General features: G+C 41.7%; 2 protein-coding genes, 1 long non-coding RNA gene and 1 pseudogene across 14 annotated transcripts; 2 read left to right on the top strand and 2 right to left on the bottom strand.

The window, feature by feature from the left end:
• Positions 1 to 2,255: 2,255 nt before the first annotated feature.
• ZKSCAN3 (zinc finger with KRAB and SCAN domains 3) lies at positions 2,256 to 18,892 on the bottom strand. Of its 3 annotated transcripts, none has more exons than XM_033216521.1 (7): positions 18,730 to 18,892; positions 8,858 to 9,326; positions 7,373 to 7,520; positions 5,596 to 5,678; positions 5,169 to 5,292; positions 3,966 to 4,058; positions 2,256 to 3,577 (listed from the first exon to the last, which is right to left on the bottom strand). In XM_033216521.1, exons 2-7 carry the CDS (start codon positions 9,257 to 9,259, stop codon positions 2,718 to 2,720), a joined length of 1,710 nt encoding a protein of 569 aa, XP_033072412.1. In that variant the 5' UTR covers positions 9,260 to 9,326; positions 18,730 to 18,892; the 3' UTR covers positions 2,256 to 2,717. The 3 variants fall into 3 exon arrangements, with proteins under 3 accessions (XP_033072412.1, XP_033072413.1, XP_033072414.1); XM_033216522.1 differs by having other exon boundaries at positions 18,836 to 18,890; XM_033216523.1 differs by lacking the exon at positions 3,966 to 4,058.
• Positions 6,202 to 41,602, top strand: ZSCAN31 (zinc finger and SCAN domain containing 31). 10 transcript variants are annotated; one of them, XM_033216525.1, is made up of 6 exons: positions 14,712 to 14,736; positions 14,876 to 14,966; positions 31,117 to 31,270; positions 38,321 to 38,793; positions 39,487 to 39,637; positions 40,166 to 41,602. In XM_033216525.1, the coding sequence occupies exons 4-6, from the start codon at positions 38,413 to 38,415 to the stop codon at positions 40,852 to 40,854; spliced, it is 1,221 nt and encodes a 406-aa protein (XP_033072416.1). In that variant the 5' UTR covers positions 14,712 to 14,736; positions 14,876 to 14,966; positions 31,117 to 31,270; positions 38,321 to 38,412; the 3' UTR covers positions 40,855 to 41,602. The 10 variants fall into 10 exon arrangements, with proteins under 10 accessions (XP_033072421.1, XP_033072420.1, XP_033072416.1 ...); XM_033216524.1 differs by lacking the exon at positions 14,712 to 14,736 and having other exon boundaries at positions 14,857 to 14,966; XM_033216530.1 differs by lacking the exons at positions 14,712 to 14,736; positions 31,117 to 31,270; positions 38,321 to 38,793 and adding an exon at positions 6,202 to 6,212 and having other exon boundaries at positions 14,812 to 14,966.
• On the bottom strand, positions 23,507 to 35,048 carry LOC117086906. The gene is made up of 3 exons (XR_004438616.1): positions 35,038 to 35,048; positions 29,563 to 29,567; positions 23,507 to 23,768 (listed from the first exon to the last, which is right to left on the bottom strand). It is a non-coding gene; the product is annotated as an uncharacterized LOC117086906 (long non-coding RNA).
• A 5,831-nt stretch (positions 41,603 to 47,433) lies between the features above and the next one.
• Positions 47,434 to 47,769, top strand: LOC117086904 (annotated as a pseudogene).
• Positions 47,770 to 60,948: the final 13,179 nt, after the last annotated feature.

Here is a 60,948-nt window from a genome sequence, read left to right as displayed (position 1 = left end):
TTTTCTGGCCTTCAGACTCAAACTAGAACACTGGCTCTTCCTGGGTCTTGAACCTGCTGGCATTTGGACTGGCGCTCACACCACTGGCTCCACTAGTTCTCTAGTTTGCAGATAGGAGAACCTAGGACTTCTCAGCCTCCATAATCATATGAACCAATTCTTGCCAATAAATAATATACATAAACCAATATTATAAATACAAATATATATGCATACACATACGTACATATATATACATATGTAGACACAGATCCCATCGGTTCTATTTCTCTGGAGAATCCTAATGTATGTTTAGAAAGTTTAGAAATCATGCAATGCATTTTTCTCAATTTAAAAATCCACTCAAACGAAGTAACCATATGGTTTATTACTATAATACAAATAATTTACATTAGGATTTGTCAGATTTGTGTCCCCTAGATCCCTGAAAACCTTGAAGGACCAAGCCTTGGAAACCAGCATAAAAACAAGCACTTGGATATTTCTATAAAGGATTTTGGATGATGATTCAATTTCTACTAAACAAAACACAGCAGGAGATAATATATCACAATGCCCAAGTCATTAACCATTAAAGGTGACCAGAAAAATCTTGTTATGTTTGAATTCTAGAGTTTTTGACTGATATTATAAATATGGAAGAGATTGCTGGTACCAGAAACCGAGTGAGAAATGTGAGTAGATCCAACAATGAAAGCATATTTCTACAATAAGGAGAAGTGATACTAACGAAAAAGGAACTGTCTTTTCACAGTTGTCACACTCATAGGGCTTCTCCCATTGTGGGTTCTCTGGTGTCTGATAAGACCTGAGCTGCGACTCAAGCCCTTGCTGCATTGTTCATTTTGTTAGTGCACTTCTCCTTATTGTAGGAATAAGGTGAAACACTTACACAAAAGTTTGCAGCAGAATAGTCATTCCAAAATACTTTTGTAGAAACAACTCCACTGAATGTATACATTATAAATACTACTTGTATAATGCTGACTAAACATTTTCTCACTTGAATTCACAAGACTAAAATTTTGACTATCATGATGAGAAGAAAAAAAAAGATGATCTACACAGTGTGTTTAACAAAAAAGTAGATAGCCTGAGGAGTTAAATTTATGGTTAAAACAGTCATCATGAAAAATTGAGATGCTGTTACCACACAGGCGATTTGGGAATCAATGTATAAGAAGACTAAGACGTCAGACACTAATAATGGGGTTCTGAAACCATAAGTGATACTCGTTTTAAATATTTGGTGTGAATCCATTCATCAGGAGAAAGTATGAACTTAGCAGGAATAAGTTTTGATGTAGTTTACTACACAGTGTATGCTGGGTAGTAGGGTGGGGCAGGATAGTGTCTATTGTTTTAGCAGGCATTGGTTAGGCCCAAGAGAACTAAATGGAGAGAACTAAGATATGGAGCAGTAGAATATTTATCATTTTATTCTGACTTGATGACTGATTTTCACACTGTCTGAATAGGTAACTTTTTTCTTAAAGAGTAGCAACAGGAAAACATTAAAGAATGAAATTTGGGCTGGGTATGGTGGCTCACACCTGTAATTCCAGAGCTTTGAGAGGGTGAGGCAGGAGGATTGCCCTGGATGTCGAGACCAGCCAGGGCAACACAGTGAGACCTCATATTTAAAAAAAAAAAAAATGCAATTCCATGGATGGCATACATTCATAATGATTTAGTGATAAGCTGTTTAAGGCATTTGCACTAGAATAGAATTCCTAGTCTGGTAAAGAAATGTGGATTCTTGGCCGGGCATGGTGGCTCACACCTATAATCCCAACACTTTGGGAGGCTGAGGCAGGAGGATCACGAGGTCAGGAGATCGAGACTATCCTGGCTAACATGGTGAAACCCCATCTCTACCAAAAATATAAAAAATTAGCTGGGTGTGGTGGCACACGCCTGTAGTCCTGGCTACTCAGGAGGCTGAGGCAGGAGAATTGCTTGAACCCAGGAGGCGGAGGTTGTAGTGAACTGAGATTGTGCCACTGCACTACAGCCTGGGCAACAGAGCAAGACTCTGTCTCAAAAACAAAAAAAAACAAAAATGGATTCTTTCAATCACAGTAACCCTGCCATCACCTCTGCTCTGCCTATGTACTTGGTAAGAAATTACTTGGTAAGATTGAGTCATAATCTAGGTCAGAGAATTGGACACAAGCACAAATGGCCTTGGCGAGAAGTTCTTCAGAAACCTGGATAACATCAGATTTTCAGATCTATGAAGGTAATCTCACTGGTACATTCAATAAACATTTATTAGCACCTGTGGAAAAGGCACAGAGGGGGATATAAGACTTTGTGAATCTGACCAACTGTGGAGGATTCATTACAGTCAAAAAGAATGGTCAGAGAAGCAGCCCCCAAATCACAACCATCCACCCAACAGACATCACAAAGTGCTGGTTTAGGGCAAGTAGCCAGTCTAAACATCCATTTAATTCCAATGGGAGAGAACAAACCATTTCAGGTCTTACCTATTCTAGACAACTCTCCCATAGCCTCCTATCAAATATGTTTTGATTCCAAACACCTTCTAGAACTTAGAAGATAATTTGTCTAACCCAGTCTATATTTTCTAACACCTGATAATGTGTAGTGGTAAATAAAGCCCAGCCCACAATTCCTATAGTCGAGACTCCAGGGGGAGTGGCTTCAGATCAGTGACAAATGAGCACCAACTCTGGCATGTATGGCGTGGGTCACTGTGATAGGATGTTTCTCCCTACGTGGCTTCTCTGATGTTGAACAAGGTATGAAATTCGGGTGAAGGCTTTTCCACATGCATTACACTGATAGGGTTTCTCACCAGTGTGGATTTTTTGATGTTCAATGAGGCCTGTATTCTGAGTGAAACTTCTTTCACACTCATTACATTTATAAGACATGGGAGTTTCAACATTTTCCAACTGGCTTTCCATCCTACTTTTCCAGGCCTCTCCCTGCTCAGGTTCCTGAACATTTTTATCCCCAATATGGATCCTCTGATGTCTCAGGAGATGTGAACTTCGCCTAAAGGCTTTGCCACACATACTGCACTGATATGGCTTCTCCCCAGTGTGGATTCTGTGATGTTCAAGGAGGCTGCAGCTCTGGCTGAAGGTCTTCCCACAGTCATCACACTCATAGGGCTTCTCCCCAGTGTGGGTTCTCTGGTGCTTGATAAGGTCTGAGCTGTGACTGAAGGCCTTACCACATTCTTCACACTCATATGGCTTCTCACCAGTGTGGACTCTCTGATGAATGACGAGGGCAGAGCTCCCAATGAAGGCCTTGCCACACTCCTCACATTCGTAGGGTTTCTCACCAGTGTGGATTCTCCTGTGTTTACTCAGGCCTGAGCTTTGAGCAAAACTCTTTCCACATTCATGGCAGATGTGCCGCCTCCCTCCTGTGGCATTTTTCTGCTTTCTTTGTAACCTGCCTTCCTGTTCACCAGCTTCTGCACATGTAGGAATCTGGACAATGTCTTCCCTCAGGTGGCACGATGTCTTCCCATGCTCCTTTTCTTGAAGCTTCTCGGCTGGAGGCAAGTCCCTGCCCTTAGTCTGTTTTTCACCACCTGAAATAACAACTGGCAATTGTGGGTTATGCCCCGCCATGGAAGGAAAGCTCTGTGATGAGTACCAGGGAGGCAAGAATTACAGAGGTCTATAAATGCCTGGGATGAGGATTTAAGTGCTAGAATAAGAATGGGAATAAAAGGGGAGAACAGGAGTGCTGGGGAGGAGGGAGACCTAAGAATGGGAATGGGGCCATTGGAAAGGTACACACTGGGAGTGGAGGGAGTGGGTGGAAGATGGTGAGGATCCAGGACTATGCTGGGGATATATGTGGTCGTTCTAAGTTCTAAGAATAGTAAGGCAGGGCCATGCATCTAGGATTAGATACTAAAAGAGTTGAACAGAAAGTGACATTAAATGGAGCAAGTGGAAGGATTTCTGAAATACCTTTGAGAAACAGCGATTGGGAGGCTGAGGCTGGCAGATCACTTGAGGTCAGGAGTTCAAAACCAGCCTGGTCAACATGGTGAAACCCCATCTCTATTAAAAAAACAAAAATTAGCCAGGCATGGTGGTGGGTGCCTATAATCCCAGCTAGTCAGGAGGCCGAAGCAGGAGAATAGCTTGAATATGAGAGGTAGAGGATGCAGTGAGCCAAGATTACACCACTGCACTCCAGCCTGGGTGACAGAGTGAGACTCAATCTCAAAAAAAAAAAAAAAAGAAAGAAATGAAACAGTGAAAGTGGAGACTCAGAAATTGGGCACTGATCAATGAAACAATAAAGACAGTTGTCTCGGCTCATATCCCAGGCAGAGGCAGGGTCCCCAAACAGAACTGGATTCAGTGCTGTGAATTTTATGCCACCAATGAGCTACGCGGCCTCAGACAAGTCAGGCAGTCTTCTCAGCCTCTGCACCCTCATCTCTGAGGTCAGGGTCTATAGTCAATGTCTAAGAACACTTCTAACTCTCACAATCTATGGTCCCAAGGCCCGTTTTCTAAAGAGGCCCGCCAACTTTCCTCTTCAGTCAGGGATAGGATCAGGAAGGAGTACATCATCATTTACTGGGCATCTCCTATGAGGCAAACCTGTACTTGGGACTGTATTGACTTCAATCCATTTAACTTAACTAGAATATTGGCAGGGAGAGGAGAAAGCAAGGTCAGAAGGGATAAGCAGACTGGGTGCAGTAGCTCATGCTCATGCCTGTAATTCCAGCATTTTGAGGGGCCAAGGCAGGAAGATTGCTTGAGCCCTGGAGTTTGAGACCAGCCTGGGCAACATAGCAAAACTCCATCTCGACAAAAAATAAAAATTAAAAAATTAGCCAAGCGTGGTGGTGCATGCCTTTAGTCCCAGCGGTTTGGGAGGCTGTGGTGAGAGGATCACTTTAGCCCAAAAGGTTGAGGCTGCAGTGAGCCATGATTGTTCCACTGCACTCTATCCTGAGTGACTGAGCAAGACCCTATCTCTCAAAAACAACAACAAAAAAGAAGGAGTAAGGAGCTAGTCAGTAACAGGTTTTCAGAAATGGTGATTGTGAATCCAAACACAATAGGGCTCAATAGCTTCCAACAACTCAACAGGTTCTAATGCACAAAGAATGCCAAGAAACCTTAACAGAAATTAGTGCCCTTTGGTCTTACCCAGGGAGACCAGGCTGCCATGGTTCTCCTGCTTTTCATCTCTACAGCAATTCCCCTGAGATGAATCCTGCTGTGTCCATTCAGGGGTGACAGTCAGGGCCACATCTTCCACTTTCAACAACCCCTAAAACAATAGGTAATCCCATTGAAGAAGGGGCTGACCAAACTGGTGGAGTAGGGAAGATCTGGGAAGCACCCCCAACCCCCATCCCTGTCAACAGCTGGTAATAAACAGGAAAAGCCTCTTAAGTGGGCACCTAAATAGAGTTAATGATAACCTCAAGATAGATGAGAAGATGCAGATCCCATTTGAGATCTGTATGGAGGATCTAGGATGGGAGTATAGGGGAATGGGGAGTGAGGAGTCTTCACACATAGCTCAACAGTAGTGAGGGGCACTGGGGGAGGGATAGGGGCTCCCGCTCACCTGGGACCCTGGAGCAAGCCTAGAAGCTACCACTGTATCTTCTCTGCAGCACCTTCCATGGGCAAGCACAGGGACCTGGAGAACTAAGAAGGAAGGAAGCTCTGTATGAGATGTACCCTGGCATTCAGCCTCCCTGCCTTGTGGAATCTAAGTTAAATAACTGGATTAATAGATTCCTGTCTCACGTGATTGAGCCCAGGAGTCTGAAGCTGCAATGAGCTGTGATTGGGCCACTGCACTCTCGCCTGGGCAACAAAGTAAGACCCTGTCTCTCTAAATAAATAAATTCCTGCCGAACAAGTTTATACAGAGTGTGCTCCTTTCCAAAGTTCTTGGTCCCTACCCGCTGCAATCCTATGGCTAAACATACCTGTTGTGCTCTGCAGATACATGAAAACAATGCACAAAGGCAGGATCCTTGTTAGCAGTTGTGAAATAAAAAGAACATAAAAATTAAAAAGTTTTCCATTTGAAGATCCTTTGAATTTTGCTAGATATAGGAGGAAAAATTGGATTTTGGGTGAGTATATCTTAGTAGCTGTTAAGGTGCTTTTCGCTTTGGATTTGAAAAGCTAAGAGGAGTCAGACAAAGCTGGGCTATGAAAAGCAGAGTAAGGGTCTGGCTTTATACAACCTACTGAAATTCAAGAGAGAGGAAAGAACTTCAGGTTTCCTTATTATTCCTTATATGACTTCAGGAAGCATATATATTCCTCATATATTCCTGATATAACTTCAGGAAGCAAATTTTTAAAGGGGCACAAAACAGGTGGTTTAGGCTAGAACCTCTGTTGAAAAATAAAGATCTCATGTTGGCTAGAACATCCCAGTGGTGTGTGTCTTGGGAACTTGTACATGTGTTTAAGACACATGAAAGGATATCTCAGAACATACAGCCATTTCCTATGCAGTGAATTTCATATTACTTTAATAACAGACCCAGGATTTAGAAGATTTATACCCTTTAATTTGCAATAGTCCTATAATTTATGAGATTGGCTGGCTGGCTTTACAAATTCTGTTTACTTTCTGCATAGGACTTCCCACTGTCATACGAATTATTAATGTGTTTATTTGCCATCTTCCCCACTTAAATGTAACTCCACTGGAACAAGAACAGTCTCACTGACAGTTCCATCCCCAGAGCTAACTGGCCACCACATTGGAGGCCTCCATAATTACAAGTTAAACAAAGAAGAACAAAGACAAGTAGCTGATATACACAATGTAGTAGCTTACACCTATAATCCCAGCACCTTGGGGGGCCGAGGCAAGAGGATCACTTGAGCCCAAGAGTTTGAGACCAGCCTGGGCAACATGGTGAGACCTCATATCCACAAAAAATTTTTTAAAAAATTAGCCAGGCATGGTGGTGCACACCTATAGTCCCAGCTACTCAGGAAGCTGAGGTGAGAGGATCATTTGAGCCCAGGAGGTGGAGGTTACAGTGAGCTGAGATTGTGCCACTGCACTTCAGCCTTGGTGAAACAGCAAAACCTGTCTCAAGAAAACAAAAACCAATACAACAAAACAAAATCCAAACAAGAACCAATTCTTTCCAAACCTAAGTTTTACTAATATCTTATATACTATGTCCAGTCTTGGTTGAAAAAGTTTTCCATCATTATGTTGGAAATACTCCTTTTAGTCTCAGCCTTAAATGAGAGTTGATCTGTCATGGGCATATACACCACCTATCAATGAATTTTGTTGGCTATCCTTAAATGAAATTGGATGAAGTCTGCAGAATTCATACTGCCTAGAAAATAATCCTTACCTCTGTCTTGTAAGGGCTGGCATCCCAGAGATTCATGCTTGAGCAGAGCCTTCATTAGCTGAAATTGGCTACTTTGTGACTCTGGGGCTGGTGTCAACAATGCCATCTTGCAACAGAGCAGTTCTTGCCCCTGGTCAACACCTGAAACCTAGAAATCATTTGTTCTTATTTTCATTTATTCATCAAACACTTCCATAGAATTACCTAGGTGGCTGGCACTATTTCCAAGATCATTATAAATGTTAACTCATTTAATGCAGAAAACAATAATCTTATAAGGGAGGTATTATTATACTCATTTTACTGATAGGGAAATTAAGGCATAGGCAGTTTAAGTAGCTAACAAGTGGCAATGCTAGGATGGGAGCTCAGGTAGAATGATGCCAGAGCACATGTTCTTACCATTACTCTATGCTCCTTTATACATACATTTGTGTTTTATGAAAACCCATTGGAAACTGGTGCAAAATTCTCAGAGAATATTGATACCTTTAATTATCTGAAAATGGGATTACAATCTCTAGTTTGCAGCATTTGGGGGACCCAAATAACATCACAGTATGTGAAATCACCTAACATGGCCTGGCATATGATATGTCCTCATTAAATGCAGGTTTACTTCCAGACATTTATAGTATTATAAAATTACAGTTTTCAAGTTACTTTCTCATGTGCAGCTCAGAATTTCCCACATCCTTTATAAAGAATGAAGCTAAGAGACTTGCACTGACTTTCCACTGTTACAGGGCTTGGGTGCAATAGACCCAAGTCAAGAACCTTGGTATCCAGCTCACCATTTAGAAGGCTCTGGCCACACAGGTCCTCTGAGGGTGTGTGCACAGGGACACAGGATGATGCAAAGAGGACACAGTCTCACAAAACAGGGAAGAACATGGCGGTAAAAGTAGGCCCATTTTCTACCATAGGTTCATAACCAATGGTCCATGAACTCCTTCCCACGGAGTCCATGAATTTGAACAGGACAAAAACTAATCTTATTTTTAACTGGTCTTTAAGAGAAAGTTAGTATTTCCTTCAATTATGAATGGAAGCAACAAATCAAAGTAGCATAAGCAGTACCCAGGACTTTGTCACCAACAGAACCTGTAGATGTTTTTACATCACATTACAACCAGGCAAATAGACACTTATCACTACTTTGTAATTGCCAGTTATAAGCCCTGTCCCTAGGTCTTATTATTTAGTGTACTAATTTTAAAAAACACATATATGACTTTAATACAAATTTAATACTTTGCTAACTGTATGTTGATATGATTGTGTTCTTTTGTAACCCTTAATGGTTTATGTATTTAAAAAAAATTATTCTGAGAAGGAGTCCGGGGACTTCACCTTACTGCCAAGGAGGTTCACGGTACAAAAAGAGATGGAGAACTCCTGGATCTTAAAGGAATGCCCCTCACTCCGATGTTGAGATTTCAGGAGGAAACAGACCACAGCGCTCAGATACTAAGTTCTTTCTACCTGCGGCGCCGGCTCATCCAGCTGCCTCTCCAAATACTCCAACAGCACCACCACCTCCTCCCCGCTCTCTGGATGCTGCTCCCGCACCCAGCTCTGCAGTTTCCCTGGCAGGATGGTCAGGAACTGCTCCAGCACCAGCAGCTCCAGGATCTGCTCCTTGCTGTGCATCTCAGGCTGCAGCCACTGTCGGCAGAGCTCTCGGAGCCGGCTCAGCGCCTCGCGGGGGCCCGCAGCCTCCGGGTAGCGGAAGCCTCGGAAGCGCTCGCGGGAGCCCTCAGAGCCCAGATCTGGGCTACTGGGAAAACCGGCCTCTTCTTCCTCCACCTTTATGACCAGAAGCTCCATCTGGTCTTCTGTAGGCTGGGCATCCAGGGCTGTGCTTTCACTTAATTCTCTAGCCATCCTGGGCCAAGGCAGTACCTCAGGCCTCACTCACTCTAGCTTCCAGCGCTATTTCTGCAGAAGATTCCTGAAAGGTGGGAAATAATTATTAACCAGTAAACTTGCAAGTAGTCCCTTCTCTCCTGCCCAGGAGCCCAGAGACATCTCTGGGGAACTGCTGCAGAAATTTCTCCATGTTCAATGGTTCTGCAGCTTAATCCTCTACACCACCCCAAGCCTGAATCCCACAGTAAGATTCCAAAGGATGTCCTGGGGTGATCCTGGACATCCCCAAACCCCGGACTAATCAGGAAAAAAACTGAAATTGGTGAGGATCCAGGGCACTTCCTGGTCTCTGTAGGAAGCTCCTCTCAGTGACTTGCTGAGTTATCCCATTAACAACCAGGTCTGTGGTTGTCTAAATTCTAAGACAAGTCTAACGATTTCCTGCCCTAATCCTCAGGACTTTCAATATGAGATAGCAAGTCCAGACCGACTGGACTGATCCCAAGGAGCTGAATTCTACCAACAACCTCAACGACCTCATAACTAGATTCCTCTCAGAGCTTCCAAATAAGAGCCCAGCCCTACCAACTCTTTGGCTTTGGCCTGAGAAGACCCTAATACTGAACTCAGCTGAGCCTGCCTGGCCTTCTGACCTAGAGAACTGGAACAAACAAGCTGATTTTTTTTTTTTTTTTTTGCTTGTTTGTTTTGAGACAGAGTCTCACCCTGTCGCCCAGGCTGGAGCGCAGTGGCATGATCTCAGCTCACTGCAACCTCCACCTCCCATGTTCAAAAGATTCTCCTGCTTCAGCCTCCCAAGTAGCTGGGATTATAGGCGTGTACCACCATGCCCAGCTAATTTTTGTATTTTTAGTAGAGATGGGGTTTCACTATGTTCGCCAGGCTGCTCTTGAACTCCTGACCTCAAAAGATCTGCCTCGGCCTCCCAAAGTGCTGGGATTAAAGACATGAGCCACTGCGCCCAGCCCAGATTTTGTTTTAAGCTGATAAATTTGAGGTAAATGTTATACAGCAATAGAAAACTAATACAATTGATTCTATATCTGCAGGTTCTGCATCAAGAGGTTCAATTAACCACAGCTGGAAAATATCTGGGAAAAAAATAACAAAAACAACAATTAAAAAATACAAATAAAAATATAACAAGAATTTACAAAGCATTTACATTGTATTTGGTTTATAAGTAATCTAGAGATGATTTAAAGTGTACAAGAGAAGCTGAGCCTGGTGCCACACTACTGCAGTCCCAGCTACTCAGGAGGAAGAGGCAGGAGGATCACCTGAGGGCCCAGGAATTCAAGGATGCAGTAAGCTATGATTGTGCTGCTGTACTCCAGCCTGGGTAACAGTGCAGAGACTCCATCTCTTTAAAAAAAAAAAAAAAGTATACAGGAGGATGTGTGTAGGTTATAGGCAAATACTATATGCCATTTTATGTAAGACTTGAGCATCCACAAATTTTGGTATCAGTGGGGATCCTGGGATGAATCCCCTACAGATAGTGAAGGATGGCTGTACCAGTTCTTATCTGTGGTCAAGGTACTGCAGTGAGGGGAAGAAAGATAGAAGGCCCTGGACCAAAAGAAATAGGACTGAATTAACAAACCTTGGCTGCCTGCTAGTGAGACCCTCAGTTATATCTCATGTGACACTTGCCCAAAAAACTGGCAAAATATTCACATTAAAATTCAGCTGAAAGTAGGGTTTCTGCAGGTTCTTCTGATCTATGGGCTGGAGGCCCTTCAGTTTCTCTCAGAAACGTCAAGGAAGCTGAAAACATCACCAAGCCCTTGCTCTGGAGAGAGCACAGGCTGCCCCTGGTCTTTGCCACCTCCTCAGTCTGCCACTCTCTTTCTTCCCCTTCAAGACTGAACTTCTTGAAAGAAAGCCCTCAGTCCCTGATTCTAGTCCTCACCTCCTACTAAGACTTCCACACACTGTAGGCTGCAAATTGCCAACACCACCAAGATTTCGCCTGCAGAAGTAACCAGAGACTTCCTTCAATTCCCATTTTTCATGGCCTCTTCTCAGGCAACTGGCTGAGGATACTGCCCACTTCCAGAAACTCACTTGTCCTTTGTTTCAAGAACCTTCCTTTCTCCTGCTTTCCTCCTTCCTGGTTCTTCTCAGCTCCCATCATAATCTGCTTAAGTGTTCTGAAGCCAGGTTTCCTGAGGTCATCATCATCCTGGTTTTACTACCTACTAGCTCTGTGCCTCCCTTTCCTTATCTGTAATAGGGATAGTGATAGTAGATAGGGCCTTTGTAAGCATTAAGTGAGTGTATAACATCCGTATAACAGTGCCTGGTGTGTGGACATAAGGAACATGGCTGTGCTGCAGCCAGGCAGGCATAGGCCAAGGTAAACATCCTGCATGACTCAGGGGGACTGGAGCGCAGGCACACAATTCCGTGCATTATATAATCACAGTTATGTAGCCATAACCTGGGGAGGCTCATCACCTGGCTCTAAGACACTGTTGTGAGGTGTATAAATGCAGCACTGACACTGTGAAAGAGCTGCTCAGTAAAGCCATGTCCCATCTACCTGCTGTCTCTTGAGTGTTCTTCCAGCTCCCTGCCCCCCATCCACCTACTCCCCTCAGACCTCAGCTGGGGCTTGAACCTGACATTTGGCATAGTGGGCAGGATGAGGTGAGTGGGTCTCCAGCTCCCAGGCTCCCGGGCCAGCTATGCAGCCACAGCATGAGCTGTGGCACCCAGTGGCAGCCGTGGTGTGAGGATGGGCTCTGGTGGAAACATGGGCGACACTGGACAGGCCCTCCACGAGTGTGGAGAAGGAGCTGAAGCACCTGAAAGTGCACAGCACCGAGGAGTGTGCCTTTGCCAACAGAGTCATATGGGCATTTGTGACTGTGCTGCAAGAAGTGCATGCCCAGTCTCTGCTGGACGCAACGCAGGGAGGAGGAAGAACCTCCATTACAGGCTCACCCAGTGGTCTGCTAGAAAATAGAGCATGAACAGCCACTGGGCCCCAAGGGTGGGCCTAGAGACCCCCTACCATAGTGAAGCACATTTCATATAGTGTTTGTACCCGCACTGAGTTGCAGGAGTTAGGTAAGCAGTGCCAGTAGCATCTGGGGGAGCCCCTCCCTGCCTGAATTCTCTCTCTCTGGGACAAAGGAGCTGATCCATTTCCCGCTCCGCCTCTGAGATGAAAAAGCTGGCTTCTTTAATTACTGTGTGGACTGATGCAGTGAAATACCAGAAACGGTCAGTAGATGGCAGTCGTATACAGACTTGTGCAAGTCATTCGTGAAAAGGACATTGCTGGGCGACTCGGTCCCGCCGGAGCGTTCCAGCTCAAAGATTACCTGCTGCAATCAGGCAGAAATGTAAAGCCTGTCCCGTTTGATCGGGAACAGGCCAAGGTGCCGGACTTAGGGGGACACCGGACAACCAAAGGCCGTATATGGACTCGGCAATCTACTGGTCCCTAAACCTGAATAAGTTTCCGGGCAGAGCTGCATTTATTGACGGTTATGAAAGCTGGTCAGTGAAAGTGAAACCTGTACCTTCGGAGCTTGGTATCGGCCGCTTGGCTCCCCGCTTATGCACTGTGTATGTCTCTCCCATGCCTGAGGACAGGCTGGGGTGGATGTTTTGCACGGCTTGGCAGCTGTGCCATCTATCATGGATTTGATAGACCACCTGACAACAGAACTGGGATGGTGCCACTGTGTGGTGGACTTGGCCAATGCATTCCTCTTAATCGACATTGCTCCAGAGAGCCAGGAACACTTTGCCTTCATGGGAAGGTGATGATGGACTTTCACAGTGTTGCTGCAGGGATATATGCATAGCCCCAACATATGTCATGATCTTATTAATGATGTTATTATATTAACCTCTGATTCTCTTGCAGATTTAGAAGCAGCAACGCAGCCTCTTGCCTGGAATTGGGATGATGCGGCTGAAACCACCTTCCTGGCAGCCAAACAGGCTATTCAGCAGGCACAAGCCCTATGGGTAGCTGATCAGGGGCACCCATTTCAACTTGATGTGCATATGACCACAGATACTTTTGACTGGGGCTTATGGCATCGCACAGAGCTCTTTGGAATGCCAGTAGACTTTTCGTCCCAACTTTGAAAGGGAGCTGAGCTCTGGTATTCCTCGACAGAGGAGTTAGTAACTGCATATGCTGCCCTTTAGACTCATGACAGCCTGGCAGGACGGGCTACAGTCGTTGTGCGCATGACTTACCCAACAGCAGGGTGGGTATGCTCATGGGTAACAACCCGCACACTGGGATGGCACAGACATCCACATTTGCAAAGTGGGGTGCCTAAGCCTACTTGGAACAGTAAAGTATGCTAAGTCAGGTCCCTTAGCAGCACAATTACAAGAAGTCTTAGTACCTACTATCCTAATGCAAGATAAGGCTATGGGACCTGAGGCACCCCTACACCCTGAGCCTTCATCTTTTAAGGAAGGGCATCCCTGCATTCCCAATAGGGCGTGGTACACAGATAGGTCTAGCCAGGGTGCTACTGCTGCCTGGACTGTTGTTGCAGCCCAGCCTAGTACTGACACCCTATGGTTTGATACCAGGTATGGACAAAGTAGCTAATAAGCTGAACTCAGGGCAATGTAAATGATGATCACCAAGAAGGTGACACCTATGGTAATCTGCACCAATAGCTGGGCAGTTTATCAAGGCTTAACCTTGTGGCTAACTACCTAGAAGTTACAGAAGTGGTTAGTCACTGACCCATGTAGGGCCAGGCCATGTGGCCAGACCTATGGGAGAAAGGATGACTTCCTCCAACCAGGTATGGGGACAAATGGTAACCTGTTGTTGCCTGCCCCAATGCTCCCAAAGGTAGGGAAGCAAAAAACCTGGCTTAATATATAAAGCAACATCGGGGTAACATCACCATGGGGTGGTTGCCTACTATAACCTGAAATTATTGCTCCCTGTATTACTACTGTGGCCCGAGCGCCTACAGCTTATGTGTCAAGCCTCTATGTATACACTGGGCCTGTGTGCCCAGAGCCTATGTGTCAGACTTACGAGTCAAGCCTGTGTGTATGTATCAGCCCTGGGTGCCGAAAGTGTGTATGTCAGGCCTGCGTGCCAAACCTATATATTGGGCCTGTGTACCTAAAAACCTATGTCTCCCTCGGCCAACGGGGTGGAGTGTAAGGTAAAAATGGATGTGCTTTGGTCAAGAACAGGCCGAGGCAGATATGCAGGCCAGTGTGACTCAGCGAGTCTCGAACGCAGGCGCACCGCTCCACTTGTTATATAACCTGTTTGTGTAAGCTCATACTTGACTCACAGCCACTATTGTGTGTAAATGGTATAACTGCCCTGCTGACACTCTACATAGGACTCATGCCCAGAGAGAGAGGGAAAAACTGCTGACCCTGGAAGAGAGAACTGGCCGTCTTGCAGACTGACAGAGGGGAGCCAAGAATTAACAAGCGTGCCAAGGAGTACAGCTGTAAGTGTGGGAGTGGCAGAAGCCACAGAGCCGGTTGCTGAGAAGGGCTGTGGTCGGAGGAGGCACCCGAGACAGAGGCAGACAGTGTGAGAGCTGCAGCAGCTGCTGCTGACTAAAATCATATTTTACCTGTCTACAGGCCCAAGTGTTCTTTCAACTATCTGCCACCCATCCAACAACTCCCCTCGGACCTCAGTATGGGCTGGAAGCTGACACTTGGCATGACAATGGTAAGTACCATATACATATTGGCTAATAGTATAATTCACTGGTCTTTCTTTTTTTAAATAAGAGTAGGCATGGTGGTTCTGTTCTTGACCTTTTCTTTTCTCTATCCACAGTCTTCCCCAGAACTATGTTTAATCACTTGCAAGGTTTTAACTTCTATTTCTAGACTGTAGACTCCTGATCCCTATCCTGAGCTGCCTCCCAGATAGTCCTATATGGAAATCTTGCAAACAAATCCAATTCAATATGCCCCAAATCAAACTGATTTTCTTGCTTCTTAATCTACTCCTTCCTCAGTATGGTATTCTCTAGAAACAATAGCACCAGCCACCAGGTTTCCTCAGAGTCATTACTTTGTAATGGATGATTTCTATATTTTAGGAGGGAGAAGTAAGATATTCTGAAAGACAGCGTATCCCAGAAGCCATGAGACCTGGGCCTGATCTAAGAGGGAAGGGAAACCTGAGATTCCTGTGAACCAGCTGGGACTAGATTTTAAACTAGAAGTGAGTGACTGCAAAATTATTTGACTGGACTCAGATGTCAGTAAGTCTGTCTTTACTCAGTGGAATGGAGAGGCTAGAAAATGTAAGGCTGGGCCGGGCACGGTGGCTCACGCCTGTAATCCCAACACTTTGCGAGGCCGAGGTGGGCGCATCACAAGGTCAAGAGATCGAGACCATCCTGGCCAACATGGTGAAACCCCGTCTCCACTAAAAATACAAAAATTAGCTGGGCATGCGTGGTGGCAGGCACCTGTAGTCCCAGCTACTTGGGAGGCTGAGGCAGCAGAATCGCTTGAACCTGGGAGGCAGAGGTTGCAGTGAGCCGAGATCGTGCCACTGCACTCCAGCCTGGCAACAGAGCAAGACCGTCTCAAAAAAAAAAAGTAAGGCTGGTAGAGGTTACAAAGGGAAAAACAATTTCAAATCTGTATCCTGAACCTCTATTCCTCAGTCCAACTCTCTATAGTTCAAAGGATGGTAGGGAATAGAAGGAAATTAGGAAACTGAGAGAACCCATTGATTGTTACAAATGAAAAGTACCAGAAAACACTTCCTCCTAATAAGCTGCCACAAGAGATCTGGGGCACTGCTACATGAGCTAATAACCAAAATAAGTGACCCTAAATCTAATCTAGTCTTTAGATCCAAATACCAGTGTACAGGCAAAATATAGGAAAAAATTATATTAAAGGCTTTCAAACTTTGTTACATATTAGAATCACTAGGGAACTTATAAAACTCCTAATGCCTTGGGTACAATCAAGATCAATCAGGCTGGGTGCAGTGGCTCACACCTGTAATCCCAGCACTTTGGGAGGCTGAGAGAGATTGCCTGGAGTCAGGAGTTCAAGAACAGTCTGGCCAATATGATGAAACCCTGTCTCTACTGAAAATACAAAAATTAGCTGGGCATGGTGGTACACACCTGTAATCCCAGCTACTTGGGAGGCTGTGGCATGAGAATCACTTGCGCCTGGGAGGTGGAGATAGCAATGAAAAAAAAAAAATCAATTAAATCACTCTCTGGGGGTGGGACTCAGCATCAATAACTTTTAAAACTTTCTAGGTGATTCTAACGTGCAGCCGAGTTTGAGATCTAATAAGTTAAAGATACTAAAAAGAAGCAATCGACCAAATCCAGAATGTGAGGCATTTTATAAAACAGAAGGTTCAAGTTCCTCAACAAATAAATGGTATTTTTATCAAAAGGAGTGGGAGGGAATGGGAACAGTCATAGATTAGGAGACTGAACAGACTTATCAAATAAATGCAAATGGTGAACCATATTTGGACCCCACTGAAAACAACTGTAAAAAGACTGTTAAAAAAAAAAAACTGTAAAAATATTTGAGACAATTATTTGAAAATCAAGATAATGATATCAAGGAATTACTGTCAATTTTGTTGCATGTGATGATACTATGATTATATTAAGATAAAAGTCCCTATATATAAGAAATTGACACTGAAGTACTTGTACTTGTGAGTGAACTAAAATGTTTCCATCTGCAATTTGCTATAAAATGAAAGAGAGGAGGGATGTAATGAGAAAAAAAAAAAAGAAATAAAGAAAGAGGGGGAGAGGGAGGGAGGGAAAGGAAGACAAAGAAAGGAGGGAGAGGGAAAAAAAGGAGAGAGGGAAAGAGGGAACAAGTAAAAGGGAAGGAGGAAGACAGAAGGAAAGGAGGAGGAGAAGGGAAGGAAAGAGAGGGGAAAGGAGGGAAAAGAAGAATGAAAATGACCAAAAGATGATGGCTGAAGCCGAGTCATGGTTATATTGGTGTTCACTGTAACATTCTCTCTACAACTAAATGTGTTTAAATTTCTCTCCAAAATTTTAGAAAATTGAACAAAGTCCTAACTTCCTTCCTTCCTGAATAATACAGTCCAAAAGCATGAAGGTAGGGTCAAAGAAGGCAAGAGAGAGCCACAGCCCAACCCAGAGTGAATCTGGAGCCCAAGTGGAATGAGGAGGGTGTCCACGGTGGGAAAGGGAGGAAGTCTACGGCAGGAAAACAACACTGATACATTTATATCATTTATTCCACAAACTCCATTTAGGTTTCACTACCTGGACCCTACTTGGATCTGAGCCAAACTGATCACAGTGGGAAGGCACAAGATTGGGAAATTGGCTGCAAACACAAATTATTTATCAAATCAGTAAATATACTGACGATAAGGAAGGGAAAGTTTCTGATTAACAGAAAAGAGTTACAAGTCTAGAAAAGAGAGTTAACCCTGTTGAAGTTGGGTTGAAATGAAGGGTGTTAGTATGAAGCCAGTTTCAGGCTAGGGCGTTCCTGGAAGCTCAAAAACTGGTGCATCTCCAGCACTAAGCAGGACATCAGATTTTTGCTAAAACCAGGGGTCCTCATCCTTTTTCACTATTAAAAACTTCTATTGTTCCTCCTAATCTCCAGCCAAGGAAAAGGTACCCCCGAATCTTAAAGCCTTTGGGAGTTTGAGTATCACAACGTACAACACAAACCAGTTTTGGTCTTTGCTTTGGGATAGGCTCTTTTTCAGAGTATCTTATTTTTCCCTCCTAAAATATAGAAATAATCCATCACAAAGTGAATTGATGAATGACACTAAAATTGAAAACAACCGTACAAAAGCCAGTAATTAAAGATAATGTGTCATCATAGTTATAAATAATAGTACTACTAATAAAAGCAAATCTTTAAATCATGCTTACTCTGCACCTTACACATATTAATGCATTCAATCCTCACAACAACCCAGTGAGTTAGGGAATATTATCCCATTTTGCAAAATAGTAAAATGAGGCAGAGAGAGGTTAGGAACTAGTGAAAAGTCACACAGCCAATAAGTGGCAGAGGCAGGATTCGAATCAGGTAATCTGACTTGAACGTTCTGGCTCTTGGCCAGTACCACAGAATAATTTAAAGACCTTGAAACTGACCTTGTTACCAGGCACTGCAAAAATGTAACAGCTCCCATTTTCGAGGCTTGTCTATGTGACCCATGCATCCCGTCTCCAGATACCCTCAAGAACCGACCCAGACACTCGGTAACGGCTCTAAACAAGGGACACTTATATTGGGCTCTATGAGGGAACGCCGAGCACCACTTCGTTCAGACGCAGAGCGCCCTTCCCTCCCCACCGGCTTCTCGCAGGGGTCTCCCTCCTTGGGAGCGGAGGCTGCAGGAACTGGGGAGGGAAGGGCCTCTCTCCACAAATTCACACACACACACACACCACACACACACACACACACACCTGCAAACGCACCTCTACCAGGGGACAAAAGAACTGCAGGACCGATAGGAGGAGAGCCGCGGGATGAGATTTAACCCCATAGTGGAAGGCGGACGCCCAACCGGCGTCCGCTACTCACCCCATACTCACAAAGTGCTCGAAACTAGCAAACCACCCGCAAGGCGGGGCACAGAAGCCACTTCCGGGCCTCTCTAGCCACCTCCCTGACAGACTCTGTCGTTTGCTAGCTCGACACCTCGTTTCCCCTCCCCTTTTGCTATTAAAGAGGCTTTTGATTTTTTATTTTTCCAGCTATAACTAAGGGAGAAAGGCAAGGTGCAGAACTCTTTCCATAATTTGCTATATTTGCGAATAGAAGAGAGTAAAAAGAATCTAAACTATGCTTGCCTGTGTGGCACAAATAAGCCCTGGAAAAATAAATCGGAAAATTAATAATGGTGGTTACCTATGAGAGGTGAACGGTCAGCAACTGAGTGAAAAGGGGGACAAGAGTGAGAAGGAAAGTGTTAGGGTACGTGTTTTAAATGTACTTTTAATTTTAGAGTTGATTGCATTGCCTAATTAAAATATGAATTCTAAATACATGAATTTTAAGGAGTATGCTGCGTGGTTTACATAGAAAATCCAAGATAATCTAACACTCAAATTATGATGATTAATAAGAGAGTTTAGCAAGGTGGCTGGACTTTTTAAAATTCATGTTCACAATCACATTCTTCATCAAAATTATAAAAATATAATTTTTAAAAGACAGCTATCACAGAAGCAAAGAAACACAAAAGATACCTGAATGGAAACATTAGAAACTTTATTCATTAAGGATAAGTATGTGAAATATATACCATGTCTATACATATGAGAACTCAATATCATAAAGATATAATTCCCCCTTCCTAAAATAATACACAAATTCAGTACAAAGCAAATCAAGATTCCAATTATGCTCGGTGGAACTTGACTAGTTGATTTTAAATTTACACGGAATAATTAAAGAGGGATGAATCCAAGACATTTTTAAAACAAATGAAGGAGCTGCAGAAACTTGCCCTATATAATTTATTATAAATTTATAGCAGCTAAGACAATATAGTATTTGCACAACTACAGACAAATAGACGAGTGAAACAGAAGTGAGGACTGAGTAACAAACATGTATGTGTGGCTGCTTGATATATGACGGAAATTGCATTACAAATTGCTGAGGAAGAAAGGAGCTACTTGACAAATAGTACTGTAATATTTGGATATCTAAATGGAAAAAAAATAAAATTGGGTTTCTAGTTTATATGTTGCACAAAAAATCAATTCCAGTAAGCAAACTTTCAGACTTTTAAAAGAAAATTTAGAATCATTGCTCTTTTTTCTATTCACAAGTTTGCTTCTATAGAATCATTTTTTATGAGCTCAAGTAAAGTAAGGTTTCTTTTAAACTGCACAAACATACAAACTATAAGGAAAACAATAAATAAATTTTCTATATCAAAAGATACTAGAAACTAATGGAAAAGAAAATTAAATTAAAAGGTTGGGAGAAGATATTTGCAACACATACAGTCAACAAAGGATCAGTCCACTGAATATATAATGAACATCTCCAAATGAGTAAGAGAGAAAAAGTCAACAATCATGCAGAAAAAAAAAAAAAGGCAAAAAATATGCACAGGCAATTCCCAGAGAGGAATCTTGAATGACCAATAAACATAAGCATATATAGTTAATCATTAGCAATTAAATAAAGGCAAATTGTAAATCATTTTATACCAACACTGATAAGAATGTGAAAATTTTTAGACTCTCATACATAGTTGCTGGGACTATAAATTGGTACACTCATCTAAAAAAGCAATTTTGAGTTATATAGTAAAGTTGAAATATATGGTAAACCTGAAAATGATACACACATTGGCCCAGCAGCTTCAAAGGACTTACCCTGTAGGAGCTCTTGTACATAAACAAAAATGTTAATTGACTAATCTAGGCCAGACATAGTTTCAGATGCTCAGGATATAACAAAGGCAATAAAAGGTAAAGACCCCTGTTCTCATACAGCTAATGTTCCAAGGGAGACTGAATCAAAAATAAATAAATAAATAAATAAAATAAACAAAAACAAAGAAAAGAATTAAGCAGAATAAATAAATACATAAACTGGAATGGAAGTTGATAAGCACTGTGGTTTTAAAAACGGGAAAGAGAGGAAGAAAAAGAAGAAAATCAGGGTAGAGAGATGAGAAGTCCTGGCATGAGAGGGGGCTAACTTCAATATAAATAAGATGGTGTAAGTCTGGTGACATTTTGACAAAGATCTGAAGGAGATGAAGGAGTTAGCCCTCTGCATATCTAAGGAAGAGTGTTCCTGGTAGAGGAAACAGCAAGGGAGCCAGATTGGCTGAGGTGGAGTGAACAATAGAGGGTATCAGCCATAAGGTTACTCTGGGATTTTTAAGCAAGAATTTTAGTGAGTTGTGCTTTCAGGAATAACACTCAAGAGAAGTTAAAGAAATAGGGCTAGGCAGAGTATTTGAACTGTGGTGCAGTTACAAGAGAGGCTCCAGCTGATCCTCTCAGGAGCTCAAGGGATGGGACAGTCCTTGAGAATTGCTTTGCCTTGATGTAAGGGGCATGAGGTGGAAGGAATGTAACCTTCTGTGAGGCAACTTTTTGACCAAGGAAAATTCCCAGAGACAGGCTCAATTAAGAGACATCAGCTACCTACTCTCCTGTTTGTTTGGTATAGTAAGAAATGGAAATAACTATTCCAGAGGAATGTTTATAACTTCCTTTCTTCCTGAGGAAATTTATAAGAATAGATTAGTAAAAAGATGTACAGTTCCTATTGTTGTAGCATATCTTAAAGTCATAAAGGATATTTACTGTCTCTCTCCTCTACTATCCATTCTAGATTCCCCTCATCCTTTACTATCATCTGTGATCATTTAGGTAGTTTACCTGGTAGGTGACCAAACCACTCTGGTAACTATGTTCCTCTCAGATTGTGGCTGCTGCACTTGTCCATTTAATAATAAAGATTGTACCGAGGAGGCTGAGTGCCGTGGCTCACACCTATAATGCCAGCACTTTGGGAGACTGAGGCAGGTGAATCACTTGAGGTCAGGAGTTCAAGACTAGCCTGGACAACACGGTGAAACCCCGTCTCTACTAAAACTACAAAAATTAGCCGGGCGTGGTGGCGGGTGCCTGTAATCCCAACTACTCAGGAGGCTGAGGCATGAGAATTGCTTGAACCTGGGAGGCAGAGGTTGTAGTGAGCTGAGATCATGCCACTGCATACTGCATTCCAGCCTGGGAGACACAGAGTGAGACTCAGTCTCAAAAAAATAAATAAATAATAAATAAAAGATTGTACTGAGGAGAAGCAAGAAGCAAGAGACAACCTAATGGATAACATGAGTGACAAACTTCACTTTTCCCTGTCCCCACTGTGTAATAGCAGACTTACCTTCTCTTGATATTGGAACCATCAACTTCTGCCAGGGTGGTGACTCCTCTTCTTGTCTGCTGATGTCAGAAAAAGGAGGTGAAAAAATCTGTGTGGCAGCCCTACCTTTCCATTTACAGGGACTCCGTATTTGTCATGGTGAAAATGTTCTTCTAGGAACGAAGACTTTTGGACTCATAGAGCCTAGAATCAAGAGGGTACATAGAAAGCACATCTTTCCCTATGTGGATCACTAGGAGTGAGGGAATTCAGAGCTTCTTATACCTCTACTCCTTTGTTCCCAGGCATGCATACTTGCATACTAGGAAACAAACACTACATAATAATTATTGTCTTAAGGTGTTTATACTTTGCTCTGGAGGATGACACCCCATTGTTTCAGGGTATCATATGTAAGTTGGCACTTTAGCTATGATTTCAAAGCTATGCTCTATCTGGCCAGCATGTTCCTGGTGGCTAAGTATGTGATAGAACCAGTGGATCCCATGGTCATGTGCTCACTGCTACACCTTCTTTGAATCTATGTGAAGTTATGCCAGATCCTATGTGAGTGGATCAATGATTCTGTATGTTCTTGGATAATAGTACTAGCTGAGTCCTGTGAGCAGACAAGGCAAACCCACACCAGAATATTTGTTAATTCTAGTCAAGATGAATCACTTGCCACTGATGGGATTGGTCCCCTCATGATGTGCTACCGTATCAATACTCAATATTAATTTTTGTTGCAAGTAAGTTGGACATTCAGTTGTAGCCAGGCGCCACTGAGTGGGGAGAGACCATGCTGTTAGACATAGATAGCCTCCATCTCTGCTGCTATGTTTACCTTGTTCATGACTCCATCCTGCCAGCACTGGGGTAGCTAATGATGGAGGCTGGTTAATATAAACCAGCAAGGTCATTCTGTCTGCTTATTTGTTCATTGCCTTTTCCATGGTGAATGTTCTATAATGGCTTTTAATGTGTACAACAGAGATCTTTGGACTTTCTTCCCACTCTTATAGGTCCATCCACATGACTCTCTTTCCCAGACCTCTTTGTTTTCAATCTTCCAATCATTTTTCTTTTCTTTCTTTCTTTTTTCTTTTTTTTTTTTGAGTCATAGTTTCACTGTGTTGCCTGGGTTGGAGTACAGTGGTGCAATCTCAGCTCACTGCAACCTCCGCCTCCTAGGTTCAAGCAGTTCTTTTGCCTCAGCCCCCTGTGTAGCTGGGACTACAGGCACATGCCACCATGCCTGGCTAATTTTTTCTTTTTTTTTTTTTTTTTTTTTGCATTTTTAGTAGAGAACTGGTTTTACCATGTTGACCAGGCTGATCTGGAGTTTCTGACCTCAAGTGATCCACCTGCCTTGGCCTTCCAAAGTCCTGAGATTACAGGTGTTAGCCACCATGTGTGGCCCAATCTTTTTTCTTCTAGTTCCCTAAAAACCAGACATGATATTCATCATTACCCTAAATGTACTAGATACATTTTTACCTGTAGCCATATAGATAACTAACTGCACCTAACTAGGTGTACCATTCAAAACTCTGTCCATTGGGTGGAATTCCCTTGACTACTAATGCCAGGATCACATCAGAGAGGAGTTCTAAGATAGCCACCATCTATTTTCAGCCTTTACTAACATACCATGATACTTAACCCAAATAATCCAAACTCAGTATTTTTCTTCCTCTGTCAATTAGTCATAAGGAAACTCCACCAAACACAATTATCACACACTCCTATAGTCACAGGAATGAGCTCAAAGATAGGTGCTAGTGCAGTTGAGATGGATGACAGGAGCATGTGGGCCACCTACTCAGAAAGCTTATTTGCCCTCTAGTCCTGCACATGTCCAATGCTGAACATACCACACACATCTTGTGAGGCACTGTTGCTGGACCCATCCAATCTGATATCTTGGTGGATCTGATAGAATTACAGTAATTCTTCATTGAAGAATATTATTGAAGAATAATTCTTCATTGAAGAATATATCATTGAAGATATATTGGAACCATTAACTCCTGCCAGGGTAGTGACTCCTTTTCTTGTCTGCTGATGTCTTAGAAAAAAGAGGCCAAAAAACCTTTGTGGCAGCCCTACCTTTCCATTTACATCTTCATTGAATATATTTCCCTGCTTCTGTAGAAAATGTATCCTAGCAAGGCCTCCAACATATCACATTTTGCTCATGTGGTCTGAATAATACATTATCAGTAGAGTGAACCGATATAACACCCTTAGAATTGTACCTTTAGTCCACATCCCTTCTGACTACAATATGATAGGCGGCAGGAGAGATAACATAGCCCCTGGGAAACAACCAGAAACCTTTGTCTATCTTTTCATGCTTTTGTTCTTCCTTTCTAAGAGGGACGGAAAATAATGCATTTACCAAATCAATGACTACACATTATGTACCTGAAGTCATATTAATCTGTTACAGAAAATATACTGCATATAGCATTGTAGCTGCAACTGGGGTTACTACTTGGTTGAGTCTGCAGTAGTTAACTGTCATTCTTCAAAGTCTGCCTGGCTTTGTAGAGAGCTGGTGAGATAAAGGTGGGGGATGATCATGTCTACCACCTTTGCATTCTTTTCATCTTTAAGATTGATATTAACCTTTCCACTCCCACTGAGATGCAAAAATTTTTTTTTCTGAGTACTCTTGGTTGGGGAATGGGTAGCAGTTTCAGAAACTACCACTTGGCTTTTTCTAGTACAATAACTCTATAATAAACCCTAGCCCAAATGATCAACGTGGGGTTACTCCAACTCTAAAGTATGTTCATATTTTTATATTCAGAAATGAGAGTAATATATATTGTTTTATATTCAGAAATGAGAGAAATGACCAATGCAGGCAGAGAGTGTCTGTTGACTCAATATGAGCCTTATCTGGGCCAGAACTTCATTTCTTATCTGGCCCCTATATGCCCACATCCTAACAGGGGGCCACAATGACACTTTGGGTACCTAGATATCAATGTCAACTCATACCTTGTGTAAAAGGTTCATCCTAAAAAGCTTTGGATATTCCTCCTTTCTCCAATATATATCTAACTAAATAAATGTCCTGGACTGCAGTCTTTCTGTAGAAGACTTGGGGAAATGTTTCATATGCTATTTGGTTTAGTGCTACATGGTCTTTCCTCTTGGGGACACAGCCAGTTCTGAGAATTAGCTCTAGTCCAAAAACTGCAGAAGGACTTTAGACTTTTTATTATGATAGTTGCCCTCAGCCTTATCACTTACCCTTGATTTTTTAAAAAAGTACTATGGATCAAATAATATTCATCTGTATATAAGCAACATCTCCCAGGGCCCTTGCCAGAATATTAAATCATAGTAGAGTGTCTCTATCTTGATACACTCTTTCTTATCCAAGTTTATATATCAGATTCCTGTTGACCCAGCTCTCTTAGGATCTAATTCTATATGTATGATCCTAGGTTCTGACACTACGTGTTGGCTAGGTCCTACAGCAACTTTGGTAGATAGTGTTTTTACTCCCTTTGCAGACCCAGTACTTATCTAGCCAGATTTTGCTGTGATGTAACCCTAGGAACTAACATAGTGTCCAGTTGTGGTGGTGAGGTGTGTCCTGAGCGGGCACACATCTTCAAGCAAGTAGAGAACACTAGGGAGGAATGGGATACTTTTGAAGGTCCATAGGGTTCAGGAGAATCTGAGGAGTCAAGACTTTTTAGTGCTTTGGCCTAGATACCCGTATCCTCAATTGTAGAGTTCCATTCCTTTCCAGTTAGCTCTCTGGCATTAGCGTAGCAAGCCTGCTGGATGTGATATCTTTTCTCAAGCTCTGCTACACATTCAGCTGAGCCCCAGGCCTGATCGTCAGCCTTTGCTGCCCTGTGGCTGAAGGAGACTCTATATGGTGCCAGAGATGTCTCTGAATTTTTCACTGCGTCTTACATTCATAATCACCCAATTCCATTGCTTTCTTCCAATGCATCTGTGGTCCTCAAAAACAGCTCTACCATTTCAAAGTCATTATAAATACATTTTCTACCTAAATTCTAAAAAAAATATTAGGAGAACATTCCTTCTAGGGCCTTTTGTGTTCCGACACATCTTACAGTATCTGCCAACAATGCAAGGCCCTGATCATTCTTTTGCCCATGCTATTTCTCAGGATTATTTATGCAGCTCATAAGCTACCCCACCTCTTCTTTGTTTTTAGTGGCTCCCAGGCATCCAAACTATGACAGTTGCATCAGCTCTCCGAATGAGGTAAGATAGAAGCCAGTCCCTTGGGCCACCCTCCAAAGAGCCAGAACAGAGGATGCATGCTCCAATTTTTTCTTTCTCCCAAGAAAGAATTCATAAGCCAGGACATTCTCGCCTAGCTCTGAGCTGTGCCCACTTGGGGGAAGGGCTGACATGACCCCTATGGTCTGAAGTTTGTGTTCCCCCAAAATTCTTACATTTAAACCTAGCCCCCAAGGTGATGGCATTAAAAGGTGAGGACTTGGGAGTGATTAGGTAATGAGAGTTCTGCCCTCATGAATGGGGTTAGTGCCCTTATAAGAAAAGGCTAGAGGGAGCCTGTTTGCCCCATCTACCAGAAGAGGACACATAGAAGGCACCATATCTATAAAAGCAGAGAAAAGCTTTCACTCTATGCCAAATCTGCTATTGCCTTGACCTTGGACTTCTCAGCCTTCGGAACTGTGAGCAATGAATTTCTGTTGTTTATGAAGTACTCAGTTTAAGGTATTTTGTTATAGCAGCCTGACTGGACTAAGACATTGTGTAAAGTGAAATTGTACTTCTTACCCATTTCAATGTAGTAGGTTTGGCTTTTAGCATACCTGGGGTACTGCAACTTTTTAACGTGACTCTAGAATTCTCATAAGGATATGTTGATCCATATATAATTGTTAATCAGCATTTCTGTAGGGGAACCAGGCTAGTACTTCCAATTCCGCCATCTTTCTGATGTCACTCCTAACCCAGAATTTTAAATCCAGTGGAAATGTCCTTCAAAAATAAGAGTGAAATAAAGACATTTTCTATTAAATGAAAACTGAAAAATACTTCTCCAGCAGACTTGCACCTGCACAGAAAACCAACCAACCAAACCAAACCAAAACCAAACCCTAAAGAAAAACAAAAAAAACTTCAGACTGAAGGGAAGTGATAGCTGGAAACTCAGATCTACAAGAAGGAATGAAGAGCATCAGAATGGTGAATATGTATGTGAACATAAAAGCCTTGCTTTTTAGTTAATTTCTTTTAAAAACAAGGGATCATTTAAAGCAAAAATAGTATCATTCTAAGCTGGCAGTTACAACGTACAGAGAAGTAAAATATATAAGAATAGTACTACAAAAGATGGGTGTATTAGTCTGTTATCATGCTGCTATGAAGAAATACCCAAGACTGGGTAATTTATAAAGAAAGGAGGTTTAATTGACTCACAGTTCTTCATGGCTGGGGAGACCTCAGGAAACTTACAATCATGGCAGAAGGAGAAGCAACATCTTCTTCATATGGCGGCAGGAGAGAGAAGAGAACAGAGTGAAGGGGAAAACCCCTTACAAAACCTCAGATCTCATGAGACCTTAGTATCATGAGAATAGCACAGAGAAGACCACCCCATGATTCAATTACTTCCCACTGGGCCCCTCCCACCACATGTGGGGATTATGGGAACTACAATTCAAGATGACATTTGGGTAGGGACACAGCGAAACCGTATCAATGGGCAAGAGCAAAGGAATAATAATGTTTTAAGTTTCTGTCTATATGTGAAATGGAAAGTGTTAAATATGCAACTAAGACTAAAATGTGAAGTGATACAATATTATTTCCAATTAGGCTGTGATAAATTAAAGATGGGTACTGTAATTACTGTAACAGGCATGGGATTCCTGTCTATTTCCACTACAGCACTTACTTATTCAGAAGTGGGTTTATTTTTAAGTCTATAAAGCATAAGTGATTCTGCATTTGCATGTTTCTTCAAGTGCCCTGGCCTGGAATGATACCTAGCAATGTGTTTACATGGTTCATAAACTTGCAAAATTTGAGGGGAAAAAAATGGATATTTTAGCAACAGGTGTTTAAACCACTGTTTGTTTGTTTCCATTTCTGACTCCTCATCTCTTATTTTTCTCTTGTTGAGTGGCACTGAAATAACAACAGAGAATTTTAGCATCTGGTAAGGGGACACTACCTTAGAAATGAATCATTTTAACTACAATTTGAAAAGATATTTTGGCATGATTTAAGCAATAAATGCTAAATTACAAAATGAAATAATTTATTAAAGAACTGAGAGCAAATTTAAATTTAAAAATTAATGGAGGCTGGGCATGCTGGCTCATGCCTGTAATCCCAGCACATTGGAAGGCCAAGGTGGGCAGATCACCTGAGGTCAGGAGTTTGAGACCAGCCTGGCCAACATGGCAAAACCCTGTCTCTACTAAAAATACAAAATTAGCCGGGCGTGGTGGCGCATGCCTGTAATCCCAGATACTCGGGGTATGAGAATCGCTTGAACCCGGGAGGCAGAGGTTGCAATGAGCTGAGATCAAGACACTGCACTCCATCCTGGGAAATAGAGCAAGACTCCTTCCCCACCCCCCGCCAAAAAAGTTAATGGAATGAGAAACAAAAGAAAGATAATAAAATCAATGGAAATTATTCTGACATTAGGAAGCAAATTATAACAAAAGAAACAATGTCAAATTATATGAAATCAGCAACTCATTAAGAAAAAAAGCTAAACTTTGAATATGGTAAAAAATAGGCTCTTGGATTTTCTATTGAAGAAAAGTGAATCACTGAACATATTGAAAAGAGATTTAAATTTCTTGCACATTTGACACAAAATACCTATATTGACAAAAACAACATAATATGCCATTGGCAATGAGGACATCTAAGACCAACTAGTTAATGTGTCATCAACACAGAGATTCTCAGATTAGTCCCCACATAAAAAAATTTTAATGTCCTGAAATCTTGTAGCTCATAATTGAAAGAAACTTGATAGAAGTTTACTCAAATGTCAACAATTTTAAAAAGCTTTTGATCAACTATGCTAAAGGAAAGGCTACATTAACCTTTTATTCTTTCTAGAAAAATTTAAATTATGAAATTAACATACAAAGAAGCAGTCCAAGAACATAAAGCCAACAAATTAGGGGAGAGTTACTATAGGTGTCAGGCAGTTAAATAATAAAAATATTTTGTTATTTTTCTGATTTTTGTTTGTGATGTTTGGGAGACTTTAAAATCTGTAGTATGGCCAGGTGTGGTGGCAGCAGCTCACACCTTTAATCCCAGCACTTTAGGAGGCAGAAGCAAGAGGATTGCTTGAGCCCAGGAGTTTGAGGCTGCAGTGAGCTACGATCACACCACTGCACCCCAGCTTGGTTGACAGAATGAGACCCCGTCTCAAAAAAAAAATGTAATGTGATGTAAAGAATGTATTTTCCATTCTATTTTTATTATTTATTATTATTATTTTTTGAGATGGGGTGTCACTCTGTCACCCATGCTGGAGTGCAGTGGCACAATCTCAGCTCACTGCAACCTCCGCCTCCCAGCCTCAAACAATCCTCCCACCTCAGACCCACAGACATGTGCCACCATGCCTGGCTAATTTTTGTATTTTTGGTAGAGATGGGGTTTCATCATGTTGCCCAGGCTGGTCTTGAACTCCTGAGCTCATGCAATCTGCCTGCCTCAGTCTCCCAATGTGCTAGCATTACAGGTGTGAACCACCACGCCTGGCCCATTTTCCATTCTAAATCTCCATTTTTTTTCTTCTTCCTTCTTTCTTTTCTTTTTTTTTATTTATATATATTTTAATTTTGGAGACTGTGTCTCAGTCTGTCACTCAAGCTAGAGTAGAGTGGCATGGTCATGGCTACTACACCTGCTGATTCTCCCTGCCCAGCCTCCCCAGTAGCTGAGACTAATAGCATGAGTCACTGTACCTGGCTAATATTTTTTATTTTTTGTAGAGACAGAGTCTTACTATGTCACCCAGGCTTGTCTTGAACTCCTGGACTCAAGAGATCCTCCTATCTTGGCCTCCCAAAGTGTTGGGATTACAGGTGTGAGCTATTATGCCTGACCTAAATCTCCATTTTCATACCTATGTTTGTACTTGTTATTTTGAATTCTTTTTCTCAAATAGGGTCTCTTGAATTGTATAAACTGGATCTCCCTCTGTCTGTATTCCTCATTACATTATAAACCCCATGAGGATGAGGACCTTATGTCCTTCGTTATTATTATATCCAGCAAGCCCTTGGCACAAAGATAGCATTCAATGAAAATCTATATAATGAATGAATGAATTGTAAAAAATCAATTCAACCTCTTAACATGTATTATCTGTCTTCTTGATTTCTATTGCTACTGCCTTGATTCAGGCCCTTACTCTCTCTACCCTGGATTCTTGTAGTAGTCTCCTAGCTGGTCTCCCTGCTTGTAGACTCCTTTCCTTACAGTCCATCCCCACATGGCTGCCAATATAACATTTCTAGATGTAAATTTGATCAGATTGCTCAAATTCCTTGGTTAGGGATCCAAAAAAAGTAAGAGCTGGTGCCCCTGCCACATATTCCACTCTCCAGTCATGCTGATCAGCCCAGTTCTTTGGATGTACCAAAGGATCTCACCCCAGTTCTGCTTTTGTACATTTGATTCTCTCAGAAATTTATTTCCTTTGCTCCTTTTCCAGTGTACACTGACAGATTCCTGCTGCTTCTTGTTTTGCCCCATTAGTTTTCCTCTCTCTTCCATGCCACGAATTCAAACTAATACATACATTTATTTCCTACATACGTACTTAGCATTTTATAAGTTCCAGAGACTATCCTCATCGATTTACAAGCACTGATTTTATTTTACTTCATTTCACATGCATCAGTTTTACGTAGTTACTTGTTTACACGCTCTTCTTCTAGACTTTGGGATTCCAGAAGACAGAGGTTTGAGAGTAAAAAACAAAATAACAAGACCATAACAAAAACAACTCTGTATTCTCGTCCCCACCATTACCATCTCCCCTTTGTGATGTCAAAGAGACCAGAGGAAGTGGACAGACTAGGAGAAGCATAGGTAAGTATTAGAGACAGAAAAAGTATGAAGTCTCTTCTGTGAGGACTAACAATAGTGATGCCATTTTACAACCTTGATGACTGTGTTCTCAAGAAACAAAGCAAATGTTAATCCTGCCCTCAGCTTCAACAGAGCATAACAGCCCTAACCGCAACAGAGCCTAATGACCCTAACCACATCTGTCCCCAGTTGGAAAGTCTGCAAACAGTTCCAACTGGCCAGCACTACCCCAACCCCTCCCCAATAGGAACTTTATTATAAAAGCCTCAGCTTGTAAGCGATCAGAGTATCAGCCAGATTCCTGACTGGAACTCTTCTTAGGCTTATTCCTGTGAATAAACCTGTTTGGCCGTGGAATTGCCTCCTGTTACTCGCTCTCTTCCTTTATATCTTCCTAACACCTTCCGGCTCTAATGTTTTGCGTCTCGATGACCATCTAGCTCCTAAATGCTGGGGGCCGCTCCCCATAGAAATCCCTCGCCGCATTTCTCCGCCTCGTACCCAGTGGGGCTGGGATTTTTGGTCCCGGGTTTTGCAATAAGGGAGTCACCAAGATGCAGCCACCTCTGGAATTCCTAGAAAGGAAAGAGTTGCCTGGCTTCAGCCAGTAGGCTCAGAACGGCTGACGCATTTCCGGCCTTTGCGGTTGATCGGTCATTGGGGTGCTGCAGCCCCGCCACCTGTTCCGTAGCTTCCCGGTGCCCCGAAGGTGAGTCTTGGTCCCTGGTCGCGACCCGCCAGGCTCCCGGAACATTTCAGGTCTGTGCCTCGGAGTAGGCGGGGAGGGAACGTCTGCGCAGGCGTGACCCCCGCCCCTACACATTCACTGGCCTGAAGTCCCCGTGGAGTAGGTGGAGGTCCCGCCCCTGATCTTGAAGGTTAAACAGCCTTTCCTTGTCTGAGATAACGCCCGGAGCTCTTTGTCCTGCCTCCAAGACGATTAAGGAGCGCAGACACAAAAGGTGAGGTTAGAGCGAAAGTTTAATAAGCGAAAGGAAAAAGCTCTCTGCCAGCAGAGAGGGGCTCCCGACCGGGAGTACCCACTATGGAGCCCGTTCTGAGATTTTTGTGGACTGGAAAGGAGAATTCGCTTAGTCTGCGGGCTGCCTTGGCGAACGCTTGACTGAGCTTGGCTCGGGACCAATCAGGAACTGAAATGATGATTCATAGATGCGGCTTAGCTTGGCCCAGGACCTATCAGAATCTGAAGTGAAAGCTTGGCCCGGACCAATCAGGGGCTGAGGCGATGATTCACAGAAGCTGGGCATATCTTGTTAATGAAGGAAAGTAGAGCCCCCGCCGGAACCTACCAGAGCCCACCGTGCCCATACCCACAAAAGGAGAAGAAACTTTTCCTGGGAACCTGCTGACTATACAAAGGACAAAGGCATTATGTGCCAGGCCTTGTTCCCTTATCTGAGTGAGCTGGAGGTTCTGTGCAAGTTTTTATCCAAACGGCCCGAGGTTTTTCTATCTGTGCAGCCGTGGGCATATCTATAGGCACAACACCCTGTGCTAGTTCCCTTATCGGTGTCTGCAACGTGAATTTTTTTCCCAGGCTGCGTTTTATGCTATGTGGAGATGAGACACTGACCCATGGACGGGGGCGGGCTCTCCAGGGACCCTTCCCTTGCTATCTACCTAAGGCAAGCTAGGTAGCTCCTTTCACAGGGTGGTGGGAAAGACCCCTAGAGGGGGCGGAGCTTTAGCAGCGAAACCGAGGTCGAGAGGTAGAGAAGGGGTAGACCTCGCTCCCTGTCAAAAGTCTTATTCAAAAGCCTTATTTCCTATATACACGTAACTTTTATTTAATAAGTCAACATTATGCAATGTTTGTCGCATATAATGTTTTCTTTAAATATTGTAAAACCACAAACCTCATAACTTGTCACCTCTAGTTTCTAATGCATCTCTAAAAATTAGGGACATTTCGCTACATAACCACAATATTATTAGCACACCCAACTAAGTGTAGGCGCTTCACCTAACACCTAGGTCATGTTTAAATCCCTCCACCCCCTGTTGTCCCACAGATGTCTTTTACACCTGTTTGTACCAACTAGCATCCAATCATAGACCACTCACTGCATGTAGTTAAGTCTTAATCTAGGGCAATTTTACCCTTTGCCTCCCTTCCTCCCATCCCATTGCCTTGTTGAAAAGGAGGCTCTTCCAGTCTTCCTGTAGTGCATCCCCAATTTTTGATTTGACTGTTTCCTCATGGTATTTAAGTTCTTCCTCTGTTTTCTTGTCATCGTAGTTGGTTATCCTTTGGGATATATTTTACAACACAGATGATTTGTGATTTACATGATCTCTTTGTTGCTGTTGCTAATTATGCTGACATGAGATAATGTTCTCACGAATGAAAACATTCTCTTTTATGCTCTTTCTGCCATGTTTTTATTTCAGTGAAGGACAATGGGGACACATCAAACTCTGCACTGTTTCACTCTTTGCTGTCTGACACCTCATAGACACTTAGTAAATATCTGTGAAATGAATTCCTTTGTGGATTACAGGCAATGCATAGAAACTTAATCTTGTATTTAGGATGAGCTCTCCCACTTTCTCCAGGAGTATACCTTGTATACATTTTTCAAATTATGGCTTTTATTTTATTGTATTGTAATTATATCCTCATGAGCTATAAACACCTATGTATTCCCAGCTCTTAGCACAGCTCCATAAATTGATTGTCCAGTGACTGAACTGCTTTTACAAAGGTTAAGCTGTTTCTCCTTTCATGTGTACAGTAACATCTAAACTAAGTGGAAGTCTTTCCAGATTCAATGCAATAGCCTACACCCCCTCCACTTTACCCTTTTTTCAACTCTTGCCTCTTCTGCTTCTACTCTTGCTTTCTTCTTCTACTCTTGCCTCTACCCTCATTCCCTCAGCTCATTCTCCATCCAGTAGCAGAGCTTCTCAGTACATAATTCAGCCTTGTCACTTCCTTTCTTAAAGCCTTCAGTGGTTTCTCTATTGCATTTATAAAATCCTAACTCCTATGCCCTACATGATCTGACTCCTGCTTGTCTTGCCAGCCTAATATTTTGCCACTCTTCTCCCACATGACTGTAGACACTCCAGCCTCCTTTCCTGTCTTTGATGGCAGCATGCACTTCCTCAGGGCCTTTGGATAGTCCAGAGTGCTCTTCCCCTCCCTCATCCCTACTCTGTATGGCTCACTTCTTTTGCACTTAAGGGCTCAGCTTAAATGTTACCTCACCTCCCACTACCTCATCTAAATAGGCTACATGTATTTGGTAACTCAGTGCCTCATTTATTTTCCTCAAATTAATCATCACAACTCATAATTATTTTATTTGCCTCCTTACTTATTTTTGTTGTTGCTTTTATTTTCAGTTTGTCTTCCCTGTTAAAATATATACTCCAGCAAAACAGGGCCTGGTCCCATCTTTTTCACCATTGTAGCCCTAGTGCCCAGCCAAGTACCTGATATGTTATGGGTGCTCAATGAACATTTATTGACTAAACGAGCAAGTAAATGGATCAGTTACTAGTAATGAGTCTCCTTGCCCCTTGCCTCCTAAGCCTTAGTTGCTGATAAAGTCATAAGTTGAGTCAGCAGTCAACTGCCTTTTATTGTTTTATCCCCCTTTCATGCCCTGGCATGAAACAGTGAGCCTGGTTCCCTACAACCTTAGACATACCACATTTAATCCTCCAGGAGTTGAATTCTAGGATGTCTTTGACTGTTTCTGCAGTCAAGTCAGTTAGCCCACAGCATCAACTCCACTAACTACTCTGTGTTTCTGTTTCTGGTCCACTGAGATTTTTGTCTTGTATTTATAGCTGGCCATATCTTTCTCTTTATCCCCTTTTATATATCATCTTCCAATGCCAAATGTTTGGAGTCAATTGGTAATTAGTCATAAATTGGCCTGTTTCATATCACCCTGCAAAAATGAATCCGATTTTTAATGTTGCTTTTGAGCTGTTGTTGGGATGTTCAGGGGGATACCCCTGGTGGGATCTAGAGATAGGCTTCAGTACACAAATGGGAGGTCACCACTGGTCACTGTCTGTCCTGGATTTTCTTGAATATTTCTTCTAGTATTTTCAACTGTCCACTGAGTATTAACACATGATGTCAATATTTTATTTTGTTGGGTTTATTTCCTCTATGAAAGGAAGATACTCAATTTACTAATTCTACTTTACTAATAATACCTGCTCATTGATATTTATGTAATAATTGCTATGGGCCAGGTACTATGCTAAGCTTTTTATATGCATTACCTTGTATAATCACAACACTTATAAGAGGAGTACTATGGTCATTACTGCTTAGAGAGGTCACAGGATATGAACATTATTCACTGTACTGCAGTGCTTCACTAAAGATGATTTTAAATAGCTTATTCCATTTAATTCGTCAGATGTCTATCAAGTATTTGGTCCCTGCTAGGATATCAGATGACACCAAATTTGCATTTAATCAAATAAATCAGGTAAACAAAACATTGAAGATGCATTCATAATTTTTTGGCAAGTCCAGACTTGTAAGTCCTCTAGGCATTTTGAAAATAAGAAGTGTCTGTAATCTGTAGCAATTTGGGAGGGGAGATAGGAAGAGATAGGAGGACTGGGGAACATAGGGTAATGCATATACATCCTGGGAACAGGGGTGGTTTGGGGGACAAGAAGAAAGAGTGTATTTTCCCTTCTGTGTTCCCTTCCCTGCCCTTACCATGGCTTGATGAAGTGAAAGGGGATATAGGAGGGGAGAATATATTTATTTGCCTGGAAAACATTTATGGAGCACTGACAGTGGGCCAGGCACTGTGCTATGCATTAAGGATAAAGACAGTTCATGGTGGCATAAGACCAGGAGGTAAATCCTAAGCACCAATTGTGGGGAGAAGAATACAACTGATGGAGGAATACTCTACCTGTGGCTTTGGGTATGTGAGAGATTGCCTGTAGTGATCCAGAAAACAAAAAAAGCAAAATAAAAAGAGCCAGCTGTATTTCCATGGTTTCTCAATAGCATTAAAGTGCAGAACCCATATTTGCAGAACAATTTTTGACTATAAACCTAAGGCCATGAGAAGCTACATGTTTAATAATAATGGAATCCAATGCAAATTCATAATTAGAAATTGTCAGACTTTCAGTCTTCCTGAACTGAAGACTCAACAAACCAAATTACCAGATAATACAGTAAGGAGTAAAAAGATATACATTTCGCCTTGGACACTGACAAAGAATAAATGCCATGGTCTTTGTAACTCTTCAAATTCTCAATTCTGTAACATAACTTTATGTGAATATTTTATTACGGTCTGTCTTTCCCACGGTAAATACCATAAAGATAGGGACCTTTCCTTTCACCATTTTGAACTAAGCACCTCAGCACTATTCCAGACACCTAACAGACACATAATATATGAATAAATAGAATAAATGCATTTTCACCCAATAAAGTATAACTGAAAAACTGTCAAGTGCTCTCAGACCTTAATGATTCCATTAGCATTGGGCAAAAGTCAGATAAAACTTAAATTACACCACTAAAGTCAACATTGTATCAGTGTAACTACTATTAAACTTCCCAACTTAAAAGGCCACAACCCTGCGACATATTCTTACCATTTCCATCCTGAATCTTACTCAATATTTTTTAAAAATACAGATCTAACACCATGACAATGAAATAAAAGCCTTGATGCCCCTCAGTGTTCCATATAGTAAAGTCTAACGTCTTAGCCTAGAGTTGAAGGCCATTTTCTGTCCCCTGTAATGCATCTTTTTAACCTCATCTCTCACATTTTTACCCACAACCCATATTCTATAGTTCAGCTTTACCTGTCCTTATTGCCATTGTGTGTGCCCTTAAATACCTTTCCTCATGTTGTTTGCTTGATTTATGATGGCGGATCCCTTCCTTTCTCTGCCTGATAAATTCCTGTTCATGATTTTAGCCTAATTCAAATGTACTTGCCCCTAAGTCATATTCTTTCAATGTTCCATACCCACTCAGAAATTATTTTTTCTATTCTTTACTCCCTGAATATTCTGGCGAGGCCTCTATTATAGCATTAATCATCTGATATTATAGCTAGTTTTATATATCCTATTCTCCTCCTAGATCTACCATATAAACATATTACCCAGGCCTTTAAATCACTTCTACAGACTGAGTATCCCTTATCCCAAACCCCTGGGATCAGAGTATTTTGGATTTCAGATTTTTCTGGATTTTGGAATATTTGCATTAAACTTAACAGATCCCTAATCTGAAAATCTGAAATATGAAATGCTGCAATGAGCATTTCCTTTTAGCATCATGTCTGTGCTCAAAAAGTAAATAGCTCTTGCTTTTTTATTCCACAGTTACCTAATTCTCCTTCCCAGAGGTTCACCCTTCTATATCAGTTATCTGTTGCCATAATAATGTGGTATAATAAATAGCCACAAAACTTTAGTGGTATATAGTGATAAACTTATGTATAGCACATGAGTATATGGGGCATAGCTTACCTAGGGTGGGCAGGCCCTATTTATACATCTGCATTCAGCAGCTCTGCAGACCTTAGGCTAGGCCTGCTCACATGTCTGGCAGTTAGCTGGCTGTCAACTAATCTAGGATGCTCTCATCTATTCCACTGGGGTGATCTGGCTCTGTCCTACATGTCTCTTATCATCTGAAAAAATATCCTTCTTCTGGCAATTTCAGAGGGCAAGAGTAAGCAAAGCCAGTTACACAAGTACTGTTCAAACCTCTGCATGCATCACATTTGCTAATATCATTGGCAAAATCAAGTCATATTGTTGAATTCAGTGTCACAATGGAAGGGCACTGCAAAATATTAATACATGGCTACAGGGAAGGGGGAAGAATTGAGGCCATTAACATACTCTGGAAGAGCCTTTTCCCAATTGCTAAACATATGTAAGTCAGTAACTATATATACATTGTATTAACATAAATGATAGAATACCATTCATATTTCCATACTTTGCTTTTTTCCCCACTACTTTATGATTTATTTCCATTAATATATAATGCTCTATCATCAGGTGTCTTCTAAGGAAGATTAAATCAGAAAATTTTAAATCACAGTTATCCTTTCACCTAAAACCAGTGTAAGCCTTCTAAATTAACCCCAGGAATGGCTTCAACAGAGGAACAGTATGATCTTAAGATTGTGAAAGTGGAGGAAGACCCTATCTGGGATCAACAAGCCCAACTTCAAGTGAACAACTTTTCTGGCCAAGAAGCCTCCCGACAACTTTTTAGGCAGTTTTGTTACCAAGAGACTCCTGGTCCCCGAGAAGCTCTGAGCCGGCTCCGAGAACTCTGTCGTCAGTGGCTAAGGCCAGAAATCCACACCAAAGAGCAAATCTTGGAGCTGCTGGTGCTGGAGCAGTTCCTGACTATCCTGCCTGAGGAGCTCCAGGCCTGGGTGCGGAAGCACCATCCAGAGAGTGGGGAGGAGGCTGTGGCTGTAGTCGAAGATCTGGAACAAGAGCTTAGTGAGCCAGGGAACCAGGTGAGAGGACAAAGATGGACTTCTAGACATTAAATACTAAATGAAAGGTGGGGTTTGGTGACACAGGTTGGTTGGCTATAGCTGTATGTATTAGTTCTCTGTTGTGTAACAAATTACCCCTAAACCTTAATGGCCAAGACTACAGTCATCTGAAGACAAGATTCAGGTGGGCGGATCCACTTCCGAGATGGTTCACTGGTACAATTGTTGGTAGGGGGCCTCAGCTACTCACCAGCTATTGGCAGGAGGTCTTAGTTCTTTACCATGTTGGTATTCTTCATGGGGCTGCTTGAGTGCCCTCACAACATGTCAGCTGGCTTCCTCCAGAGGGGAGAAGTAGAGAAAGAGAGAGAAAGGAAAAAGCCACAGTGCTTTTTATGACTCAGAAGTTATATACCATCTCTTCTGCCTCACTTTCTATTCAGTAGAGTTGAGTTATCAAGTACAGCCCACATTCAGGGGGCTGGGGGTGGACAGTTCGATTCTACCTGGTGGATTTGTTTTAAACCACCATACTAAATTGGCCACTCTTCCCTGTTTTGCTTTTGGATACGGAATTAAACTCTGGACCTTCCACTGTGACATCTCTCTAGAAAATGTTTCATATAGTTCCATGTGATATCTTTCATTTCATATTAGCTTGGACTCCTATAATTCCCCTCTTATGAACCAAATATGCCTACCTGCCTTCAGGCTCTAGACCATGAACATGGACATTCTGAAGTGCTCTCGAAGGAGGTGGAACATCTGAAGGTCAAGCAGGAACCAACAGACATCCAGCTTCAGCCTATGGTGACACAGCTCAAATATGAATCTTTTCGCCTCCACCAATTTCGAGAACAAGGTAAGGATTTTGACAGGTCCCTTCAGGAGATCTCTGGCGGGTCTATAGAGGGCAATAGTTAAGACTGTGGACTCTGGGGCTAAATTGCCTGGATTGGAATTTAAACGCTGCATTTAATAACTCTGTGACAATGGACAAGTCAGGTAACCTTCCGGTGTCTTCAGTTTATGCATATTTGAAGTGGAGATAATCATAGCACGTCAGTCACAGAGTCATTTCAGATTTAATAAATTAACATATGTAAAACACTTAGAAGAGTGCCTGCCTTGTAATGAATATAATATAGTGCCTGCTTATGTACATCCTCTTTGGGAGCCTCTGGGTGCTCCCTCCAGCCATTTCAGCAGTGCTGATGACCCCTTACTCTACTAGCTTAAACATCCCTGTTTAACCCAATCCCCTCCTTAACTGGCAGTTCTTCATTCCTAGAACATGTCTGTTTGATATGGATCTTTCTATTTCCATCCTATAATTGTGTCCTTTCATAAAGGAAAGAGATTACATTGTTTGGTCCATTTATTATTCCAGATGGTGAAATTATACCTGAGAACCAGGAGTTGGCATCAAAGCAAGAAATCTTAAAAGAAATGGAGCATTTGGGGGATAGCAGACTCCAAAGAGACGTATCTTTGGATTCTAAGTACAGAGAAACTTGTAAACAAGACAGCAGGGCAGAAAAGCAGCAGGGACATTCCACTGGAGAGAGACGCCACAGGTGCAATGAATGTGGGAAAAGCTTCACTAAGAGTTCAGTACTCATTGAGCACCAGAGAATCCACACTGGGGAGAAGCCATATGAATGTGAAGAATGTGGGAAGGCCTTCAGCCGGAGGTCAAGCCTGAATGAACATCGGCGGAGCCACACTGGAGAGAAACCCTATCAGTGTAAGGAGTGTGGGAAAGCCTTCAGTGCCAGCAATGGCCTCACTAGACACAGAAGAATCCACACAGGGGAAAAACCATATGAATGCAAAGTGTGTGGAAAGGCTTTCCTTCTCAGCTCATGCCTTGTTCAGCATCAGAGGATACACACTGGAGAGAAGCGTTATCAGTGTCGTGAGTGTGGCAAAGCCTTCATTCAGAATGCAGGGCTTTTCCAGCATCTCCGAGTCCACACTGGTGAGAAACCTTATCAGTGCAGTCAGTGCGGTAAACTCTTTAGTAAGCGGACCCTTCTTAAGAAACATCAGAAAATCCACACTGGAGAGAGAACATGAGTGTGATGAGTTTGGGAAAGCCGTCAGTCATCATTGCAACCTTATTAGGCATTTTAGAATCCGTACTGTTCCAGCAGAACTGGACTAATTCTGTGGACCCTCAGACCCCTAAATGGGGCCATCTTGGAAAGTAAGATTTTCAAGTGGCTTATTCTGTTCATATAAAATTTATTTTGCATTGCAGTGAACCACTTGTCTACAAACCAGGTGTTGGTGCCTCCTGTGTGGATGACTGTGATTGTAGGGGGTTCCTGGGTGGCCTTCTTATTCCCTATCCTTTGGTCCATTTCTAATGATTTCCTTTAAAGGGACCAAATCTTATCTGGAAATAAATTGTTATGGAGGGGCTGTTTTTGAGCAATACTGAGCATTGAACAATTCTAAAAGACCAGTATCTATGTATACTTTTTTTAAAAAGATTGGCTAAGATCAAAGGATATTCAGAGGTGCATCTTTTTCTGTAAGAGTGACGTTTTAAACAAACATAAGGTTTTTGGGAATAAGAATCGTCCACATTCCCACAGGAAATCATTGCTATGGTCTCCCCTAGGAATGTGATAGATAGCTTCTGTAAGCAGCATTATCCATGGTATAAAACCTGTAGTTTTAATGGTTTAGAAATCTATGTCTCGGCCAGGCGCGGTGGCTCACGCCTGTAATCCCAGCACTTTGGGAGGCCGAGTCGGGTGGATCACGAGGTCAGGAGATCGAGACCATCCTGGCTAACATGGTGAAACCACGTCTGTACTAAAAATACACACACACACACACACACACACACACACACAAAATTAGCCAGGCGTGGTGGCAGGCGCCTGTGGTCCCAGCTACTCCAGAGGCTGAGGCAGGAGAATGGCATGAACCCAGGAAGCGGAGCTTGCAGTGAACCGAGATCGCGCCACTGCACTCCAGCGTGGGCGACAGAGCGAGACTCCATCTCAAAAAAAAAAATAGAAATCTATGTCTCATTTCATATCTAACTCATGTTTTTGATATGAATCAATATATATGTTGATATCATGTTAATGAGTTTGATATGAATCATCAACATAGTACGTAGTATATACAAATCATCAACATAGTACGTAGTATATACATATCAACATAACTATGTTGATGATTCATATCAAATTCTCAATGCCGGTCATTACTGTATTTAAGTTTTCCATTTTTGTTACAAATAATAAGATGATACTTTAAAATCTCTATTCTTCACAAGGTACCTCTTTAATTCATAGCCTTTTATGTCCGCATTATTCTTTTTTGGGGGGTTGGTCAGCAACTTTGAGTGCCATTGCAAGCAGCATCATTGAAGTAGTTTTATAAAGAAAAGAAGTCTGATATCTTGGGCAGCTTGCTGCTTACTAGGGAGACCAGCATGCTCAGACATTTATTGTCAGGGTTAAATGTATGCTCTGGCACCAAGTTCAAATCCTTCCTCCCCGTTTGTGAGCTGTGGGACTTTAGGCAACTTATCTAAATGCTGCTCTGCTGTAGTCTCCCCATCTGTAAAACAGAGGATGACATCAGTACCTTCCTCATAGGGTACATAAGATTAAATAAATACAAACTTGTACTTAAAATGTAGCTCTCAATAAATGTACATTATGATTTACATAAGAAATAATACCATTTAACAAATGTAGGTAGAATTTTAAGTATCATGTTAAAATTAGGATATGAAATGCCTCTGCTGACATTATTACTCTTTTCTCCACAGTCAAAAACTAAATCAGAATATTTCAAAAGAGAGGAAATAAAAGTTCAGCTTAAAACTGTTCTGCCCTAAATCTTTGTCTTTGAAGTTTATTTTTAAAGTGTTAAAGAATACATATATATGTGTATTTTTTTTCCTCATGGCTTAGGAACCATAAACGATTCTTTAAAAGTCACTTACTATTTTATTTGTCAATAGAACAATTAGCAATTAGCTGAATTCAGACTTTCTGGAATAGTGTTTATGAAATTTTATAATACCTACAAATCACTTGAGCTCTTGTTAAAGTGCAGATTCCTAATTCAAAAGGTCAGAAGGGGGCCCAGGAACCTGCCTTTTAAATGAGCAATGCGCTCCTAGGTGCCTCAGATGCTGCTAGTTCATGGAGTGCACTTTGAGTATCAAGGTCCCAGACTACCCTGAGGATTAGTATGGTCCTTTTAATATGCTAGAGGCACCAAGCAAATAATAGCTTCTTTTCCATCCTTCCACTTGCAACCTCTACATCAGTAGGTAGTCCCTAAACCTGTGCTCCCCTCACTGACCTACTGCCTGTCCCACCCTAAGAGGACTGAGATGCCTGTGAAGTGCAATGGGCAAGTGGGTTGAGATGAGTTTGTAGAGCATGGCAGCGTCCTCTGCTCTGGAATAGGCAAATAGAGCTAAATGTTTATCCAGGCAACCTAAACAGGACCCATAAATGTTTACTTTAGGAAAAAGCTACTTCTACAGAGCTTCTGCGCCTCTTGCATGAGCTCGTAGGGTGAAGGGGAAGGGGCTGTTTGTTGCATGTTTACCAGCACCATGCAGACCTGCCAGTCCACACCCCCAGTCCTCTCTTGGGCTCTCTGAACTGCCTGGGCCAAAGGAACAAGGTCCCAGCTGAGGTTTCCTCATATAGGGTGCTATGGCATGCCACACTTACCTTCAACACTGAAGCCTGGCGTGGTCCTTCTGTGACTCCAACCCCAGTGCTCAGACAGTCCCTTTCTCTCTCACCTACTCAGAAAAGCAAAGTAAAGCTCACAGAGGAAAAAGCCACAAAATGGAAGACAAACGGGTGAATGAGGAACATTTAGGGAATGAGGGACATCACAAATGAGTAAGAGAGGAGGAGGGGAGAGATAGGGACTTAAAAAGGGCCCGAATGGGCATGCTCTGTAGTAAAGAGAAAATAGAAGGGAGAATTTGGGAATGTTTGGGTTTTGTTTGTTTGTTTGTTTTTTCTTATTGTTGTTGTTTTCCAGATTCTCTTTTACTGATCTGGTCCAAAGTGTTGTAGTAGTTGATGCCACTACTTCCTGCATTTGGCCTCATTAACAGTAACAAGAAGGATTTTCAGTGCCCCTGTAATTAGAGGAGCACCAAGAGACCTAAAGAAGGGAGGCTCAGACTGTGGATGGGGGCACTCTGTCAATCAGCAAACATCCATGGGGCACTTGTTAGGCCAGTGGGTACCACTGTAGGAACTTGGGATACATCAGCAGAGCCGACAAAGGTTCCTGCCCTCACAAAGTTTACATTCTAGCAGGAGAGAAAAATAATAGACAATAATCATAATAACTATGTAGTATATTAGAAGGTGATGAAGTGCTTTTGAAACAGAAGAGAGTGGAGCAGTGTAAGGAGGAGTAAGATTTCATTAGATGGTGCAGGCGGGGTCAGGGATGCTTCATTGAGGAGGAGACATTTAAACTAAGATGAAGAGGTGAAGTGGGGGTCAGCTTGATGCTATCTAGAAGAAGGATGTTCCAGGAAGAGGTGAGCCAGTGCAAAGGCTAAGGTATGGAATAAAAATAGTTTTCCCACTGAGGTTGTCAACAGATTCTCACAATCAACCTAGAAGAGGAAGGCACAGGTGTTTGCCATACGTGTGTATTGTGTAAACTGAGCACAGTGAAGTAAAAGTGATTGCTCAATGTCACATGCCTGTGAGGTGGCAAAGGTCTGCATTCAAGACTGAATGATTCCCCATCTAGTGTTCTTTTGTTGGAATTTTGTTTTCCAATCTGGGTAATTATTATGCTTTTTTTCCTTATGTAGAAGCCAAACGTGATGCCACATAAACAGGTATTGAGTAATTATTTTGAATGAGTAGCTGTGCCCTGAAAGCACTGGAGGGAGGGGATGCAGGGGATAACCTGTTGGTATACAAGAGGAAGAAACGAATAGAATTCTGGTAGGTCAGGTGCATGAATGCAGGTCAGGTGTGAGAGGCTGGGCAGTGATTGGGAAAGTACAGCATCATGGGAAGGAAGGGCTGGGAAAGTGAAGACACAGTTAAGTTTGCTGCTTGGTAGCATAGCATAGCTGTAGTTTGTTACTATCTAGCTGTGTGACTGTGCACAAGTTACTTCACCTCTCTGTGCTCTTGTGGAAAGACATGAAGGTTAGGTAGGTGAGGAGAGAAATCTCAGGAGGTAAAGCAGTACAAGTAAAGCATGTAAATCCATTTGTGGGGCAAGTGGTGTATGGGGGTGGGGTGGGATCTGGAGTGGTTAGGAATTGGAAAATAACTAAACAGAAGGTCCCAGGTTGTTTGGGGAGTAAGGAAAAGAGTCTCCCACTTGCCTCTTTGCCCTAGATGGGCTCAAAGTGAGGAAGTTAATGACATGAAATATTCTCCAAGCCACCTAAGGAGGCAGCAGAAGGTGGGTCAGTGGTACAGGACTTGCCCAGGTATCAAGGTGCCCAAGGGCTTTGGAAGAGTCTCTCAGCTCAGGGTGAGTCCCATGGTGAGTGGGGTTATGAGTCCTAGGGTGAGTGGGGTGATGGAGGGTGGGGATGCACATTGGGCTCCAGGCTAAAGCCCAGGAGTGACTGGAGGTGTATGGTGCAAGGTGTGCCAAGAACTGTGGTTGGATAAATGCCAGCATTTTAGGAATAAATATAATAATAATAATAGATACTTCTGAAACACCGTATGCCTGGCACTGTTCTAGTTGCTTGACATGTATTAATTCATTTAATCCCCAAACATGATCTAAATGTGTAGTCAACTCCATTTTAAAGAGGGGGAAACTGAGGCACAAGGAGGTTAAGTCACTCACCCAAGGTCATACAGCTCGTAGGCAGCCGAAGCACGAGGCACCCTGCTATATAGGTAATGTTTCTTGTAATATATTAAAAGTTTATTTTAATACATTAAAAGAAACTTTTTCTTATCATCTATGTGGTTACCAAGTTGTACAGTTCATGTGGAAAAGGCAGGATAAATACTTGTTTCCCTTTATTTACGTGTTTTCAAAATACTTGGCTCTCTAGCATTCTCCAATGGTGACCAATTTTTTTTTTTTTTAAGAATAATTACAGACTCAGGGATATAAACATACTTGAAGTGTTTCAACTCTTTGCTGTCATTATCTTTACTGGGGTTCAAATTTTCCCGTCTTCAAGTGGGAAGGTCTTCAACTTGGCACCTGAGTACTTCTGACTCAAGACCCTTGCTTTATGATATGACAAGATGTTTCAGTCTCATGCTATACATTTCTTGCCTCCGATCTGGATTCAGCCATTTCTTCCAGGAATCCTGATTTCTTTATGGGGATATGGAATTTCAAGATGACAAATTGAATGCTAGCAAAGGCTCACTGCTTAGCTGGTTATTGTTTCCAAGCCTTTTCAATAGCAAGACCTAGGAGATATATATCTGTCTATGCCTGTTTGTTTTTCTTTCTAATTCAGAGTTATAGAGTTTTTACTTCTCTTTACATTTGTATCTCCTCTTGTATTATTATCATCTATTGCTGTATAATGAATTAACTCAAAACTTAGTAGTTTAAAACAACGCACATTATCCTTTCCATGGGTCAGAAATCCAGGTATGGCTCAGCAGGGTCCTAAGCTTCAGACTCTCTGAAGACTGAAATCAAGGTGTTGGTCAGAGTTGGCATCTCATCTGAAGGCTTAACTGGGGAGAGATCAGCTCTAAGTTCACATGATTGTTGTCAGAAATCAACAAACCCTTTGAGGGTTTTTGGACTGAGGGCCTCAGTTACATGCTGGCTGTTGGCAGTAGGCAATCCTCGGTTCCTTGTCATATAGGCTTCTTTAACATGACAACTTGATTAGTCAAAACCCCCAAGGGAGAGCATCTGCTAGCCAGACAGAAGTCACCGTTTTCTTTGTAACCTAATCACAGAAGTAACATCCTTTCAACATTTTGTATTCTATTAATTAGAAGCAAGTTATTTAAAAGGAGGGTGTTGGGGGTGATGGAGGAGAGGCTGGTGGCTGCGGCTGCCAAGGTTTTCTCCTGGTGCCCAGCAGAAATGATGGCCAAGCAAGGTGTGGCAGGGCCAGCCCAGGATCCCCCAGGACTCTCCTCTCTGTGCAATAAGGGGCCCGCTCTTGCCAAGGCCAAGGGGAAGGGGTGAACGTGGCCCCCATGGGTCTGCAGCCCTGATAGGAATTTAAACTGTCTCTCCGATGTGTATGGTAGAACTAAAAAAGACAGACTACCAAGGGTCATCTGAAATTGTGATTGAGTCACTAATAATACCAGGACAAAGTTAGAGATCACTACTCAAGCATAAGCCCTGGTTTCCTCCTCCCTCCCTTCCTTCCTCCCTTCCTCCCTTCCCTTGCATCCCTTCCTTCCTTCCTTTCTTCTTCTTCTTCTTCTTCTTCTTCTTCTTCTTCTTCTTTTTTTTTTTTTTTTTGTCTTTTGAGGGAGTCTTGCTTTGTTGCCCAGGCCGGAGTGTGGTGCTGCGATCTCTGTTCACTGTAACCTCTGCCTCCCAGGTTCAAGCAATTCTCCTGCCTCAGCCTCCCTAGTAGCTGGGATTACAGCCATGTGCCACCACGCCCGGCTAATGTTTGTACTTTTAGTAGAGACAGGGTTTCGCCATGTTGGCCAGGCTGGTCTTGAACTCCTGACTTCAGGTGATTCACCCACCTTAGCCTCCCAAAGCGCTGGGATTACTGGCGTGAACCACCGCACCTGGCCCCCAGTTTTCATAAGACTGCTATGAAGATGTTTGATATAAAGGCTTGGGCTTAGTTTGTTGTGGAATGGGCTGCAAAGGACCCATACGGCTTCCTTACAACTGTTATTTTGGCCCTTACTCCACTGTTCCTAGCAAGTGTTGTACTGTCTTGGAAATTGGCCAAGATGATTGAGGCCGGGGGAAGGAGCAAAAGAAGAAACAAAAACGTCAAGAAAACATGCAAAAGCGAAACGACTGAAAAAGGATTGAGGGACTGAACAGGCTCTGCAACCAGAGGAAATCATTTGGAAAATTATACAGCTTTGGAAGGACCCACTAAGGTTTCTTTGGATTTCTTGACATTATTACTTAGTAAATGAAATTTGACCAAATGGAAGAATCAGGTCCATTCTGACCTCAATACTGTAGTAACTTTTAGGCTTGGGTGTAGGAGTTTATAGGTTTCTATTGACAGTTATTGTAAATTAGCATTTAGCATTTATTATGGTACAAATTCTTTATAACTGACATAGTCATTTCCCACTTAGTAATTTATGTACCGAATGAAAACATCAGTCTATGTACTGAAATGAAAACATCCTATGGGGAAAAATCACTTTATATTATGAACTCTATTCAAATGAACTCTATTTAAAATGGGGTCCTGTTTCCCACAGAAATACAAACTACCATCAGAGAATAATATAAACACCTCTACACAAATAAACTAGAAAATCTAGAAGAAATGGATAATTTCCTGGACACTTACACTCTCCCAAGACTAAACCAGGAAGAAGTTGAATCCCTGAATAGACCAATAGCAGGCTCTGAAATTGAAGCAATAATTAATAGCCTACCAACCAAAAAAACTCTAGGACCAGATGGATTCACAGCTGAATTCTACCAGAGGTACAAGGAGGAGCTGGTACCATTCCTTCTGAAACGATTCCAATCAATAGAAAAAGAGGGAATCCTCCCTAACTCATTTTATGAGGCCAACATCATCCTGATACCAAAGCCTGGCAGAGACACAACAAAAAAAGAGAATTTTAGACCAATATCCCTGATGAACATTGATGCAAAAATCCTCAATAAAATACTGGCAAACCAAATCCAGCAGCACATCAAAAAGCTTATCCACCATGATCAAGTGGGCTTTATCCCTGGGATGCAAAGCTGGTTCAACATACACAAATCAATAAACGTAATCCAGCATATAAACAGAACCAAAGACAAAAACTACATGATTATCTCAATAGATGCAGAAAAGGCCTTTGACAAAATTCAACAGCCCTTCATGCTAAAAACTCTCAATAAATTTGGTATTGATGGAACGTATCTCAAAATAATAAGAGCTATTTATGACAAACCCACAGCCAATATCACACTGAATGGGCAAAAACTGGAAGCATTCCCTTTGAAAACTGGCACAAGACAGGGATTCCCTCTCTCACCACTCCTGTTCAACATAGTGTTGGAAGTTCTGGCTAGGCAATCAGGCAAGAGAAAGAAATCAAGGGTATTCAGTTAGGAAAAGAAGAAGTCAAATTGTCCCTGTTTGCAGATGACATTATTGTATATTTAGAAAACCCCATTGTCTCAGCCCAAAATCTCCTTAAGCTGATAAGCAACTTCAGCAAAGTCTCAGGATACAAAATTAATGTGCAAAAATCACAAGCATTCTTATACACCAGTAACAGACAAACAGAGAGCCAAATCAGGAATGAACTTCCATTCACAATTGCTTCAAAGAGAATAAAATACCTAGGAATCCAACTTACAAGGGATGTAAAGGACCTCTTCAAGGAGAACTACAAATCACTGCTCAGTGAAATAAAAGAGGACACAAATAAATGGAAGAACATTCCATGCTCATGGATAGGAAGAATCAATATCGTGAAAATGGCCATAGTGCCCAAGGTAATTTACAGATTCAATGCCATCCCCATCAAGCTACCAATGAGTTTCTTCACAGAATTGGAAAAAACTGCTTTAAAGTTCATATGGAACCAAAAAAGAGCCCGCATTGCCAAGACAATCCTAAGTCAAAAGAACAAAGCTGGAGGCATCACGCTACCTGACTTCAAACTATACTACAAGACTACAGTAACCGAAACAGCATGGTACTGGTACCAAAACAGAGATATAGACCAATGGAACAGAACAGAGCCCTCAGAAATAATACCACACATCTACCGCCATCTGATCTTTGACAAACCTGAGAAAAACAAGACATGGGGAAAGGATTCCCTATTTAATAAATGGTGCTGGGAAAATTGGCTAGCCATAAGTAGAAAGCTGAAACTGGATCCTTTCCTTTCTCCTTATATGAAAACTAATTCAAGATGGATTACAGACTTAAATGTTAGACCTAATACCATAAAAACCCTAGAAGAAAACCTAGGTAATACCATTCAGGACATAGGCATGGGCAAGGACTTCATGTCTAAAACACCAAAAGGAACGGCAGCAAAAGCCATAATTGACAAATGGGATCTCATTAAACTAAAGAGCTTCTGCACAGCAAAAGAAACTACCATCAGAGTGAACAGGCAACCTACAGAATGGGAGAAAATTTTTGCAATCTACTCATCTGACAAAGGGCTAATATCCAGAATCTACAAAGAACTCAAACAAATTTACAAGAAAAAAACAACCCCATCAAAAAGTAGGCAAAGGATTTAAACAGACATTTCTCAAAAGAAGACATGCATACAGCCTACAGACACATGAAAAAATGCTCGTCATCACTGGCCATCAGAGAAATGCAAATCAAAACCACAATGAGATACCATCTCACACCAGTTAGAACGGCAATCATTAAAAAGTCAGGAAACAACAGGTGCTGGAGAGGATGTGGAGAAATAGGGACACTTTTACACTGTTGGTGGGATTGTAAACTAGTTCAACCATTATGGAAAAGAGTATGGCAATTCCTCAAGAATCTAGAACTAGATGTACCATATGACCCAGCCATCCCATTACTGGGTATATACCCAAAGGATTATAAATCATGCTGCTATAAAGACACATGCACACATATGTTCATTGCGGCACTATTCACAATAGCAAAGACTTGGAATCAACTCAAATGTCCATCAGTGACAGACTGGATTAAGAAAATGTGGCACATATACACCATGGAATACTATGCAGCCATAAAAAAGGATGAGTTTGTGTCCTTTGTAGGGACATGGATGCATCTGGAAACCATCATTCTCAGCAAACTATCGCAAGAACGGAAAACCAAACACCGCATGTTCTCACTCATAGGTGGGAATTGAACAATGAGATCACCAGGACTCAGGAAGGGGAACATCACACACCGGGGCCTATTATGGGGAGGGGGGAGTGGGGAGGGATTGCATTGGGAGTTATACCTGATGTAAATGACGAGTTGATGGGTGCTGACAAGTTGATGGGTGCAGCACACCAACATGGCACAAGTATACATATGTAACAAACCTGCAGGTTATGCACATGTACCCCTAGAACTTAAAAAAAAAAAAAGAAAAAAAATGGGGTCCTGTTTTGGACAAAGGAAGTTAAGAATGTAAAAGTCAGAACTTTCCTGTCTGAGGTGAAAAATGTGCTTTGGCTTAAAAGAACTATAAGGTATTAATTATGCCTTTTATTATCATTGCTTCTTAGAATCATTTCTGGCTTCCTCAAAATAATACTAATCAACAAGTGCTTCTATTTGCTGCATTTTTCTTACTTTAGCCTTTGAGACAACTGGTAATTATCAAGACATTTTGCTTTTTTTTTTTTTTTTTTTTTGAGACAGAGTCTCGCTCTGTCGCCAGGCCAGAGTGCAGTGGCACGATCTCGGCTTACTGCAACCTCTGCTTCCTAGGTTCCAGCGATTCTCCTGCTTCAGCCTCTCGAGTAGCTATGACTACAGGGCCATCGTGCCCAGCTAACTTTTGTATTTTTAGTAGAGACAGGGTTTCACCATGTTGGCCAGGATGGTCTCGATCTCTTGACCTTGTGATCTGCCTCCCTCAGCCTCCCAAAGTGCTGGGATTATAGTTGTGAGCCACCGCACCTGGCCACATTTTTTAAAATGTAATTTTATAAAGAATCCTCTTACCTTGAGTATGTAGAATACCACCTATTGGATAGAACACTTTTTGTACTTTCAAACACTGCCATTTTCTTAAAGATGGCCTGTTGAGAGGAGTAATACTATGGTTTAGAGCTTGCAGCAGAAATGCTAAACATGGTCGTACCTTGGAACCAGTTTATTCTTGTGCTAAGCAGAACTGTAAAATAGTTAAAATGTCTTATCAAGTAATTTGCTGATTACATAGACACCACTTTTTTTATTCCATTTTTGTTTTAACTCATGTGGTAGTGATATTTAATACTTTCTGATCAAACAGGTTCAAAGTGAAACTTTAAATTTCAAATTTCTTTTAAAGAACTCTTAATGAGTAACAGTGAAGTCATACTTCATAAGTGTTAAAGAAAGGTACAAAATTTGGAAACATTTTGTTGGGCATAGTAGTAATTGGGTGAAAGAGGATACATTATCTCAAAATGAGAATGTGCTGTAATTGGAAGTAAGGAGCTAAAGGATATTTCTTTCAGTTAAGTAGTATAACTGGGATGTTTTACTATTAAACATGGCTTTTATAAATGCATGGTCCAGTAATTTTATTCACTGTTAGTATTTAATTCACTGTCAGCTTATTAGTGTTTTCTATACCCCAATAATGAATTTTAACTTACAAAAATTGTCCAGCAGCTACAGTTTAAAAACGAAACTAGAAATCATCAAATAAATTTGATGATTTTTTATAAAGAGGTCCTGGGTTTTTTTTTCTTTTTTCTTTTGGAGGGACTAACATTTTAAGTTACATTATGTTATGCAGGTTAGAATTTCAATTACAGCTAAGCAAACTTGTTAAACCTTTAGGACTATGTTCCTCAAATTTGAGAATCTAACAACCACTGAGAATGTTTATGGACCAGTTTGAATAACACTTAATGCTATTCTTTTAGATTATCAGCCTCCATGTGGTGCCAGTGTGAGCAACACATTGTAACTGAAGGCACTGAAATAGTTCAGTATTTAGTTAAGATATGTCTAAAATACGTTTGGTTTTCTGCAATCAAGCTGTTCATGGAAAGAATTTACATATGTTTTACTTATGGTCACATTTTAGAGCAAAAGTATTGAAGCAAAGGATATAGTCATAATTCTCAGTTATCAAAGTTATGGTTTCATCAGTTCTGTTGTAATAACGTAAAGGTATTTAACTAAAAGTCTGTTTTTCTATAATTTCTGGTATAGTCTTAACACATGCCTATTTTGTATTTCTTTGACGTATGCTGTTTTTTTTTTTTCACTTTTTCCCATCATTTATAGAGCCTTTTTATATATGTGAGATCAAGATTTTAAGACATTTGTGTGGTGTGTGTGTGTAAGGGTCCAGGAAATATATAGAATATTGTGAGGTCTGGGATTCTTAAGAAAAATCATCTCTCACTGCAACAGAGTATATTGTTGAAAGAATCCCATTTACTATTATCTAGAATATTTCTTTTAAGAAATTGTTTACCTATTATGTTGTTTCTGAAGTTCTGAGAACTAAGCACAATCAATTACCTGTCTATAGCTGGTTTAAGGGGAAAAAGAAAGCTATCCCCAGGTTGCCTGTAACAAACATTTAATCAAAAATAAGCAAATAAATAAAAGTTTGAGTGTCAGAATTTGAAAAAAAAAAAAAAAGGAGGGGATTATGCAAGGCCTTGAATACTGGGAAGTGGGATTACTGGGGGACATTTTAGAGGCTGTCACTCACACTCAGCTTCCATGTCAAGTATCCCAGTTCTCAAAGACAGTGGGGAATGACAGAATTAAAACATGACATCGTATGTGCATTTAAATTTTTAATACCACTAAACTGCCTCCAAATTGGCTGTGCCAATGTATATTCCCACTAGCACAGTATGGTTGTTATTCTGTATCCTTGCCCATTATCAAACTTTTAAATATATACCAAGCTTTTAAGTGTGTAAGTATCTTGCTTCTATTTTTAATCCTTGAATACTAATGAAACTACACATCTTTTTAAATCATTTATTGGCCATTTGCATTTCCTCCTTTGTGAATTCCTTATTCATATCCTTTGTCTGATTTTCTGGTAGGCATTTTAACTTTTTCTTATCAGAGGGTAGAAATTCTTTATATTTTAGATATTAACCCTGTGTTATATGTGTTTTATATATAGGATATATGTATATGTACATGTATATTTATTATACAATTTTTTAAATAAAAATTAGGACTAACCCTGAAGATAAAATGCTGAATGGGAATCTTCCTAGATCCCAAAATTATAGGCAGAGTGAACCTGCTACAAATTTTCAAGGCTCAACCTATCTGGAGAACAAGTGAAGTCCTAGTTGTGGCCACTTCCCTGAGGTACAACAAACAGCTATGCAAGGAGAAGAGGCTGTGACCTGCTTGGCCATGTAGAAGAGAAAGACTGATTGATCAAGACAGCAGGTGAGAAGGTAGAAGGCTTGGAGATATAAAGCCAGAACGAGGGGCACTGACAGGTTGGTGGTGAGAAGATTATTTCTTAGAAACTTCAGTCTTTGCTGAGCCAAGCTGAAGTTATTAGTTATTTGCATTTTTCAACTTTTTTTTTTTTTTTTTTTTTTTGAGACGGAGTCTCGCTCTGTCACCCAGGCTGGATGGAGTGCAGTGGCAGGATCTCGGCTCACTGCAACCACCACGTTCCAGGTTCAAGTGATTCTTCCACCTCAGCCTCCCAAGTAGCTAGGATTATAGGCACTTGCCACCCTCCTCCAGCTAATTTTTGTATTTTTAGTAGAAATGGGGTTTCACCATGTTGGCCAGGCTGGTCTGAAACTCCTGACCTCAGATGATCCACCTGCCTGGGCCTCCCAAAGTGCTGGGATTATAGGCATGAGCCACTTTGCCCAGCCCTTTTCAACTTTCAAACATCACCCTTGCAGCACTTGAATGGCCTAATGAAACACTGTTTTTTCTATGTCCTGCAATCTCTTCTCTAAGGATTTAGCCCTAATTCTCATAATAATTTCTACAGAAACCTACTGATTCAGGGTCCAGCCAATCTCCATAAAAACGACATAATCTTGAAGGAAAAATTATCTTTGAGGGCAGGAAAGCCATGCTTAGTCATCCATCTGCAACCCATAAAGACCCAAGTAAATGAGAACCTCAAAAACCATGTACCTTTCCAAAGACTGGTGAGAAGCAGAGTTTCTTCTGAGATGGAAGTATTGCCAGCTAGAGACATAGAAGTAATCTTCAGGCCCATTTTTTATTCATTTCACCTTTCATTAAAACTCTATCCATTCTTCTCATGCCCAGTTGATGCACACAAAATATTTATTAGTTAAATGAATGAATGAAGATATGTGGGCAGAACCAACATCTACCCATTCCTTCTGGAGACAAAGTGTGTTCGGCCTCTTGTTTGTCCTATCATTTGAGTGGCCTGCATTTAGTCTGTGTTTCAGCATAGACAGGATAGAACTGACTATAGCCTTTACCATAAGAGTGTTGATGTGACCTTTTGAGAATGTGTGATCTGTGCTTAACACACCTTCACATTAGCATGTAAATGTGTACACACGATTACATAGCCACTACACACAATTCTAGACTCAACCATGGCTCTAGGACCATGTGAAGAATCCTGTGTACTGTCCCTCACAGTTGGATTGCTGCCTTTCTTGGGTTAGTCTCTCTCTCTGTGTTACAGGTACCTCCCTAAAGGGAAAGAGCAAGATATAGAAAACATAAGCATCAAAGAAAGAAAAGAACATTAAAAGACTCCCTGTTGGCTTCTTCCTATGCACTGGGGAGAAAATAACTGGGACCTACTCTGTAGAATCTCCTTTGTTAATTACAACTTCGCCTTTCATATCTGCCTAATTTTGTTACATTCCTTTTCCTAGCTATAATCTTTCATTTACTTCCAGTCCTCTGGCCCTAGAATAAAAATGTGAGCTGCCTTGTATCTCACCTTTAGCTCTCATGCCTGAATTGACAAATCCCAGGTTTCACCTGGATATCCTTACCTCCCCACCAAACTTGTTTTAGTTTCAGACTTGCCAATCTGCACCTCAAACCCCAACTTCTCATAAATGTTAGCTTTTCTGCCTGATTTTCTTTTGATGTTCTTCCTTGACCCCAGGTGAAACTATATAAACTGTATTATTTCCCTTTCAACCAACCAGCTCCCCTCCCCAACTCTTGGGCTTCCTTAAGTCCAGGATGTGAAGAAAAAGAATTATCAGCAAACTATATCCATATTTTTAAAAATTCCTTTTTGTCCATGCCATAGGTTCAACATATATTTGCTTGAGTCAATATGTGGTTTTCTGGTTTCAGTTCATTGATGATTTGTCCCAGCATCTGTGCTGAAGGGAATTAATGTGCCTCTTTCAGTCATGGACATCTAGATAACATTCAGCAGTCAACAGGACAGTTGGGAATAGCGATTCCTAAATCTTAGCATTTAGATTTTATATATACATGCCATCGTTCAGGGATTAAAAAGTCAGTTTTGTTAACTCTACAGCCCTAAGCAAAGAATGAAAGTAAGGGGTCCACAGAGTCAGGATCCAGAGTGGCTCCTCATGATTCAGTGTTCAGCTTCAACAGAATATTTTGTCCTTTCTATTTTCTTTCTTTTTTTGTTTTTTGAGACAGGTTCTCGCTCTGTCCCCTTCCTTCAGTTTATGGCAGTGATCCCTTGCACGCCTTTACTAACCCTCAAGCTTATTACACTTTTATTTCACTTGATTCATCCTGTTCTCCCCCAGGACGAGGACCCGTTGACAAATTTCTTGTATGTTTTCAGATCAGAATCTAAGGTTGAAGATGTGGAGACTAAGAACTAAAAAAAAAAAAAAAAAAAAAAAAGAATTAGCCTTAAAGCAAGAAATACCTGAATAAGTGAAACCCCCTAAAGCAATCCTATGCAGACCTCGAATAAAAGGTTTTCAGTCCTAAATGAGACAGAAGCAGTAAATGGGCAAACCCACAAAGGAAAAAAGGTTCACGTGACCTCCAGATCCACCCGAGGATGCATTTCCTCCACGGGAAAGACCGTATGAGTGCTCCAAGGGGAAGTCGGCGTGGGAGCTGCGCTCCATCCAACCAGACCCAGCAACTGCGTGTGCCCAGGGGCGCCGGCCACTCCCCCAGCGAGCACTTAGCGCCGCCGTGCCTCGGGCGGTTACCGTCTTCTTCCTCAGCTTCGATCTCCTACTCCATGCAGGCCCTACGCGAGCAAACGCTGTGGCAAGCGCTTCCTAAGAAGCTCCACCTGCTTCCAGCGCCTGCAGGTACACACACCGGTGACAGGCCTGATAACTGCAGCTGCTGCCTCGAAACTGTCAGCCAGAGTTCCTGCCACATCCCGCACCAGCGGGTCCACACGAGCGAGAGGCCCTATCAGTGTGTATGTGGCAATGCTTTGGGACGACCTCAACACTTCTTGGGCGCAAGAACCCTTTATTAAAAAAAGAAAAAGCCAAGAAAAGATGCTAATTGGTTGTGTGATAGCAAGAAAACCTTTGAGTAGAATTTGAATAAGTTTAGATTAATATATGAATCATTAAAAGAAGAAATGAAGAGCTTAATTCTTATACCAGAAGTGCATCTATTACAATATAAACCAATTATATCTTTGACCAGAACCTATACTTTACTAATAGTGGTAGTCAACTATTTCCCAGACTGTGTCAAGCTGGAGCAGGAGCATGGAAAATAAAACAGAGCTGGAGCTTGAATTGACACTGACATCATCCTTACCTTGGAAGACAAATATATATACTTTGGTAAATTTGTCCTGGAGAGAAACCTTATCAGACAGTTGAATTTGGCGCTATCTTCCTTCTTCATTCTGACTTCCAACATCAGAAACTCCACGTGCGCAAGAAGTCCCACTTTCATTTGAGTTTTGCTCTGAATGACAGGGGAGTGAAACCTCAGTAAAGAATGAACTTTACCGGACAAGGAGGAAAATGGCGAATAGGAGGCAGGACTAAATTGCAGCTCCCACTCAGATGGACAGAGCAGTGTGTGGAGACTCACATCGTGAACCTTTGCTCCAAGAACTACCACGGGAACATACCAGGAAATCCAAGGGAACCCACAGACCCTTTGAAGGAAGCGGATTGCTCCTGCAGGCCCCAGGAGATAGCTGAAAAACTGTGGGTGCCCAAAGTGTGAAACGGGGATCATCCGCCCCGATCACCCACTCTCACTAGGGAACCCGAAGGTCCAGATCACGAGAGAAGGATTTGACTTGACCTGGAGCTGAGACATAATCAGAGAGCTGAGTGAAACACGGGGGTAGAAGCAGCAGCGGGAAGAGCCCTATGGGCTCTTGGACCCCAGGGAAGCCATTTCTGACTTTGTCTCACAGAGGTCCTTGGGGAAGGCTGCTAGAGGAACTGAGAAAAGACCACAGAGAGAAGGAAACTTCCAGCTGAACTTTGTAACAATTTTGACCAAATTCAAAATGTCTTGTACAGAACTCCCAGGAGGGGGTGAATCGGGAGTCCAGACACAGCACAGAAACCACAGCAGGTCGGGAGGCACAAAACCTGAAAACACTGCTTGCTTTCTCAGTCAGGAGGTTGGTAGGCTGGGGCAAGTTCTCAGCCCTGCTCACCTGCTGCCTGGAAATAAACTCAGTGCAGCTGGTAGGGGTACAGTGGGAGTAAGACTGGCTTTTTAGGCTGCGTGGGAGCTGGGTGAGGCCTGTAACTGCCAGCTTTCCCCAACTTCCCTGGCGGCCAGCATGACTCAGCAGAGGCAGGCATTATCCCCCTGGGAACATATAACTCCATTGGTCTAGGAACCATACCTCCATCCCTCAGCAGCCACAGCAAGCCCTGCCCAAGGAGAGTCTGAGCTCAGACATGACTGACCCTGCCCCAACCTGATGGTCTTTACCCACCATGCTAGCTGAAGACAAACGACATAATCTCTTGTGAGATCTACGGCCGCACCCGCTGTCTGATCCTCCCTATACTATCACAGCTGATGCTGTCTTGAAAGCAACACCTCCTGGCAGGAGGCCAACCAACACAAAACTAGTGCAATAAACAAAACTATAACTAAGGATCCTCACAAGAGCCCATTTCACTCCCCTGCCACCTCCACAACAGCAGGTGCTGGTATCCATGGCTGAGAGACCTGAAGACTGTTCACATCACAGGACTCTATGCAGACTCCCCCAGTACCAGCCCAGAGCCCAGTATGCAGCAGTGCTACCTGGCTCGATACGGGAGAAGACAATCACTGCAGTTCAGCTCTCAGAAAGCCACATCCATAGGGTAAGAGGGAGAGCACTACATCAAGTAGTCCCCGTGGGACAAAAGAATCTGAACAGCATCCCTAAGCCCCAGATCTTCCCTCTGACCCAAATGATAAGGAAACAGGAAAACAATTCTGATAATATAAAAGGTTCTTTAATGCCCCCCAAAATATTATACCAGCTCACCAGCAATGTATCCAAACCTAGAAGAAATCCCTGAATTGCCAGAGAAAGAATTCAGGTTGATTATTAAGCTAATCAAGGAGGCACCAGAGAAAGGTGAAGTCAAACTTAATGAAATTAAAAAAAAAAAAATGATACAAGATACAAAGGGAAAAATCTTCAGTGAAATAGATAGCATAAATAAAAATCACAATTTCAGGAAATGAAGGACACTCTTAGAGAAATGCACAACACACTGAAAAATCTCAGCAACAGAACTGAACAAGCAGAAGAAAGAACTTCAGAGCTTGAAGACAAGGTTTTTGAATTAACACCATCCAAAAAAGACAAAGAAAAAATAATTTTAAAAAATGAATAAAGTCTCCAAGAAGTTTGGGATTATGTTAACCAAATGTAAGAATAATTGGTGTTTGTGAGGCAGAAGAGAAATCTAAAAACTTGAAAAATATATTTGGGGAATAATCGCAGAAAAATTCCCTGGCCTTGCTAGAAATCTAGACATTCAAATACAAGAAGCTCAAAGAACACCTGGGAAATTTATCACAAAAAGATCATCATCTAGGCATAGAGTCATCAGGTTTTCTAAAGTCAAGACAAAGGAAAGAATCTTAAAAACTGTGAGGCAAAAGTGCCAGGTAATGTATAAAGGAAAACCTATCAGATTAACAGCAGATTTCACAGCAGAAACCCTACAAGCCAGAAGGGATGGGGGCCCTATGTTCAGCCTCCTTAAACAAAACAATTATCAGACAAGAATTTTGTATCCAGCAAAAATAAGCTTCATAAATGAAGGAAAGATAGTCTTTTTCAGACAAACAAATGCTGACAGAATTAGCCACTACCAAGCCAGCACTACAAGAATTGCTAAAAGGAACTCTGAATCTTGAAACAAATCCTTGAAATACACCAAAATAGAACCTCCTTAAAGCACAAATGTCACAGGACCTACAAAACAAAAACACAATAAAAAACAAAAGGTATTCAGGCAACAAATAGCATGATGAATAGACTAGTACTTCACGTCTAAATACTAACATTGAATGTAAATGGCCTAAACACTCCACTAAAAGATACAGAATGACAGAATGGATAAGAATTCACCAAACAAGTATCTGCGGTCTTCAAGTGACTCATCTGACACATAAGGAGTCACATAAGGTAAAGGGGTGGAAAAAGATATTCCATGCAAATGGACACCTAAAGTGAGCAGGAGTAGCTGTCCCTATATCAGACAAAACAAACTTTAAAGCATCAGCAGTTTAAAAAGAAAAAGAAGGACGTTATATAATGATAAAAGGACTTGTCCAACAGGAAAATCCTAAATACATATGCACCTAACACTGGAGCTCCCAAATTTATAGAACAATTACTATTAGACCTAAGAAATGAGATAGACAGCAACACAATAATAGTGGGACTTCAATACTCCACTGACAGCAGTAGACAGGTCATCAAGACAGAAAGTCAACAAAGAAATGATGGATTTAAACTATACCCTAGAACAAATAGACTTAACAGATATTTACAGAACATTCTTCCCAACAACTGCAGAATATATATTCTATTCATCAGCACATGGAACATTCTCCAAGATAGACCATATGATAGGCCACAAAACAAGTCTCAGTAAATTTAAGAAAACTGAAATTATATCAAGTACTCTCTCAGACCACAGTGGAATAAAATTGGAAATCAACCCCAATAGGAACCCTCAAAACCATGCAAATACATGGACATTAAATAACCTGCTCCTGAATGATTGTTGGATCAACAATGAAATCAGGATGGAAATTTAAAAATTCTTTGAACTGAATGATAATAGTGACATAACCTATCAAAACCTCGGGGATACAGGAAAGGTGGTCCTAAGAGGAAAGTTCATAGCCTTAAATATCTATGTCAAAAAGTCTGAAAGAGCACAAATAGA

The sequence above is a fragment of the Trachypithecus francoisi genome, unplaced genomic scaffold, assembly GCF_009764315.1.
Source record: "Trachypithecus francoisi isolate TF-2019V2 unplaced genomic scaffold, Tfra_2.0 Lachesis_group10, whole genome shotgun sequence".
NCBI classification, from domain to species: domain Eukaryota; kingdom Metazoa; phylum Chordata; class Mammalia; order Primates; family Cercopithecidae; genus Trachypithecus; species Trachypithecus francoisi.
Note: the sequence above shows the minus strand (reverse complement) of the source record. Positions and strands in the feature narration are given on the sequence as shown.

Bases quoted from the DNA above. Each gene is read 5' to 3' on its own strand.
- ZKSCAN3 (XM_033216521.1), bottom strand. From the start codon at position 9,259: ATGGCTAGAGAATTAAGTGAAAGCACAGCCCTGGATGCCCAGCCTACA. The intron at 5,679-7,372 runs GTAAGGATTATT...CTTCCTTCTTAG, and splicing joins CCAGCCCTTACAAGACAGAG to TTCTCCAGGTCCCTGTGCTT. The intron at 5,293-5,595 runs GTGAGCGGGAGC...CTATTGTTTTAG, and splicing joins GGCTTGCTCCAGGGTCCCAG to GGGTTGTTGAAAGTGGAAGA.
- ZSCAN31 (XM_033216525.1), top strand. From the start codon at position 38,413: ATGGCTTCAACAGAGGAACAGTATGATCTTAAGATTGTGAAAGTGGAG. The intron at 38,794-39,486 runs GTGAGAGGACAA...ACCTGCCTTCAG, and splicing joins TTAGTGAGCCAGGGAACCAG to GCTCTAGACCATGAACATGG. The intron at 39,638-40,165 runs GTAAGGATTTTG...TTATTATTCCAG, and splicing joins CCACCAATTTCGAGAACAAG to ATGGTGAAATTATACCTGAG.